At 42.5% G+C, this 72,089-nt stretch overlaps 2 protein-coding genes and 1 non-coding gene across 4 annotated transcripts in view; 1 reads left to right on the plus strand and 2 right to left on the minus strand.

Annotated features, from left to right (window-relative positions):
* Positions 1-19,488: 19,488 nt before the first annotated feature.
* On the minus strand, positions 19,489-39,135 carry PRMT5 (protein arginine methyltransferase 5). The gene is made up of 17 exons (XM_083188997.1): positions 38,900-39,135; positions 36,744-36,862; positions 35,558-35,643; positions 34,470-34,604; positions 34,273-34,391; positions 34,136-34,185; positions 33,879-34,042; positions 33,624-33,785; positions 32,251-32,328; positions 25,965-26,023; positions 25,530-25,652; positions 25,257-25,432; positions 24,986-25,095; positions 23,448-23,541; positions 22,679-22,795; positions 22,530-22,594; positions 19,489-19,826 (listed from the first exon to the last, which is right to left on the minus strand). Exons 1-17 carry the CDS (start codon positions 38,998-39,000, stop codon positions 19,674-19,676), a joined length of 1,911 nt encoding a protein of 636 aa, XP_083045123.1. The 5' UTR covers positions 39,001-39,135; the 3' UTR covers positions 19,489-19,673.
* A 192-nt stretch (positions 39,136-39,327) lies between these two features.
* TRNAR-ACG (transfer RNA arginine (anticodon ACG)) lies at positions 39,328-39,400 on the plus strand. Its single transcript has one exon. It is a non-coding gene; the product is annotated as a tRNA-Arg (tRNA).
* A 26,319-nt stretch (positions 39,401-65,719) lies between these two features.
* The window catches only part of HAUS4 (HAUS augmin like complex subunit 4), an 11,885-nt gene continuing 5,515 nt past the window's right edge, over positions 65,720-72,089 (minus strand). The window contains exons 4-10 of one of the 2 annotated variants that reach the window (XM_083189016.1): positions 71,734-71,775; positions 71,509-71,643; positions 71,331-71,427; positions 70,278-70,423; positions 66,523-66,653; positions 66,376-66,444; positions 65,720-66,301 (exon numbers count right to left, since the gene is read on the minus strand). In XM_083189016.1, coding sequence (XP_083045142.1) covers positions 66,118-66,301; positions 66,376-66,444; positions 66,523-66,653; positions 70,278-70,423; positions 71,331-71,427; positions 71,509-71,643; positions 71,734-71,775 — 804 coding nt within the window. In that variant the 3' untranslated portion in view covers positions 65,720-66,117. Of the gene's footprint in view, positions 66,302-66,375; positions 66,445-66,522; positions 66,654-70,277; positions 70,424-71,330; positions 71,428-71,508; positions 71,644-71,733; positions 71,866-72,089 lie in introns of both variants that reach the window. The other variant, XM_083189007.1, reaches the window with a different exon arrangement.

Consider the following 72,089-nt stretch of genomic DNA (forward strand, 5'->3'; position numbering starts at 1 on the left):
CAGTATATGTATTCGCATGCATTTTATGTTCAAAACCATAAACCTGTTTTAAAAAAAACAAAGCAGACTAACAATATGGATGGATACAAGTTGATTTAAATAAGATACATTGTGTGTACATAGAAGGAAGCTGCAATGAAGATAGGTGACTGCAACAACTTAAGTTACTAGTACACCTAGCTAAAACTAACTTTATAAAAGAAATTAAAAAAAATGAAAAGAATTCTAAGAAAAAAGGCAATTATTTTTAATCATTTTCTTTATTCACATTCTTCAAAACTATTTTGATTGTTAAAACAAATAAGACAGACTTTTTTTCAGTTAAATGTAAAGGGTAAATACTAGATAGATTTTTTTTTTCAAAATTGTTTTTATGGCAAAAATTATACAGTACAATGTGGTATAACATTCACATCAATATATATTGCAAGTATTGAAAAATTTTCTTATCATATGTTATTAAATATGTCCAATGGTTTGAGAATTAAACAACAAAGATTGTTATAGGTATTGACTGTACATTTGAACATATAAAGGGATCATTTCAACAAAATGTATATTTTACTAAACAGTTTATATATAAATGTCATTTTGTTCAAGACAATCTTCAATAAATGAAATTTATAATTAAATTTCTTGCGTAACTGGTTGTTCTTAGATTAAAAGAATTGTCTTGTCGATTTTATTAATGTTTTTATCTTGTGGTTCTCACTGTTCTCATTTTAATGACTACTGTGGTGCCTGTGGCTGCTGGCTTTCAGAATGGACGTAGCTACGTTTCATTGTGTCCTCCCCCAAGGTTCAGCAGAGATCTAGCAGAAGTATGTGTGAATTGTCATTAGCTGCAGTTCTGTGAGAAGAAATATCTATCGGTCTTGTGGGGGGTATGCTGCATGTATCAGAGGAAACCCTTAGCACCTCCGAACTTTGAAGCTTCTGGGTAGCCGATATTGGCCAACCAGGTACTGGGAGTCCATGACTTACTAGTGGAAAGTAGGCCTCTTCCTACCATAAACCATCTGGTACAATCATAGTGAAGAAGCTTTTAGAGCAGACGAGTCTGCAATGCTACATATTGGGGCAGAAGTATTAAGCCTTAACAAAAGATAAATTCAAGGGTGATAAAGAGAGATAAATGTCCAGCCAATCAGCTCCTTACTGACTTTTTTTCAATCACAGCATGTAACATGGCAGTTAGGATGTGATTGGCTGGCATCACCCTTGCATTTATCTCTTGTTAAGGCTTAATACATCTGCCCCATAAAGTCTGGGTAGTGCCTGTAAGTCAGCTTTAAATCAGGAGCACAATCCCAATGTGACCAGTATGAATATCTGTTGCTCTTTAATAGAGCTGTAAGGAAGGGCTATGTAGACACCATGGTATATGCTGATTGACAGATTTTGGTAACTTGTAGGTTACTGGGTTTTGGCTTTATAGAAAGGAGTGTTGACTTGTCTCATTGCCAAGACAGTGGCTGCAAACAGGCCTTGTCCTAGCCAAGTAGCAAAGTAAATATAAAAGTGATAGTGTAAATTTATGACTTGGTCCTATAGCTTCTGTTTTCTTAAGCATACTTACAATAATTGGGTTTTGTGTTTACTTAGGAGAAAAAAGGAAATTTCCAGATCTCCCAAGTGCCCCGGCGCGATTGGATTTGAATTATATGGAAAATGCCTCTTATGAGGAATACATATAGTATAATCAATGGTGCACTGAGTGGCTGCTGCAGGGGAGAGAGGTCTGCCCGATCTCTAATGAAGAGAAACAAAAGTTTTTCTTCAGACAATACTGTTTGGGATTACCCACTGCGCTGTCAGTCAGGACAGTATGAAATTGGTTGGTCTGAGGTATATGGCACACCAAGCAAAATGAAGAGTACACGCTGTATTTAAGACAATTGAATTTTATAGACAAAAATAATGATGATAAATTTCAGGTGGGTATAAAAACACAAATTGGAATATAATACATATAAAGACAAATGCTTATATATTCATATAAAACCTAGGTTGCAAGGCCAGTACAAAAACTGTAGGATAAAATGCAGACTTGGTAAAATTACATGTATGAGTATGCTGGCGTCCCAGCAGGAATAATTTGTGAGGGATCCCCTCAGAGAGAAGCCAGTTAGTATGCACACGGTTGGAAAAGGTTATGCAGCAGCAGGTGAAGGGTTAAGCCAAAGCCGGACCTGGGTTAGCGAGTAAGCTGACACGCAGAAAATTTTATACAGGTAATGGCTTTATAGCAGATTGCTGAACCAGCGTGTTAGTAGGCAACTTAGACACAGTTAACAAGCCAATTGGCAGCCCATATTGTGATGGCGATAAGGTAACACTCACAGGTTTTGCAGTGGAATAGCAGCACTTCTGTGGAATGGAGCGGCAACACTTTAGTTATTTTGCGGTTAGTGTGTCTGGAAGTTGGCAGTCTCGCTGTGTTGAAGTGGGCGCAGGCGTCCACGTGGTTTTTGTAGAGAAGTGAGGGTAACTTCACAGGCTGTATGCCGGGGAGTTGGTAATCTCCCGTGTGAGATCAGGCATCGGCGTCCACGCTAGGTGAGGGCGGAAGCGTAGCCGGATGTAGAAGCGGCTCCAGTCTCTTGGGGAAGTGGGCGGAAGTCAGTATCCAAGTCTGCACACAGTTCTGGCGGAAGGGGCGGGCAACGCGTTTCGTCTCCTAGGCACTGGAGACTTTTTCAAGCAGTCAAAAAAGTCTCCAGTGCCTAGGAGACGAAACGAGTTGCCCGCCCCTTCCGCCAGAACTGTGTGCAGACTTGGATACTGACTTCCGCCCACTTCCCCAAGAGACTGGAGCCGCTTCTACATCCGGCTACGCTTCCGCCCTCACCTAGCGTGGACGCCGATGCCTGATCTCACACGGGAGATTACCAACTCCCCGGCATACAGCCTGTGAAGTTACCCTCACTTCTCTACAAAAACCACGTGGACGCCGGCGCCCACTTCAACACAGCGAGACTGCCAACTTCCAGACACACTAACCGCAAAACAACTAAAGTGTTGCCGCTCCATTCCACAGAAGTGCTGCTATTCCACCGCAAAACCTGTGAGTGTTACCTTATCGCCATCACAATATGGGCTGCCAATTGGCTTTTTAACTGTGTCTAAGTTGCCTACTAACACGCTGGTTCAGCAATCTGCTATAAAGCCATTACCTGTATGAAATTTTCTGCGTGTCAGCTTACTCGCTAACCCGGGTCCGGCTTTGGCTTAACCCTTCACCTGCTGCTGCATAACCTTTTCCAACCGTGTGCATACTAACTGGCTTCTCTCTGAGGGGATCCCTCACAAATTATTCCTGCTGGGACGCCAGCATACTCATACATGTGATTTTACCAAGTCTGCATTTTATCCTACAGTTTTTGTACTGGCCCTGCTACCCAGGTTTTATATGAATATATGAGCATTTGTCTTTATATGTATTATATTCCAATTTGTGTTTATATACCCACCTGAAATTTATTATTATTTTTGTCTATATAAAATTCAATTGTCTTAAGTACTGGCCTTATTACTTAGGCTTTATATGAATATATAAGCATTTGTCTTTATATGTATTATATTCGGTACTTATGTAGTATCTGGGCTGCCGATTTCTAAATCGGGTACATCGCATCGCATCGCATGCGACCATCGGATGCGATGCGATGCGATGCGATGACCCGATTTTTCCATAGGAATCAATGTTAAAATGGACTGAGTCCATTTTAACATGGAATTCAATGGGAAAAAGGGGTCCTTTTCATACCCCTACTATCCAAGTGGGCATGGAGTTGGATATAAACCTGTGGCGAGCGTAGCGAGCCACCGAGCCCGAAGCGTGGCGAGCGGACACAGAATACCGTCCCCTCGCGGGGCTCGCTTCGCTCGCCACGCTTCGGGCTCGGTGGCTCGCTGCGCTCGCCACAGGTTTATATCCAACTCCATGCCCAATTGGATAGTAGGGGTATGAAAAGGACCCCTTTTTCCCATTGAATTCCATGTTAAAATGGACTCAGTCCATTTTAACATTGATTCCTATGGAAAAATCGGGTCATCGCATCCGATGGTCGCATGCGATGCGATGCGATGCGATATCGCATCGCATCGCATCTGATTGTATGCCTTAACTTAAGGCATACAATCAAAAAATCGGCAGCCCAGATACTACATAAGTACCCAATATTCCAATTTGTGTTTTTATACCCACCTGAAATTTATCATCATTATTTTTGTCTATAAAATTCAATTGTCTTAAATACAGCATGTCCTCTTCATTTTGCTTGGTGTGCCATATACCTCAGACCAACCAATTTCATACTGTCCTGACTGACAGCGCAGTGGGTAATCCCAAACAATACTTACAATAATAAAGTCAAAAACCCACACCAATTTTGGAGAGAAAATAGTAAATACAATTAACTTTACAGGGCTTATTCAGAGGTGGAAGGAGATGAAGATGCATCTACTGGCGTTTGCCTATCTGTGACTTTATACAAAAGCTGCTACAAACTGGTCATCTCACGGCGTGACTACTGTAATGCTCTCCTCACCGGCCTCGCTCGATTCCAACTGGCTCCTCTTCAATCTGTCCTCGACTCTGCAGCCAGGCTTATCTTCCTCTCCCACCACACCCCTTCAAAATCTGCACTGGCTCCCATTCCCCTACAGAATCCTCTTCAAACACCTCACACCCACATACAGGGCCATCTCGAATTCCATTGCTCCATATATCTCTAACCTCATCTCCATTCATACACCCTCCCGCCCTCTATGGTCGTCTCTCCTCCACCCTGATCACTGCTTCCCATGCTAGAGTACAGGACTTTGCCTGTGCTGCACCCCTTCAGTGGAACGCACTCCCTCGCTCCATTAGACTCTCCCCGACCTTGCGAAGCTTGAAATGGGCACTGAAAACTCACCTATTCATCAAAGCGTACCCTTCCACTGCATAAACTAGCTGGTTCTCTGACCCCTTGCCTCTTTACATCCTGCTATCTAGCCACCACCCACTTGCTTGCACCTCTTGTAATCTGTCTGTCTCCCCTTCCTTCTAGATTGTAATCTCCTCCAAGCAGGACCCTCATCCCGCCTGTTAAAGCCCTCTTCTCTTCACATTTCACTCACAGCTCTCCTATACTCAAACACTCAGTGACCATCTTCGTCCACATACTCATCTCCATCATTGGCTTCAAGCCTCTTATAGTATGTTGATTGAGTCCTCCCTACTTATATTTAAGCTGTAATGAACTGTGGCGCTCTTTACTTGTACTCTATTTTTGTTATTTATTCAATGTTATGCCAAGTTTTATCTCCCTGTACGGCGCTGCGAAACACTTGTGGCGCTTTATAAATAAAATAATAATAATAAATCCCTTCCCTGCTGTACATTCATGTGTCCGAATGTGCAAGTAGTGAGATGACCACTGTCAGTTTGTAGGTGGTGAAATCCCAATTGGTACATTTTTAGACCAACCATTTAAACTTGTACCTTCACTATTGCAAAGTTTTTCTTCTATATATTTATTTATTAACAGTTTCTTATATAGCGAACACCGATTCCGAAGCGCTTTACAGAGTATAGTTGAACATTCACATCAGTCCCTGCCGCAGTGGAGCTTACAATATATATTCCTTACCACACATATACACACACACACATGCAGACATTCTAGGGTTAATTTGTTAGGAGCCAATTAGCCTACCAGTATATTTTTGGATTGTGGGAGGAAACCCACGCAAGTACGGGGAGAATATACAAACTCCGCACAGTTATGGCCATGGTGGGAATGGTACCCCATGACCTCAGCGCTGAGAGGCAGTAATGCTAACCATTATACCATCCTTACTGCTATATATGGTCTCCTATGTGAGCGGCTGAGTGTGCAACCACTTTCAACAACATGTCCAACAGACAGTCCATCTGTGTGTGCATCTCTATGGCCTTTGGGGGTTATTCAGGGGGGATTTCAAAATACAAAGTCTCTCTAATGGGCAAAACTATGTTGCATTACAAGTGGGGCAAATGTAACATGTGCAAACTGATTGATTTGGGTGGTATGTTTAAACTTAAATCTAAACTGCAGTCTAAAAATAAAGCAGCCAATATTTACCCTGCGCCCAAATCTATCTCTCTCTACAAATGACCCAGCTGCATGGTTTTGCTTAAGATTTTGCTTTTAAGATCCATATTAGTGAATAACCCTGCTGAAATAAATTGGTCAACTTCATAAGCATCAGTATTGCATGTGGCTCTGAATTACCACTGGTGATCAATCTTGTATGTGAGGGCTATCACCACTGGGCATGCAGTAATCTCACAACAAGTTCAAACATTCCCAATGCTTACATTTAGAACATTCCCTCATATAAAATGTGAGGAAAAAAACAGCAAATAGTGAAGTACAGTATTGTATAAAATGAGTAACGGTTATCTAAAGCCTGTAACACATCTTAATGAGAAGATAAGCATATCAGGGTTTCTTTATATCTTTGTGATGACCCTTTCATTTCAAATTAGTTCCAAATGAAGAACTGTGACCCAAAAATAAAAAGGAGTAAAGCACATCTAGCGCATTATCCTTAAAAATGTATTCATGGTACAAACATTAAATTACTCACAAGAGAAAGATCTGATAAAACACATACCAAATACAGCAGTTTCGTTGAGAATCAAACCACATAAATCAATGTGCCGCTGAATGGGGCATTGTAAGGAATTGTTTTGTAGAATCACAGGAGGTTTGTCCCACATCTCCTGCTATTTTTGTTTAGAAGTAGCATTTTACAGTTTATTTGTTGGAAAACAAGTTGGCAGATGAAAAATGAGTTCTAAATGTAAAAAATACTTTAAGAGCCTACTGGTTCCCATTTCCAGGATGATATTATCAAACATAACTTATAATGCAGACAGATCACTGACTAGCTAAGCGATTTCTCCAACAGCCCCGATTTCTTTGTCAGTGGTAAGTACTGAAGCTATTTTCCGGTGGCTGATTGATCGGATAATTAAAGCCAAATGTTTATGGCGAAAACGGTTATACCACTCTATAATAGAACAGATTGATCATGTGATTATTGTCAAGTCTGCCAAATAAATTTTATAGTGTGTAAGCTAGCTTTATTAGACCAGCTATTTCCCAAACTGGATGCTGTGGCACCCCTGTAAGGGAGAAATGGGTTCATGTTCCAGGACCATAGCAAATCATCTAAGAAATAATTTTTTAGGTTACTCTAGAATGAACACTGCTGAAATTGTCAATGTTATATTCTTCTATAGTACAACCTGACTCTTGGACCAATCTCTATATGCAGCAGCTAGGACATTCATCTCTCTCTCACTATTAAAAGTGCACTTGGAGGCGAACCGGCGTACACAGCAGCAGGATCTTAATGACCGCACAGACTTTTAGAGCACCAAATATGCTTTTGCTCAAAAGGAAAACTAATAAAGCAAACAGAGTGGTACAGAAAACCTCCCTGATCTTTACTCATGCATTTATTCAGGAAAACTGCTGAGGTTTCCTTTCAGAGTGTTTATAACACAATGGATTGATTCACTATGCAGAAGTTAAGGATATTGCAGTAAGGAGGTGTTACTTGGGATGACTGATGAAATAAAGATGAAGGATGGAAGATCACGATAATGATGAAAGGCTGATAATGCAGAGGGGCTATGGCATGAAGAGGAGAACAGAGTGTGCAATGATTATGCTTGCGGTGAAAGGGAGCTAAAAAGGTTTGAGGTGCTGATAGAAAAGGGTTGTGGTTTGGACTAAATCAAAAAGGTCTCTGGGGTGTGCACTACCGTACAGCCATAACCAAAAGTTGAGAGATAAATATTCATTTTTATAGTCTGCTGCATTAGTTCTTATGATGGCAAATGACATATACTGCATAATGTCAGGACAAGTGATCAGATGAATTGCAAAGTCCCTCTTTGCCATGAAAATTAACTTACTCCCCAAAACAAATTTTCTACTGCATTTCAGCCCTGCCACACAACAACTAGTAGCTGATAGGTCAGTGATTCTCTTGTTAAAACAGGGGAGAATAGTGTTCACTCTTGGATTTTTTGCTGATCACCAGGCAGGGCACATTTTATATTACAGATTTACATTAGAAACAAAAAAAAAAAATAATGCCCATTAAACATGATGGCACACAAGTTCTCAGTGGCATGTCAGCGCAGTAGGGGGCAGCATAAGGGTGCACAGTGCCACACACAAAAAGGGCAGGGTGCATTTTGAGGTTTAAAAAAAAAAAACCAGGCAGGGTGCGGCACTCAGCAAAAGAAACTTAGAGGGAACAATAGGAGAGCATTGATGAGGACAATGCTAGAGATTATGGTCATACTGGTTGAGTAAATAGACTGGAAGCTTTAAAAAGGAGGATGGTGCTTGATATAATTGTTCTTCCTCTGTTAACCATGGTCAGCTGCAAGGAAACACATGCAGTCCTCATTGCTTTGCACAAGGACTTTACAGGCGGGTTGGGATCATTTGGTTTACAGCATGATGGTCGACAGGTCATTAGGTCGACAGTCAAAAGGTCGACATGGGTGTTTTCACTGTTTTTGGACCCGAATGTCAACAGTCGATATGGACACAGTTTAAAGTGCACCGCATAACTCGCTATGCTTCGGGCACGCCATTTTATGTAGCTTTCACATCACACTTTTAAAACGGTATATTGCCGTTTTTTTGCCTTTTAAAACGTTTAAGGCTGCAGTGTGAAAGTGTCATAGTTGAAATACCATTTAAAGTTAACTGGTATTTCAACACGTTTAAAAAGCAGAGTCCTACCCGTTTTAAAGCCAATTCAGAGCCGTTTTTTGTGCTGTCTGAATGGCACTGAAATGGTATTTAGTAAAAAATAAAGGTTAGAGCACTGTGATAGGCTGTCCCTTGTCTTGTGTCCCTTCCCTGAACCAGGAAATAAGCTGTGGGTAGAAACGTGTTCAGAGGTTAAACGGCTTGACTGGTGATGTGAATGGTACTTAAACGGTATTTTTAAATGGTAATCTGCTGCAATATGAACACTAGACCCGTTTAAAATACCATTTAAAATTACAGTTTTTCAAAACGTTTCAAAATGTTTTATGTGATGTGAAAGCTACATTATTCTCCCACCACGCCCTAGTACAGTGGTTCCCAACCCTGGTCCTCAAGTACCCCCAACAGTACACGTTTTCCAGGTCACCCGGCAGGTGCACTCATTATTCAAGCACATTTGAAAAGATCCACAGGTGGAGCTAGTTATAGCACTTCTGTGTGCTATGTGGAGACCTGCAAAACATGCACTGTTGGGGGTACTTGAGGACCAGGGTTGGGAACCACTGCTATAGTGGATGGTAGGGCATTAACTACCGCCTGTCGGCTCAAAAAAAGTGAAAAACCCCATGTCGACCTTTTGACTGTCGCCCTAGACACTGTCAAACTAATGACCTGTCGAATTAACGACCTTTTGACCTAATGACTGTCGGCCATCATGCTGTAGGACCAAATGACCGCATCCCTTACAGGAAGGGCTATTTTTTTCTAGTACGATAGTACCGCAAACCATTTATTGGATCATTAATAAATTCAAATGAGTGAAATTCAACAGTTGTGAAGGAGGCTTCAGGGCACCAAAGATTGTCTAGCAAACACCAGGAGTGTATCCTAAAGTGGATTCAGCTGCAGGACCCGTACACAGCTTGCTCAGGAATGACCGCAGGCAGTGGTGCGTGCATCTGCACACACAGTATGGGAAAGACTTTGAGAATGGCCTGGTATCAAGAAAATCAGCAAAAAAAGCCACTTCTCTCCAGGAAAAACATCAGGGACAGACTGATATTCTGTCAAAGGTACAAGGATTGGGCTGCTGAGGATTGGGATAAAGTAATTTTCTCTGATGAATTACCTTTAAGATTGTTTGGTGCATCTGGAAAAACGCTTGTTCAGGGAAGGAAAGGCAAGTGGTACCATCAGCCCTGTATCATGCCAACAGTAAAGCATCCCGAGACCATTTATGTGTGTGGTTACTTCTCAGTTTTGCCTAAGAACACAGCCATGAATAAAGAATGGTAACCAAACATCCTCCAAGAGTAACTTCTCCCAACCATCTAAGAACAGTTTGATGACAAACTGCCTCTTCTAGCATGATCGAGCACCTTGCCATAGGCAAAAGTGGTAACCAAGTGGTTCAGTGAAGAAATTTTTTTTTTTACAAAAATTTGGGTTCATGGCCAGGAAATTCTTGAGACCATAAACACATAGAGAACTTGGAACCAATCCTCAAGAGACAGGTGGACAAAATAAAACTCACAACTGACAAACTAAGTATTGATTAGGCAAGAGTGGGGCCCATCAGTCAGTATGTGACAGTATTCAGCATGCCAGGGTGAATTCCAGCAGTCTTGAAGAAGGGTCAACACTGCAACTACATGTAGTGTATGGGTATATAAAAGCTTTTAAAACTTAATTGTACTTCTGTATACCATAGTAACGTCTAAAAAAAAAAAACATATAAAACCACTGACGCCCCAAACTTTGTGCATGCTGCGGTTTATTACATACAGCCATGACCACAAGTTTGTTTTCACAAAGTCCTTAGCTTTTATAGAGTATATAGGTTTTCTAGGCTGATAAGGTTTTGGTGGCTTCTAGAGTAATGGAAGTTTGCTGATCCCAGGAATACCATACTGTATATAAACTCTTTCCATCAAACTTTACTGATAGCACACCATTAGCAGATGAACAAATTATGGATTAGAACAGATTAAAGTAATGGAATTAAACACATAACTGTGATTAAGTAACCACATTCATGGAAATATATTCATCTTGATTGAATAATACACTAAATAGTTAAATGTTTGATCTCTACTACTGCCACAAGGCCCAATTGGTACCGTACTATGGGCCTGATTCAAGTACACACTAGCTGAGTCTATAAATGCCACTATTGTGCCAAAATATGCTAAAGCGGCAGGATATATCACCACCACCTGTGTGTGTTATATTCTGCTGCATCCGAAGATGCAGCATTGGATCACTTGCGTGAACACCGGCCATCCAAGTAACCTTCCACTGACTCAGAATGGCTTGGCTACTTAGGCTTCCGGGGCCAGTAAATGTGTCAGAAGCAGCAGACAATGGCCTCTGCACTCTCATAGATTGGGGGTGTATCTCCCGTTTTCATGAATGCTGCCCTGCACCGTCCCAAATGGCCAGTCTGTCAATCACATGTGTGAGGCAGGACCCCTTCTGCATATGCAATGATTGAACCATCAGGTTTACATCTGAGGCAAAAACCTGTGACCAGCACTCATTCCTAGTATGCTTCAGATCTAAAATTGTTGGAAGCTTTCACCTACATACCACATATAACATTTTTAAAAAGTACACATTTAGCACCAAATAAAAATGCTGCACCCTGCCCTGCAGACCTACAATACTTCTGATGGTCTAACACAGTGGTTCTCAAACTTGGTCCTCCGGTCCCCATAGTTCACTTTTCCAGGTCACGAGACAGACACTCATTACTGAATGACTTTAAAAGATCCATAGGTGGAGCTAATTATTTTGGTACTTCTTTACTTTCACGGCGCCACTAGATAGGACAGATAGGACAGATAGGATACTAGATAGGATACGATTTGTATGCGATTTGACATAAGATATCGCATAAGATATAGGATAAGATTTACTATCCATTTCATTACCCCACTATCCACTAGGGCGTGGAGTTGGATTTTATATAGCGTGGCGAGCGCAGCGAGCCACCGAGCCCGAAGCGTGGCGAGCCCCGCGAGGGGACACAGAATGTATTTTATGGAATTGCATGCAAATGGTATGCGATATTGGGGACTTGCTTTCAAACAACATCCGTGTCCGCTCGCCACGCTTCGGGCTCGGTGGCTCGCTGCGCTCGCCACGCTATATAAAATCAACTCCACGCCCTAGTGGATAGTGGGGTAATGAAATGGATAGTAAATCTTATCCTATATCTTATGCGATATCTTATGTCAAATCGCATACAAATCATATCCTATCTAGTATCCTATCTGTCCTATCTAGAGTGGCGCCGTGAAAGTAAAGAAGTATCATTATTTCAATTGATTCTGTGAGGAGAACTGCAAAACATGCACTGTGTGGGGTCCTGAGGACCAACTTTGGGAACCTGTGGTCTAGTGTCAGGGTTTCTCAAGTAACACAACAGAGCACGTTTTCCAAGTCACCTGGCAAATGCACTCATTCATTTTCAAAGATCACAGGTGGAGCTAATTATTTCACTTGTGATTCTGTGAGGAGACCTGCAAAACATGAATTGTTGGGGGTACTTGAGAACCACTGGTTTAAATGAAGAAAACTATGCTGCTGAAATCAGTTAGCCCACAGTCTAATCACATCTCTATATATCTGGTACTCTACAGCACTACAATCAAATGAGCATGTGAATCCTCCATAGTAGATATTAGTGAGGCGTGATCAATTGATGCACACACATATCCATTCTAGTAAGCCTGCTCAAAGCAAAGGCTTTGAAAGCTAGTCTGCTACCTTCTGTGTTTGTATGTGTGTGAGAAAGGTGTAGTTTCACTCTCTACCAGCAGACGGCAGTGTTTCGAAAACTCATCGAAAAACAGGTTGGCACACACTTAAAATAATATCAGCTGCTGCCTGGGGTGTCCATCAAAATGCAAAAGCATCACACATTTTCAGTTTCGTGTATAGACCTGTAGAAAAAAAATCCATTTTATTGATGTATATATATATATATATATATCCATGTAGGTCGGACAGCACACTCCTCATCAATATCCAACCGCCAGGGTGCCACAAACCAGAAAGTCCCAAAATCTATTTAGGCGCTTCCACAGAATATCCATATAGAAATAACGGGTGCACTCACCGGACTTCATCCAAAATGCAGGTGTTTTTATTTACATACCATAACCGATATTCTCAGGTGACAGTGGGCATGGTCAACGTTTCGGTCTAAACATAGACCTTTGTCAAGACCCCCTTACTCCTGCCTCCACCAGTGCACAACCAACAATATCCATATGGACCTATTTATGCTCAAACACAAGTGCTAGGGCAACTCCCACTTTTCATTTTCCGGAAGTGCCTAACATTTAATAAATCAACTATAAGAGCTCTTATATTATGCTTAAATTAAACATCTATCAATAGAAATTGCTCACCCATATCAGTTGAACGTGTGTAGAACAGGCAAGTGACCCTCATCCACATTCATATCCAGTGCTCCGTTCGCGGCGTGCGTTCCACCGCCTGTATGCGCTCCATTAGGAGGAAGTGGTCATATCGCACTCGCTTCCGTTACTGACTTAGTATGGTGACCAGCGGCGTGCGCTCCAGCACCCGGCCTGCGTCTCACAAGCAGGAAATGTATGCGTCACATCCGCCTAGGGTGATAAGATCAACGCTGGTCGCATCATGCGTTCCAGCGCCCCGTCTGTATTCCACACACCGGAAGTGTGTGCATCATAGCTACTGTGTTGTTAGGGAAGCCGGCCACGACACGCACGTCGTGGCCGGCTTCCCTAACAACACAGTAGCTATGATGCACACACTTCCGGTGTGTGGAATACAGACGGGGCGCTGGAACGCATGATGCGACCAGCGTTGATCTTATCACCCTAGGCGGATGTGACGCATACATTTCCTGCTTGTGAGACGCAGGCCGGGTGCTGGAGCGCACGCCGCTGGTCACCATACTAAGTCAGTAACGGAAGCGAGTGCGATATGACCACTTCCTCCTAATGGAGCGCATACAGGCGGTGGAACGCACGCCGCGAACGGAGCACTGGATATGAATGTGGATGAGGGTCACTTGCCTGTTCTACACACGTTCAACTGATATGGGTGAGCAATTTCTATTGATAGATGTTTAATTTAAGCATAATATAAGAGCTCTTATAGTTGATTTATTAAATGTTAGGCACTTCCGGAAAATGAAAAGTGGGAGTTGCCCTAGCACTTGTGTTTGAGCATAAATAGGTCCATATGGATATTGTTGGTTGTGCACTGGTGGAGGCAGGAGTAAGGGGGTCTTGACAAAGGTCTATGTTTAGACCGAAATGTTGACCATGCCCACTGTCACCTGAAAATATCGGTTATGGTATGTAAATAAAAACACCTGCATTTTGGATGAAGTCCGGTGAGTGCACCCGTTATTTCTATATGGATATTCTGTGGAAGCGCCTAAATAGATTTTGGGACTTTCTGGTTTGTGGCACCCTGGCGGTTGGATATTGATGAGGAGTGTGCTGTCCGACCTACATGGATACAAGTGAGGGATCTCTGGAAGATTTCTCTGGACTGGCACCCCGATACACTTTGTGGATATATGTTGCTATTTTTTGAGGAAGTGGAGAAAGTATGCATATATATTTTTTGAAATTGCTCTTATGTCTTTTTGTCCAGTGACAATCTACAATTTTTTGCAATGGATAATTATATTGTCTATTTGTGATAGGTTTATGCATTTATTGCCAGGCGCAAATGTTGAGTGGCTACCTTGTTAAAGTGGTCTGTGAATCTGCTATCAAATATCTGTGGCTTTTTTGCTGAAATTGTCTGATAATTTGTGCTGCTATTTTTTCTGTCCAGATTATGTCTCAATTGGAAGGGTTTCTGGATGAGAATGCCCTTAGTGAAGCTGAAAGTGTGTTTGTCAGTCTGACCGATGATGAGGCTGATAGAATTTTGTTTGATCAAATTGATTTTGATAAATTGCCAGCTGAAACCCCTTTGGATCTGCATCATAAACTGACCAGGTTGAAAAAACGTGAGGTGGATTTGATCCTCCATGGTCAGTTTTTATCAGAGTATTATCGTAAAAAACGCATCCCAAGGGGTTTTAGGATTGCTAATGCACCAACTATCGGTCGAAAAAATTCAGCTTTTTGCATCAAATGGTGCGGAATCCTGAATAAATGTTCTGCTGACTTACTCATACTTGTTGTGGAGGAGGTCGGAGCAGAATTAAAAAAGGTTAAGACTGAACTCAAGGAATTTGAAAAAAAGTGTAAAACTGCTTTAGCCAAAGACAAAACGGAGGATTGGCTTGCAAAGACTCAGACACTAGTAGACAAATATCGCGCAGACTTGATAGCTTTTAAACGCAAAAAGTGGGAGACTGTAGAAGGGGACTATCAACACCATACGGTGTATCGTTGGTTAAGTGGAGACACACAGGCTAGTAGATACAGACCGAGAGGACGTAACTATCAGAGGGGACAAGGGTCATATACCCGCCATCAGTACTCCAACTCCTCCCCGGATTCTGACACCTCAGGTAGTCTACCCCCAACTGGTCGTGAAGGAGTCGCTGGGTCTTTTTTAGGCCCCGACGTCAGACCCAAGGGCGCCAGGTCTGGCACAAGAGACCGCACCCGAGGAGGGGGGGGCGCCGGAGGAAGAGGAAGGGGAGTGAGGTAGAACAGATGATATTTAACTTGTCTAGACATAGACTGACGGCAGCTGAAGAGTCCTTGTTGAAAAAGGGTTTAAAATTCATACCCACTTGTAAATTTGATAAGATGGAATGGTCCATCAATCAATACAAGATGGGTAGAAAGTTACGGTTAAAGGAATTCTTCGCCAACAAAAATGAGGTATTGGTACAAAGTGAGACGCCCATGTTTAAAAAGCCCAGTACATTTGACCCCCCCTCGTCCAGCGCGAGCTTAAAAACCTTTTTAAGGAAGGTAGATTTGGATGTCAAAGAGGGTGTAAAAAGCCACCAGAATTTTGACAATTTGTCTATAGCTGAGCGGCGTGCTCTTAACGACTTAAAAAATGACACATCTGTGGTAATAAGGAGCGCGGACAAAGGGGGAGCAATTGTTCTCCAAGACTTTGATAGTTATGACAAAGAGATTAAAAGACAATTAAGTGACGTTGACACATATGAAAAAATCGACTTCAACCCTATGCCCAGGGTAAAAAGAGAGGTTGATTCACTTTTGAAAACAGCCCTCAATATGGGCTGGATTGATGAAAAAACTTATGGGTTCCTTGTGGTCGAATATCCAAGGTGCCCGTTGATGTACACGTTGCCGAAGATCCACAAGACTCTCATTGACCCCCCAGGAAGGCCCATTATTTCGGCATGTGGGTCTATATTGCAGCCATTGGCCCAATATGTAGATTTTTTTCTACAACCGTGTGTCCAATCTGGACAAAGTTATCTGAGAGACACGGGTGACTTCTTGGGGGGCCTTCGAGATATTGTGGGTCTGTCTGAGAACTGTATCCTAGCTACACTTGATGTGTCATCACTATATACAGTGATCCCGCATATGGAGGGGATTCAGGCGGTCCGTACTGCACTAACACGTGGACCCTATGATGGACCACCCATCGAGTTTATTTGTGATCTTATTGGGATGGTTCTAAAACTCAACCATTTTCAGTATCAGGGCGGGTACTATATGCAAATCTCCGGGACGGCCATGGGTTCTAACCTGGCGCCGGGGTTTGCTAATTTATTCATGGCTGAATATGAGCAGATTCACATACTAGACAGGTACGCTACCAACATTGTACACTATAGGAGGTTTATAGACGACCTGTTTCTAGTATGGAGAGGTACGGAGGATTCTTTTTTGTCGATGGTGCAGGAGCTGAACTTGCTTAATAGTCCCATTAGATTCACTGCCAAGGTGGACAGCACCACAATTGATTTCCTGGATGTTTCGGTGACACTAAAAGATTCACATCTTGAGTATACTCTCTTTAGAAAGCCAACCGACAGGAATGCTTTACTTTGGGCCACTAGTCATCACCCTGACAAGTTAAAGTCTAATCTGCCAGTGTCGCAGTTCCTGCGCGTACTCCGAAATAATTCTGAGGCCTTACAAGCTGAGGTACAGTTGAAGGAATGTATCGACAGGTTTAAAGCCCGAGGGTACTCCGGTGGAGATATAGAGAAATGCATGTTGAAAGCAAGAAAAATCCATGCTAACTCTGGCACAGGGAGTAAAAAGAAGGCCGACGGCAACAGGATGACAGTGGTCATGAAGTGTGACAGTGGGTTTAAACAGGTCAACAAAGCAATCAACAAAAATTGGTCGCTATTGAGGACTGATCCTGCATTCTCTGACATCTCTAATGCCCCACCCATGATTGGAGCCAAGCGAGGCAGAAATTTGAAAGATGTACTGTTTCGCCCTGATATGAGACCATCCACTGGCGGAGGAGGTTGGTTACAGAGGAAGATGGGGTGCTTTAAATGTTTAAAATGCACGACTTGCAGAGCCCTCATAACCGGGTCAACGTTTTGTCACCCACATTCTGGGCAAAAAATCAAGATTCAGCACCATCTGGTCTGTACAGTAGATCATGTTATTTACATCTTAAAATGCCCATGTGGGCTCATTTACGTGGGCAAAACGATTAGGACCTTCCGTGAGAGGATGAATCAGCATCGCTCCTCAATACGGTTAGCCTATGCCACCAAGATAACTGATAAACCAGTGGCCGCCCATTTCCTCAAATTGAACCACCAAATAGCCTCGATGTCGTACATGATCATTGACTGTGTCCCGCCATTGGAAAGAGGAGGAGACCGAGGTCTCCTATTATTACGCAAAGAGGCGAGATGGATACAAAAATTGGACACTATCTCCCCCAGAGGACTTAATGAGTATAACTCATTAAGTGTATTCCTATAACAATGGACCCTGACTTTCTCCACTTTTTTCATATTGATTTTGACTTTCTCCACTTTTTTCATATTGATTTTTCATATGGATTTTTCTCATATTGACTTTTTCATATTTGCATTTATTCAATTTTTTCAGATTTGCATTCATTTTTTTCAATTTTTTGCATCTTTATTCTGATAAATAAATAGTGTATTAGTGCGCCTGGTAATAAATCTTTTTTAAAGTTTTTTAGTAAAATATAAAAATAAATAAAAATGGAACTGTTTTAATTCACATATATGGACCTATGATGCTGGACACTATGTGCAGTTTAAATTGAGCATTGATACTCTTAACCCCCTAATCATTGTAACGTGAGAACAATATGGCAGTGACAACATCCTGGTGATGGAGCGCAAGCCAGACAGTGACACGCACGTCGTGGCCGGCTTCCCTAACAACACAGTAGCTATGATGCACACACTTCCGGTGTGTGGAATACAGACGGGGCGCTGGAACGCATGATGCGACCAGCGTTGATCTTATCACCCTAGGCGGATGTGACGCATACATTTCCTGCTTGTGAGACGCAGGCCGGGTGCTGGAGCGCACGCCGCTGGTCACCATACTAAGTCAGTAACGGAAGCGAGTGCGATATGACCACTTCCTCCTAATGGAGCGCATACAGGCGGTGGAACGCACGCCGCGAACGGAGCACTGGATATGAATGTGGATGAGGGTCACTTGCCTGTTCTACACACGTTCAACTGATATGGGTGAGCAATTTCTATTGATAGATGTTTAATTTAAGCATAATATAAGAGCTCTTATAGTTGATTTATTAAATGTTAGGCACTTCCGGAAAATGAAAAGTGGGAGTTGCCCTAGCACTTGTGTTTGAGCATAAATAGGTCCATATGGATATTGTTGGTTGTGCACTGGTGGAGGCAGGAGTAAGGGGGTCTTGACAAAGGTCTATGTTTAGACCGAAACGTTGACCATGCCCACTGTCACCTGAGAATATCGGTTATGGTATGTAAATAAAAACACCTGCATTTTGGATGAAGTCCGGTGAGTGCACCCGTTATTTCTATATGGATATATATATATATATATATATATATATATATATATATATATATATATATATATATATATATATATATATATATATATATATATATATATATATATATATATATATATATATATATATATATATATATATTTTGTTTTAAAAATTGATGTTTCGGCTGCTGGACACAGCCTTCCTAAGGACATACTGGGTCCAGCAGCTAAAATTTATGGATCAATAAAATGTTTTTTTATTTTACAAGTCCCTCCCTGGTGAGTGCATCTATACAAGAAACTGATTTTTTTTTAAAAAATATAAATAAATAGATGTAGATAAAGACTAAAGGTGAGTACACACGGGTGCAATTTCATGTAAAATCGCTGGGAATATGGTCGCTGAGCGACCATATTGCCAGTGGTTTGGAGCGATAAGTGATAAATCGCCAGCTGCGCGCTCCCATGTGCACTGCCTAATGGTCGCTGGAGCGTTGATCTCCCCAGCCCCGTGCCGCTGCTCCCTCCTCCCTCCCATCAAAGTGACAGCAGCAGCGTCTGCTGCTGCTGCGCTCCCCCTCCGCCCCGTAGCAGTGTCGCCTTTTCATCGCTGATGAGGAGACACTGAGCAATATGATTGCTGGGGATATATTGCTAGCAATATATCCCCAGCAATCATATTACCCCGTGTGTACACAGCATAATATGCCTCCCATGTAAATATGTAAACAAAAAGTTGTATTCATTAATAAGATCACTTAATTCTTCAACAGTTTCATATTTATTGTTTCTAATGTCACATAAAAAAGAGCTAAGAGAACCATGTTACTAGTCTTCTAACTTCCAGCATCTCCTGCAGTACACAGCCATCAAGGACATGCTTTGAATTAGACAATCCTTGTCCAGTAGCTATTGTCCACACCAGAAGTCTCTCACTGCTGTGTTACAGGCCGATGGTATAGGAGCGACCAGTGGGATTGTGAATAGCAGAGCAGGTGGGAGATGTAACAGCCCACTCATACCAGACTTTTTTGCCATTGTTACAGCGCCAGAATCGCACACATACTGTATCACCCTCTCGCAGTGGAATAGGTTGCTGTAAGATAAAAGGACAGGATTTGTAAGCATACTGCATTTCCACACAACACAATAAATCTCAGAAGCTCAGAGGAATACAGACCAACTTGTAACAAGCTGTATGGTTACACTTAAAGCAACACACAGCAGGTGACAGGCAGTGCAAGTACAGTATGTGCTGCAAATGGATTACATTGCAGCTGTCGTGTTAAGTAGAATGGTTAGGCTAAAAGTACAACGGCCTTTTGGCCATCATGCCAGTTGTGACAACTGTGCAGGATGGAATTAATTCCTCTCAATTCTACACATCCAGTAAATCAAGGTTAGCTAACCCTTAAGTGTGGAACAGCAGACTGCACACAGATTAGCAAATCTTGAATGGGTTTGTATTTAACCCTTTAATATGCCACGAGGTTCACAGCTCTGAGCCAAGGAGGGTACATGTGGCTACTGTTAGAGAGATTTAAATAGACAATGTAATATAGGACATCTGGGTTTACAGTAAAAATCCTAATTCCAGGAGGTAGATTTAAAATACATTCATAGAGCATTTTGCCAGGACTGCACAGATCTATTCATACAGAAAAAAGATCATGATCTGAAATGAAACAGACTTATCATTCGTGCGTGCGGTAATACCACTCAGTCCATCCTTAGAAGTCAACATTACATCAGACCTTTGGCAGGAGCGCTTTCTCCATTCGACAATGGCCTCCTGTGCAGCAAATCTGCCGCTTGCTCTTAAGGTGTGTACACACTTGTACAATTTAGACTATATTACAATTTATAGTGTTTACACACTTGTACAATGTGCATGAGATTTTGACTATATAGTAAAAATCTCATGCAGATCGCACAGGTTTTAACCCTTGCGATCCCGATGCACGCTCCCATATAGCAGCCAGAAAGTCTTGGCTGCATAGACTATATAGTGCAGATCTGCACTATATAGTCTAAATTGTATGCAGATAGTCTAAATTGTACAAGTGTGTACACACTTATACAATTTAGACTATATAGTGAAGATCTGCACTATATAGTCTATGCAGCCAAGACTTTCTGGCTGAGATACGGGAGCGTGCATCGGGATCGAATCTGGATCGCAAGGGTTAAAACCCATACAATCTGCATGAGATTATAGTCAAAATCTCATCTGGATCTCATGCAGATTGTACAAGGGTGTACACACCATTACACTTCCATAATATGCTCACTAAACAGTACATTTTTGTGTATACTTTCTGCCACTGTCTAAGCCGATCATAACAGCACCTTTGTGTAAAGCACGAGTCAGGTTTTCAGAAATGTGCACGGAGTCACAATGATTGCACTATGTGAGACTCTAATTTAAGTGCTGTGTTTGGTTTGATGTGTGTGGCTATCCAACTTCAACATTAAACTTATCTTACCTTAAAATTATAGTCCTTAAACTCAAAATTATAGTCCTTAAACTCAAAGTGGTTTGGAGTAAAAAGGATTACAATCTGCCCCCTCACTATAATCTGAAAAGGAGAACTCTTAGGTTCTCTTAGGTTAGGTACTACAGTCCAGTATTAGTATAGGAGCCTACTACCTGGTCTACTTCCTTGATACTTACCATAACAGCATGTTGGGGTCGTTGGGTCTACAGCAAGTTGGTCGACAGGTCAATAGGTCGACACAAACATTAGGTTGACAGGCTCTAGGTCGACATGGGGTTTTCACTGTTTTTGACTCGAATGCCGACACAGTCGACATGGACACAGTTTCCAGTGCATGACATCCCCTCACTATTGCTTCAGGCGCGGTGCCTCGCTGCGCTCGACTCACTATTTTATTCTCCCACCACACCCTAGTGGATGGTAAGGCATGTAATACCGCCTGTCGGCACATGTTGGCTCAAAAAAAACTGAAAAACCCATGTCAACTTAAGGACCTGTCGACCCAACGCTTGTCGACCAACTTGATATAGACCCAATGACCGTATCCCGCATTTTGTGGCCATTATAATCCTTAATCCATATGGCCAGCGTTTGATTGACTTCTTTATTCCCCTCTAGTAGTGCTTCTACCAAAATGACACTTATGGTGCCCACACACACACCGATCCCGGCGTGCGTTGTGGGCTTCACTAGCACACATAGCATTGCATCGTATGCCTTGTGCATGCGATGCGATGCGATGCTAGAAAAAGCTAGTACAAAAAGTATGTGCAGCACATACTTTTTGTACTGTACGATGAGGTGCCGCGAGAGCGCGCACCCCATCGTACAGCATCGCACCGCCGGGATCGGTGCGTGTGTGGGCACCTTTACTCAGGTTTAGGATTCTATCAAAAGAAGGTTATGTAGGGCAGTCTGTCTGCTCCAAGTTAGCACGTATTATTATATAGCTCCATAGAGGCTGGTTGGTTTCTTTGGGCAGCTTCCCGGCTCCTACATTCCTGCGCTGCATCACCCCCCTTTGCAAATTATTTCATTTTAGACCCAACTTCCCTTCATGACAAGTTTGACATTTTGTTTTGTTAGAAGTATCCATCTGTGACTATGTAAATAGCTCTATTGTCGACACTTTTATTGCAGTGTTTGATATGCTTCAATATGGTCTTTGGAATATCTTACATATATTTTTACTAGTGTTGTACCTTAGCAATGTCTCAATAAATTATTTAAATTAAATGTTTCTCGCTTTCATCTAGCTGTTTTAATGGAAAACTTGTCGACCCTATAAAATATAAACTGACCTTTATTGGAAAGAGAATGGGAAACCAAGAAAACATTCCCGGAGAGTGGGTTTCAGGGCAGATACCTGCAGTGGGAGAGAATAATGTCAAAACATAGGAAAGGGAGGAGAGTGAATAGATTGGAAATCATAAAAACATTTAATACTAACTTAGCGTAACATCTTTATAGAGAATGGTCTGGAAATATCCTGCAAATCCATGCAGCACTGTATTCAACTTTACACAGTATTTCAGGCAACAGTAACGGTTATTATCAATCACCGCATCTGAAAAAAAGAGAACACACATTAGACAAGTTTGTAAAAACTGCTAAAAAGGGTTCTGCAGAACACCCAGACTTTAGGGGGTTAACATAATGCAAATAATCCTCTTCATACACACTATGGATTCCACTTTAGTTGATGGGACCCATTGAGTTTTTCGTTACTACTCCATTTTGCCTGCTCTATCATCAGTTTTGGAGATACCTCCATTGGTTATAGACTACTGTTCTAGCTTCCTAGTATTTTAGATCACACTCCTTTTAATTGGGGCCTTTGACCAGGTGTGGGACGGCTGACTTCAGCAGTCCAATAGGAAAATTAAAAGCTGTTTAACTTTCTGGGAAAGTTTATGTTTATACCCACAAACTTCTATACATAGGACATTTATCTGGACGCAAACAGTGTTCATGTCAGTAACTGGAGACCGGAGGGTTTATTTACGAAGATGCTATGTTGCTATGGGCAACCAAACAGATTCCATTATCTTATTAGGTGCTAAATAAGTAGATTAGTAAATAACTCCACCAGTGTGTAGGCAAATTTGTAGTAGATTAGCGCAAACAAAAACACAGCCTCAACCATAATATTATTATCCCAAGATTCTATGTAGACATACCAAACGTTAAACATTATCCCAGGCATTCATCACCCTCACCTTTATTTGGGTGTTGGAAAGTGAAACACGGTAAGGGGTCTGAGAGTTGGTGGAAGTTGTGCAGTCTAACAACATAGGGCATCTCAAACTGAGCCTGTTTCATGGGAGATATGGTATAATAAAAATTCATGGAAATCAGGAAGGTACATTTCAAAATGGCCAATGTATAAAACATACTAAGAGCATTTACACAAGGATCATGATATACAAAAGTGGAATATAATGTGCATTTTATAATGGAGTTATACCTTTCTGTACCATGGGGTACAGAGTGCAAGGAAAGAAGCTTGGGTATAGAGCCAAAATGTTCAAATTCCTCAATCACTACATCTTATTTGCTGGCTGGGAATAGGTTTAATAAGCCCTAAAGACAAAACTAGGAATACAGAAAAACAGAAGGAAAGCACACCAACATAACAGTGAAAGAGAGAACAGAAACACAGCATAAGAGATGGGTGGTCCGTGTCCTCCAATGGACAGAGAAACATTTCACCCAAATCATTCCCTTATTTTGAGCATCCAACTGAAGACTAGACACTATTAGGGATGTTCCAAAGCTGTCCCTGAAGGTGTGTATTGCTTAGAAGTTGCAGTGCACAACATTAGAGGTAAAAATGTACCAAACACTGGTATTTCTAGCCTGAAACAGGTTTCCAAACCTTTGGCATGATCTGAAACATTCTCAGAGACCTTTTAGATCCCATTGCTACAGTATCTATGCTGTTAAGCTGGGGACACACTAGGCAGTGTGTGTGCGCGTACACAGCAATATCGTTCCTCATCTTCTCTCTACCACTACACACCTAAACCTCTACATAGCTCCCCCTTACTCTCATGATCAGGTCAATTTGTTAATGCACTTAATAATTCACTTTTAATGAACTGTATCCAGGACAGACAGCTGTCTAGATAACCGCCATCCTTTTCTGCTGAACTCACCACATCGGAGCCTGAATGGCCCCTTTTCTCTTAAAACCCAGAAGCCCAAAGAGCAACAGCAACAGCTAGTACCAGATCAAATGAAGGAACGTAACACCAAATGCTAAATAATCTGTTTGTAGCAAATTAAGATCTGAGAGGCCAACCGCAAATTTTAGCATCAAAGTTGACAAATAATACTTGGGAGATGCGGTCGGAATCCCGACGTTCAAAATACCGACCGCCGCAATGACAGCACTTTGTCCCTCTATGGATGTAAACCCATAGAGGGAGAATAAAATAGTGCACCGAGCCCGCAAGGGGGAGGGCGATCCACTGCCCCCCCCTTGTTGGCATTGCGGCCATCGGGATTCCGGCGTCTGTATTTCGACCGCCGCGATTTCATACTGATCCCATACTTGGAGATTATAAAAACAGGAACCAAATTACACCTTAGACAATATTACACTGTGCACTGTTACAGTGATAAACTTGCAGAACATTGCATATCTGAGCCCTATCCATTTATGAGACCTGTCAAGCAAAAAGAGGGTCCCTCAAATAGATACTAAAGAAATATTATAAAAAAATATATATAATAATTTTAAAAAGTTACTCACCTCTGGATCTCTGTCCTTTTCTCTGCATGCTCTCACCTCATTGTACAGTTTGGAGGAAGATATTGGGGCCAAATAAGAGGTGTACTCCCCCGGAATACTAACACCACCCTCTGACGACAAAAGAAAGCATGAGAAATGCAGAAAGATGGAAGATTAAGGAACATAAAAAGAGATTTCATATACTAACAGCACATTTAGATGCCAACTGTCCTCTAACACAAAAGAAGCACAGATGTACACCGACAAAAAGAATACATACATACATACATACCTTTAAGAAAATGCTGGGCTCCATCCAGACATTCAGGAGACAGTTCATTGTCTCCAAAAGACCCCAGCAGCTCACTGACAATAATATCTGCTTTCTCTGGTGGATTCCATTCCCTCATGTCACTGGACACAACAGTCACCTGACTTCCCCATTCTTCATAGCGCCACCCCTCCAGCCTGGGGAAGAAGAAGCAGTTATAAGGAAGAACTGACCAAATAGGTATTATGACCTTAATGTGTGGAATGATTACAAATGTATGTCTGCATCACTCACGTTATTACAGCATTCGGATTTTTCTCCACGGCATACACCTTAATTGTACGCTCTGCTTGCTTGGCAGCTCTAAGTGATGCATTTACAAGAGGACCCCGGCCGGCTCCGAGAACCATCAGGACTCTATAGAGTAATGCCAGGGCAGGGAATAGAAGTAAAAAAACATTGCCATTTGCCAAAAAACCTCACATGGAATGCCACAGCATGCAGTTTGAAAGAAATAGTCTAAAACACCACATATGTAGAACCTAAGCATTGGTATGAGATTACAGAAGTCGGAATAGAAATTAGATTGACCGCTACCTACTTAAACGGTATTGATAAGACTTCATACTATGTACAGATCATAGTAATAAAGTCAGATTTACCATGTTAACTACAGTGACGCTACAGCCATAACATTATGTGTCTGCATAAATACAAATGAACACCTACTGAGTTTTAGTTTCCTTCTCTTCCTCCGGAACTCTGTCCAGCAAACATTTATACACAGCCTGAAACAGAAGCAAAGCGTACTTTCAAACTGCAAGTAATCAGACAAGTGACCAGATGGATTAAGCCTTAACAAGTGATTAATGGAGAGTTATAAAAAAAAAAAAAAAAATTTATAACGGACAAGCCAATCAGCTCATAACTGTAATTTCTCAAACATCCTGTAACATGCCAATTATTAGCTGATTGGCTGGTACTTTATCCCTTTTTAAAGCTTGATTCATCTGTCCCAAAGAGATAAAGTGACAAACAAGAAGCCAATCAGCTCCTACCTATCATTAATAAAAGCCAAATGGAAACATGGCAGTTAGGGGGCGATTGGCTGGCTGTTTATCACTATAGATTTTATCCCTTTGTGAAGCTTAATACATCTGGCCGTTTATCACTTGTTAGGACTTAATATATTTGGCCCAATGGGAGCTATTTAAATGGTTTCAAATATAACCTGCTGTGAAATTTAAGCTGGGTACACACAGATTTTTTGGCCAATTTGTCTGGAAATATATTGGAGCATATGACAGTCAATCATTTGCTTCGATACACTAAATGAATAGCTAAAAACTATTTTTCAGATAAATTTGTTAAATCAGATGGCTTTAACCAGTTTGTCTCAATGACTATACATGTTTTCCAGTGTTTGGAAGCAAATGTTGGACTCATTTGCTCCCATACATTACCAGATTTTTGTTCCCACCAAATACAGAAAAAAGGTTGCTTAAAAAAAAAAAAAAAATCTTTCCAGTACTTGGTGTGCGATTCACTGAAATAAGCTAGTCCTATCCATCTGCGACAGCCGAGCCTAGATGTGGCAGAAACTGGCAATCATTGATATGAAGTATTTTTATAGCAATCAGTATAGAAGAGAGAACATGCTTCATTCCTGCTGTCAACAGCGTTGCCAATGCAGCTGTGTGATCAGCGCTTACTATGTAAGCTTACGTCTCCCCTCCACTTGCCAAAAACAGAATAACTATAACAACTTTCCTTTGTGCATAGATTTAGAACCATAGATGATGAGATCAAAAAGAGCAAGGCACAGGGGTAGTTAGCAGACCAACCTTGCAATAATACAAATCTACAAAACAAAAAATAGCCAGTGGATGTGTGTGTTGTCACTTCCTCTCTTTATCCATCTATATATATTCCCCCAACAAATCCTCTCAAGCTAGTGTAAAGTAAGCATACCAGTTACCACTCAGAGCATTAAAATCCAAGGTATTCATTATTTCACACTCCTATTTTCCAAGGCTGCAGAGAGGTTTCCGTGGCAGAGAATGATCATGCGCACAGAAGAACTTGGCATTCCCTACAACCTAGAGATGGGCACAAACAGTCCAGGACTCCTGTAGGAGCATGCAGTTGAGCTTCTTACATCTTTGGATGGTGGATAGCGAGCATACACATTAACCTTTTAACACTCTTCTGCTACAGACGTATATACTCTCTTATGCTCCATGTTAAAGACTACATTTTGCATATTTAAAAAAAAAAAAAATCGCACTTTTCTTTTTATTAGACAAAAAATTTCAATACACAGAAGTAACACAATGGTCCCAATTATCCCTTATTTATGGTCAATAAAAAAAAGGTAAAAATAAAAAGGTTGTATAAGTAATACGTTCTCCATTCTGCAAAAATGCGAATATAGGCGCAGATTGAATTTCTGGGGGCAGCTCCAATGGCACAAAGCTCAGTTTAAAGGGGGTGGGGGAGGGGAGGGGGCCCTCATTAGTAATATCCTACTAGAGAGAGATTTTTTTCTTCTTCATTATTTAGGCTCTGGCAAAATCCTTTCCTTGTTAGTTGCAGATCTTTTGCCATATGCAATGCCAGATGGCCTCACAGCTGACAGATATAAATGGGAAGACATCTTTGGGCAAGTTACAGATGAGCAGGTTAGACACTAGTGTTACACAGTATCCTGCCTACAGTGAAACTGCACTTGATAATCATCATTTTCCATCCTAATCATCATTTTCAGTCTTAATGGTAACAACCAATTGCCATACTGATAATTGTTCAAGTGCAAGAATTTCCTGAAGCTATGCAGTTAATTTACCACGGTTCTCATAACAGACATACACAGCATTTTTGTAATTGGCTGGTCAATGAAAACACTGAACCATAAACTGCATGTAGCAGTGAAAAATATTTGCAAAAAAAGAATAAATCTTGCTGCACTGGTCTAATTCCCGGTATACACCTGATCTTGATAAGACAATCTAGAATAAATAGAAAGACAAGATATAAGCGATAATTCGCATATATCTAGAGAGCGCCACAGTTGGATGAATTCAATACAAATTTATTAATATAAAATAACACACAATAAAATTGTACAGACAATATAAGCTCATAAAAATACAAAAAAGTAAAAAGAATCGATATATTCGCACACACTCCTATTGACGATTTCAAGGGCTGTAATAGACAGCTGATTGTCCTTTAAATTGATCCCCAAATGGATTTGGGGAATTATAAATGTCAGTGGCTTACTCAGAGTATTTATCAATGATTAACCGACCTCAGATCCTTTGAAATTTGAACAGCCGAGAGAAATATTCAGTTGTGCTGTGTATATTCAACAGACAGCTCCAGCACCCCTGTCAGCGGTCGCCGCCTGTTGACAACCCACTGATGAGATGTTTCACAGGGGGCGAGCCGTCCGTCTCCGGCAAACAGCGCGGATGGAAGTTTGCTGTACTGCCGGGAATCATATACCTTCTGAGGAAACCGCTGCTTACCCACATAGCGGAGAAACGCGTCAAGGGATTTTTACCAGCTGGCACTCCGTGTAGCCGACTCAGAGCAACCGCTTAACAATCTACCTCAACCTGCCTTAAAAATTTCCAAGCCGTTCCAGAGTGACCTCCCCAGTGTGTTGCTATCTTCAACAAGCAGCCGGCGTCTGACCGGTAATTCAAGCCACCGCAACCTGGGTGAGTGTTTGCACTGTGTCCTGACTTCTGTGATTCCCGGCAGTACAGCAAACTTCCATCCGCGCTGTTTGCCGGAGACGGACGGCTCGCCCCCTGTGAAACATCTCATCAGTGGGTTGTCAACAGGCGGCGACCGCTGACAGGGGTGCTGGAGCTGTCTGTTGAATATACACAGCACAACTGAATATTTCTCTCGGCTGTTCAAATTTCAAAGGATCTGAGGTCGGTTAATCATTGATAAATACTCTGAGTAAGCCACTGACATTTATAATTCCCCAAATCCATTTGGGGATCAATTTAAAGGACAATCAGCTGTCTATTACAGCCCTTGAAATCGTCAATAGGAGTGTGTGCGAATATATCGATTCTTTTTACTTTTTTGTATTTTTATGAGCTTATATTGTCTGTACAATTTTATTGTGTGTTATTTTATATTAATAAATTTGTATTGAATTCATCCAACTGTGGCGCTCTCTAGATATATGCGAATTATCGCTTATATCTTGTCTTTCTACATATTGTCCTCTTACAAATATACCTATTTGTACTTGGGAGCAGCCAACCATATTTACATCCATATTTACCTAATTGATTCAATAATCTTTGTGTAATTTTCCAGTTTTTTATTATTTTCTATTTTTTCCCCAAAAGGGGGTGTGGTCACTGATTGCGCCCGATTGGTTTGTTCTTTCTGAACCAGAGCTGTAATCTAGAATAAAGCTGGATACACACCTACAGATTCATCTGTCCAATATGACAATCAACCATTCTCTCCCAAATGCTGGAAACTGGAATTAATCAATTTGTCTGAATGAAAAGCCAACAATTGGGAGCAAATGTTTGATTCTCATGTTACCGTACACTTTTTCCCACCACCAGAGAGAAGAAGTCTTTAGATATGTGTAACAAGTGATTAATGGAGAGTCTAAAAAAAAAAAAAAAAAAAAAAAAAAAAAAAGAGAAGAGGCTAAGCTCATAGCTAATTTCCCTCTTCCCTCCGGTTGTCAAAGCCCTCTTCTGTTCACATTTCAATCACAGCTCTCCTATACTCAAACACTCAGTGACCATCTTTGTCCGCATACTCCTCTCCATCATTGACCACAAGCCTCTAATAGTACATTGATCAAGTTCTCACTACTTATATTTAAGCTGTAATGTGTATTGAACTGTGGCGCTCTTTATTTGTACTCTATTTTTGTTATTCATTCAATGTTATGCCAAGTTTTGTCTCTACTGTTAATTTGTACGGCGCTGCGAAACACCAGTGGCACCTTATAAATTAAATGATAATAATGATGTGTATCCAGTTTATCATGATTTGTCCAATCTGGTAATTATGTGAGCAAATGGCAATTGACCATTTTCTTCCAAACAATGAAAAACACACAAACATGCACGTTCAGACAGTGAAATCCATTGGATTTAACCAATTGATCAGAATGACAATTTCTGACCATTTTACGGCTTTTGGGAGCAAATGGTTGATTGCTATTTACTCCCATACATTACCAGATTTTGGCTGCAATCCAGTATTATCAGCCCACTAAGAGCAGCAGCTGCCAGTTGCCCTACATATGCCACAGTTTTACATGCAGTTCAATGAGAGCTGGACCTTATTGTCCACTCCTCTCAGAGTGCGCAGCACTCCACCATTCACTATTTCAGTCCCCCATTTGCACCTTAACACAAACTGGGCCAATTAACCAACTTGCACAAGCCATTATCTAGACCAGTTTAGACCAGTGGTAGCCAACCCTAGCCCTCGACAGCTACCAACAGTTCACATTTTCCAGACAACCTGGGCTGCTGCACAGCTGCACTCAATCACTGACACATTTTAAAAGATACACAGATGGGAGCTAATTAGCTCACTTGTGATTCTGTGAGGAGACCTGCAAAACATGCACTGTTGGTAGCTCTCGAGGACTAGGGTTGGATACCCCAGATCTAGACCATGTGTCTTCAACCTATGGCCCTCCAGATGTTGTGAAACCACATTTTCCAACATGCATTACCACATTTTTTCCTATAACAGCATGCCAAAACTGTCAGGGCATGCTGGGACATGTAGTTCCACAACATCTGGAGGGTCACAGGTTGAAGACCTGTGATCTAGACTGTTTCCCCATACATATACTATTGGTACTGTACCTAATTTGTTTTAGATTGCCTGAATTCTTATACACTCCTTATGTCAATGCAATAGAATGCTTTGCTATATCTGTTTTTCGGTACATGTTCCCTGTGTGATAACTGTACTGTCTCTGCTTATATTGTTACCTACCTGGCAGCTGCATGACCAGTGGCACCGCCGATGGCTGCCTAGGCGCTGTGCAGCTCGACCGGTATGTGTTCCCTGTGTGATAACTGTACTGTCTCTGCTTGTACTGTTGCCTGCCTGACTGTTGTGGCGACCAGTGGCGCTGCTGCTGACTGTCGATGTGCCGTGAAGCTCGGCGAGTAGATAGGTGGGATGAAAAATACATGGACCTGAATCTACACTGAAATCACCCATTTTGTGTAATTTCTTCTAGGGATAATCTACTATTGCACACAGGGTAATCCTACGCAGTTTGCCTAATATTTCTGCCAAACCTGGTACCTTGCCTGGGTCTAGTACACAACCCATGGAAGTGATCCAAAATGCTGCACCAATCCTGCATTAGGCTTACTGTGTGCTCAAGGGTTTCTTTTGTCTGTGACTTTTCTGTTACTGTACTACCTACATCCTCTGTATTATGTGTATGGTTTTAATATCTGTAAAGCACCTCGAGTCCTGTTGGAGAAAGTGCGCTATATAAATACTTCCTTATTCTAAAATATTGGCGTGGCTTCATTTTTAGAATGGGTATTCCTTTAAAACTGGTGAAATCTATTAATATATAGGGCTAAATGTGTGTGAGAATCAGAAAGTGAGAGATTTGAGAGTTTTAAAAATCTTTTAAATCTATTACATGGCAAAAAATCAAACTGTTTTTTTCAGTGTAAATAATTGCCACTTTAAACCAAAAAATTATAAAAACTCTCCCAAAAAAAAAAAAAATCAAACCATTACATTTGGCCCTTATTATTCTATATTAACCCAGTGCAGCATGACTCTGCTGAAGTGCTGGCGACAGGCCGGATATGTGGCTATGACCAGTTTAGAACGGTTATTAATAATTAAAACAAATTAATTATTTTTGTGACGAATAACCCAGGTTTCACTACAAACTAGCTTTTAACAAATAAATGTGGGGCCTAGTGTCAAGCGCAAAGCAGAGAATGAAAGCAGAAACCACCCAATTTACCTGCTGGTACTGAGAATATTTCACCGGATCTTTCTCAAATACTTCATAGGTTTGAGATTCCAAGTTATCCATTAGAGGCTGCGAATGAAAGTACCAGGTGACATCATTCAAGTCAATTAGAGAGATTAGAATACATTTCTGAATACAGTGCTCTGGAGGAGCCATCCGTTTATAAACGCTTAGTAGCTTATCCAGGTGAGCCCTATTTCATGTACACACACACACACACACACACAGGGTAGAAGCATAAACCTTAGGACAGTTATGGCTAAACTTGACACTCCAACTGTTATTGAACTACACATCCCAGCATGCCCTGCTACAGTTTTGCTATTTGGCCATGCCAAAACTGATGCAGGGCATGCTGGGATGTGTAGTTCAACAACAGCTGGAGAGTCAAGGTTAGCCATTACTGCCCTAGGATCTAGGGTTAATGCTTGTGTGATTGCATATGTAGTCAAACAACTTCAGCGAGCCAAAAAATTGCAATGGGGGGTATTCAATGTCAGGGGCACGCCTGTCGAGCTAGCACGACAGCCGTGCCCCTGTCCCGTTCTCGGTCAGCTCTACTGGAGCTCGGCAGTCGGGATTCAATGTCCCGGCCGCCGAGCGGCAAGAAGGGGGCGTGGTTGCGAGATAAGGACAGAAATAGACGAGCTCCGGCCAGGAGCTCGCCTATTTCCGGCTTTTCTCGGCAGAACAAGCCCGACAGCTTGTAATGTCAGGCTCGTTCTGCGCAGAACCCCTGTTCAATGCTGTCGGGGAAGACGGCTCCCCGACAGTCGGGATTCCGACAGTCAATACTCCGACGTCGGAATCCCGACTGCTCCCTCGTGGGGGTCCTCGACCACCATAGAGGGAGAATAAAATAGGTGGCGAGCGCAGCGAGCCCACAAGGGGCTTCATTGCGCTCCCCACGCTGTGCAGTCGGGATTCCGACGTCTGAGTAATGACTGTCGGAATCCTGACTGTCGGGTAATTATACCACACCCCATTGAATAGGGCCCCGCAGCCATCTCCCCCGTCGGGAGATGGCTGCGGGAGCTCGAATGACATTGCGTACCCCCAATGTACATAAAGTCAAATCCAATATGAATATTAGAAATATATATATATATATATATATATATATATATATATATATATATATATATATATATATATATATATGTGTGTGTATTTTTTTTTTTATAGTGAACATTTTACTTTTTTGATTAACAGTCACATCACCACCCAATTAAAAGTAAGTCATCCTAAAGTGCATGTTTCTACCTTTGTGCTATTGCTCAATGATAATAACCACTTCCACAATATTGCATTCCGTGCATTAATTCAATGGGTTTAAAACGGATTGAGTACACCAAAATGTTTACCTGGAGTGGAGACTGTAAATAATCCTCATAACCCTTGGCAAACATCTCATAAGCATTGGGTGAAGGGCGGTTTTGGCTTAAATACTCTAGATACTGCAAGTAGGAACAAAAGTCTTTCTCTGAATGGCGATGAGATCCCGAAATCACAAACTGCACCTCCAGCTTAAAGAGTAAATGGTAATACACAAATGAAGATGAGAACGTTATTGGCCACATTTCCTCCATGTCATCTTGTAGATCAACCCACAGTGTTACCTTAAATAGTCGGAAGATGAGGCGTTGGTGCACTTTGGACAGTACAGGAAATCCTTTTTTATTAGTGAGGAATATGCTGGTTGGGAGGATGGCTGCCTTGATTGGTTCTCCCAACCACCGGTCAATTATATCATTATTAGGAAGATCAGCACCCACTTCAATAGCTGACAGGGAGTAATTGGGTATAATGGTTACACATTTATGGTGAAATGGCATTAAACGAGATAGAGATTATATAGATTTATATTATAGCTCACCCAAAGCAACTCTCTTGTTGTAATCACACAAGGTTCTGAAGTTATGCCACCTAGGGAGCAGATACAGAAGAGAGAAAGATAAAGAGGACTGCTTATCATCTGGGGTGCCTCAGCAACTTTCTCTCCCTGCTTCTTACCACAGCCAAGTCCTTTCTTCCCCACCATTATCTTTCTCATCACATTGCGGAGAAGGATCATTTTCTATGAGGTCATCTCGCAGGTCATCTGGAGCCATTAATGGTACTCTCATCCAGAACTAGAAGCAGAATGAGACAGATCATTTCAGCTCCATTCAGAATTAACCAATATAGGTAAATGGGCACAGTATCCTCACCATTGTGGAATGGTGACCAGTGTGAATGTGATTGAGAAGGAGTCGAGCCAGGTTGCTATTCTCCTCTTGGGAAAGAGGGATTAGAAAGGCAGGAAGCCCCAGATATGCTGAGAAATGTAACTCCTGCAGCAGAGCCTGAAATATAAGAAGTGAGAGGTTAGAAAATAAATTAAGTTGTGCAACAGAATGCAGGTCTTTTTCAAGGACATTACTCTTTTTTTTTGCTCTGGATGCCAGTAACCCTATTAGCACCTATGGGAGTGGCAAGGCACCATCTTAGCGTACCTCTGCCTTAGATGAGGGCAGTGTGGGGTAGGGGTTTAAGCCAGCTCCACCTCTTCTTGAGGACAACTGTGAACACGGTTAGGTCTAAATCCAAAGGACCTGCGACATGACAGAGTAGGAGAGGGGGCGGAGCAAGGTCAGGAGAAGGGTCCCAAATGGCCCCCTGCTTCATGCACAGTGGCTTGCTCCGCTTGCCACCTGGCTACTAATGTTAACCAGTGGTGGCGTGGATAGTGAAGCTACACGGCCCCCAGACTTGCTCCTCTCCCTGGGTGTGAAAGCCCACTTGGATTTAGCAACTACCATATAGTAAAGTAGAGGTAACTTCTCTACAGGAGAAGGGACTGTGCAGAAATATCAGATGTAAATAAATGGATAGAGCCAAATCAGATCAAGAGCTGTTTAGAAGATAGCTGATGCTTTTTCAGTCAATATATGGCTCAATAGTCATTCTTTCATTCACTCTAAAAAAGTTGCACTGAATAAAACATCAAACGCCCACAAAAGTAGCACCATGTGCAGCTTCCCCATCAATTAGCATTGGGTGAGACATCAGAATGTTATTGGTGACTTTCCAGGATGCTCGATAACAGGTAAAAGAGCCAAATGCTCAGTATACTCCCCAAGCAACCACCCATGTCATACTCATGGAGGTATGTCACATTCAAATTTCAATATAATACAAAAATACATAAAAAAAAAAAAAATTAAAGTTAATCATCGTGCTAATCCACATTACATAAATAGTATTACTCAAGAGAATTACTGTATATTATCAAGGTAATTACCCAAAAATAGCTTACCGCTTCTGAAGTTTTGCGCATAGCTGGCACCTCTGAATCGGGCTTAATCCATTCTGACAGTTTCCCCACAATAAGAGTGTTCCAATCTGTGAAAAAAAAGCTAATTTGCCTGTTCTAGAGCTGAACATAAAGTTTAAGTACATACTTAAATGTTTATTTAGAGTTCTAATAAACTATATTTAAACAGAGAAGAAATAACACTGTGCAATTTGCAGCATCAATTTTGACTTTATACTCAAAAATCGCATAGCAAATAATGTTTTGCTGCATCTAATACAGTTGCGCGGCCGGAGCGGCATCAAAAGTGGAAATAGACGGGTGTGGTATAGGGTTCCGACAGTCGGGATCCCAACAGGCCGGACTCAGACAGCATGGTGAGCGCAACAAAGCCATTTGTGGGTTCGCTGCGGGCACGGTGGCGAGCGTAGCCCACGAGGGAGAATAGCCGGTGGCCGTCGGGAACCCATCTGTCAGTGTTTTAACAGTCGGGATCCCGACTTCGGGTAAATGACTGTCGGGACCCCGTCCGGCACCCAAATAGACTGTGCAGCACAGTATAATAAAATCGCTCTATCTATATATGCAGATTGTGGGATCCAGCACTCCACAAAAAACTGCAATTACCCTGGTACCTTCCTGGGCTTAGGTAGAATGCAAGGTTGTACCGAAGTACTGAGGCGGCACTCACTGTATCGGCAAGCTGCTGCGACCATTAGTGGGCTGAACACTGGATCACGCACACAGCGATTTATCGCAGCAGCACAAACAAATCACTGGCAATATGGTCGCTCAGGGACCATATTGCCACCAATATTGCACCTTGTGTACACAGCTTTACACACACAGATGGGCATGCATATAGAATCTATATATAGATTCTATATGCAATTAAATGAAATTCCTGGGGTAATGGACAGTCGTGCTGCTGAGACACAGCTGGGCATGCATATAGATCATATGCATGCATGGCTGTGTCTTGACAGCGTGACCGTCCATTACCCCCAGGAAGTTCATTTTAACCCCATCTGGGGTAATTTCCCCCTGTTCCCTGACCACCGTTCAGGAAGATAAAAGATAGAATTCTGATTGGTTGCCCATTGCAACATCCCATCTTCAATAGAACACCCATCTTAGTAAATAAGCCCCACAGAGGATAGATAAAAAATAGTGTGTGTCAAATACTTACCGCGCCCCGACAGTAGTAGGTCTGAGCGAGTCTGAGGTCCAGATCTTGACCTAGCTGGCTCCTGGAAAAACTCTCGCTTAAAGCGTGGATTGAAGATTGGCATACAGAGGAAGTCAAAGCTAAAGAGATTTATAAGGAAAAGCAAAATTCATTTTCTAGAAAACACTAAACAAACAAGAATTTCAATATTGTATTAAGATGTATAACGAACAGGGTAAATAATTCTATATTTTGAATACACCCGTTATGAGTGCTACTTCATAAGTAGCAGACATTTAATAAAAAGATTTATCTCTAATAACATATCAGATGGCACACAGTGGTTATCAAAGATCTCAATTTTTCCAGGTAATCCAGCAGGTGCTCTCATAAAAAAAAATGAAAAAAAAAAAAAAAAAATCCACAGGTGAAAGGAATTAATTCACTTGTGATTGTGTAAGGAGACATAAAGATGAACTGTTTTGGGTCCAGAGAACAGTTTGAGAAGCTGTGATTGAAAGCAGGGATGGCCAGAACGGTCTACGAGATCTACTTAATGCGCGCTCCTATGCACATCCCATCACACAGTTAAAAAAGCATGTGCTGCACATACTTTTTGCATACCCTCCAACATGACCCATTGCATTTGGTACACAATGCTCTGCTCCTGGATTTCCATGGTAATGTATGATTGCCAGCACCTGTGTGGAACTAGGTAATTGACGAGAAGGGTGTTTCAACACAGGTGATGACAATCATACATTACCAGGGACGTCCTGGAACAGAGCATTGTGTACCGAATGCAATGGGTCATGTTGGAGCATACTTGCCTACCTGACCCTCTCCATGCCGGAGAAAATGCTCTGTTCCTGTGCTTCCCTGGTAATGTATGATTGCCATCACCTGTGGTGAAACACCTTTACCTAGCTCCCCACAGGTGCTGGCAATCACACACTACCAGGGAAGCACAGGAACAGAGCATTTTCTTCCGAATGGAGAGGGTCAGGTAGGCAAGTATGTGTTGGAGGGTATGTTTTTGTACTAGATTGCATCTCATTGCATTGCAAAATGTACCATATATACTCGAGTATAAGCCTACTTTTTCAGAACATTTTTTATGCTGAAAAAGCCCACCTTGGCTTATACCCGAGTGAGGGTCCCACTTGAGTCAATACGTTTTCCCAGTTTTTTGTTGTGAAATTAGGTGTCTCGGCTTATACTCGAGTATATACGGTAGTCCAAATTCCATACAATAATTGTACAGTGTATGGGCACCTTAACAGTTCACATTTTCCAGATCACCTGTCCACCAGCTAGTAGTCATTCTAGCACATTACTACTGCTATGCATGTGTTGATTTACTCTGTATTTTATATATTACAATCATTACACTGTGTGTTTTATGTATATGTAATACAAGCAGTAGAGAGTGGTATTAATCCCTGGGCGGTATCGCCATCTCCCCACATATATTCTAGTACTCTGGGACGGGAGGAATCACACACAGTCAGTCACACCAATAACCGATCGTTACAACCCCAGATTCTGTATTGCACCGATCAGAGTGGAACGCAGTACATTCAATAATGGGGTTTGGTCACCATTGAGTGCGGCAGATAAAAGGGGTGTACAGATGGTACGATTGCTTCGCTATTTGATTGTGATCTAATCGCAAGGCAAGTGCGATTAAATCTATTCTATTTTGATGCAGCGCATCTGAATCGGCATCTAATGCGGCAGAAAACCACTTGATGTCTATTCGATTTTGACCATATACTCAAAAATCGAATTAAAAGCTAGCCACCTCACTCACCACGCTTTGGGCTGGGTTGCTAACTCTTCTCTCCATAGGGAACTTATTCCCAAAAGATAACCACATGAATAGTGTCCAGTAGTGGCAAATTATGCTAGCTCAAGGAGGACTCCATGTTCTGATAATAACTGCCATAATTGTCTAAGAAATTATCCTCTATGATGGGAGCAGATAATGGACAGGAGCCTTGGTACATCCCACCCACCGGACACCCTGGTGACACACACCTATCTCTGCACAGAGAGATGTGAGAAGATGCTGAGCAGCGCACGCTGCGAGTCACACTACACAGCACAACGCACATGTCTTCTATCAGAACACATGTCATATCTCACACAGCCACCACCATGAGCTGGAACCTCACCCCTGCTTGGCCACAGCCCCCAGGGTGTCCGCCACCTCTGGGACACAGCTGAGATCCCGACCGCTAGACACCCGGCCTCCACCGCTGCCTGCCGACGCCATCTTCAATGTAGCAGGATCACTCCACGCGCGCTATACCAGTCACACGCCTCCCTCTAGACTCCTGTCACCAACAACCAATCAGAACAGCGCGTAGTCGGCGAATATGGTAAGCCCGTTTTACGTCGCGGAAAGGCAAACAGTGCCGCGAGAGTTGCCAGCCAATCAGTGAGAAGGACTGTTCACAAGGGGACGCACTTTGCAAAGTAGGCGGCTTTTTTTTTTTCTCATTGTTACCACGCCCACACACAACCATAGCAACAGTCAAGCGAACCAATAGCAGCTGGAATTTGTTCATAAGGCATGATGAATTCTAAACTGCATGTCAATGGGCCAGTGGCGCAATGGATAACGCGTCTGACTACGGATCAGAAGATTCTAGGTTCGACTCCTGGCTGGCTCGGAGATTTTTTTATTTTTATTTTTTTATTAGGCAACATGTAATTACATTATCATTTACTAATGATGAAAATCAGCATGTTACTGTTTTTATTCTGTAGACAGGACACACATGTGTGAGTGTGTGTATTGTTGTACAGAAAACAAATACAGAACTAGATGTGAATCCTAAGAAAGCTTAGTAGCTTATACATTTTAAACTGTTTGCATTATCATAACTACTTTTCTAACTGTACAAATATTTGGACCTTGAAAGCTTTGCAGAATATTGGGACGGAAGCGGTACATCTGTCAGAATGAACTTAGGTCTACAGTCATTAGGTCGACCCCACTAGGTCGACTGGCAGGAAGGTCGACCTGACTTAAGTTCGACATGGGCCAAGGTCGACATGACTTAAGGTTGAATTTGCATAAAGGTCGACATGAGGAAGGTCGACTGGTCATAAGGTCGACATGGGTTTTTCACTGTTTTTTTTATCCGAATGTCGACACAGTCGACATGGACACAGTTGGCAATGAGAATCGGACCCTCGCATCGCTCGCAATGCTTCGGGCACACTATTTTATTCTCCCACCACGCCCTAGTGGATGGTAGGGCATGAAACACCGCCTGTCGGCACATGTCGGCTCAAAAAACAGTGAAAAACCCATGTCGACCTTATGACCAGTCGACCTTCCTCATGTCGACCTTTATGCAAATTCGACCTTAAGTCATGTCGACCTTGGCCCATGTCGACCTTAAGTCAGGTCGACCTTCCTGCCAGTCAACCTAGTGGGGTCGACCTAATGACTGTAGACCTAAGTTCATTCTGACAGATGACCGCATCCCATTGGGACGTATGCTGTAACATAGCACTGAAAGCACTACATTGATGGCTATAAAACATTCTAACCCCTACCATCGATGGTTCCTGCTATCAATGCGCTGCGCATGTGCAGAGCAATGGGACACTAGGTCCCAACCATCGATGTTTTGGGAACATTGATACTCGATAGCCATCCCTACTACATTGCTTTAGGCTATCTCTCAAATGTACCCATTTCATATGTCCTCATTTTTGAGAAGTTAGGAATGAATGTAATTCAAAGGTGTGTTCTAATTAATATTATTGGCCAATGGAGTGTCCAGCGCTGCAAATACAGTAAAGCATTGATTTTCCATACATTCCAACTTGACCCATTCTAGGAGGGACACAATACTCTCTTTCTGGACTTCACTCTTAAGGTCCCCATACATTAGGCCGACTTGTCCTAAAGACCAGTCGGACCCAATTCTCCTATGAGCTGCCTGGAAGATCCCTGGGAGGCTCACATATGATTTGGCACTTGATGTGCCCTTTTTTACATGTGATAAATCGCATGCGATTTTTCACATGTATAACCAGGGAGCTGCAGCTGGCCGGAATGAGCAGCAGGGCAGGCAGGGGTATAGCAGGATGGGCAGCGGCGGGTATTTGAATTTTAAAATAACCTGTCAAATGACTGGCCGGTATCTGATTGGCAGAGAGAGCACTCTCAGCCAATCAGCAGCCTCCCTTCTGAGCGGACAGCCAGTCATTTGACAGGTTATTTAAAAATTCTAATACACTCCGCTGCCTGTCCTGCTGAACACCCGCTAGCGTTAAGCACCTGCCGTCTGCCCTGCTGCTCCAGCACCCGGATCCAAGGTCGGACATGATCTTATGTGCAGCCCGCAGGGGCGGATTGGGCCGCCGGGAAACCGGGCCATTTCCCGGTGGGTCGGCCCCAAACTCACTAAAACCGGGCCGCCGTGCTCCCCCTAGGCTGGCTGGGCACTTTGCCCCAAACCAAAATGGCCACGGGGGGGGGGGCTGCTGCGCATGCGCAACAGTGTACAGCACCGCCCATGGGCCTTCTGCTGTTGCTGGGAACACGCAGGGGTAGGCAGCCGGTTACATGTTGCTCATCTTCCTGCACCTTCTGGAGCTCTGAGGTCGGAATGGCGGCTGGTGGACCGGCGGCGGCGGCGGTGGTGGTGGAGTTGGCTGCAGAGACCTTACTGCTCATGGACAGGTTGCACTGCAAGAGATCATTTCTGAAGTGGCTGTAATTGGTACGTTGAAGGCTCCCAGCACCCGTTCCCCCTTTGGAGCCAGTAGGTGAGTCCCACCCCCACATACACCGCCGAATCCACCTCGCTGGTTCTATTCTGCGAGGTGAAAATGGCGAGTGTGGCCATCAAAACGGTGGGGCTCGCCACAATATACAGAGTGCATGCTGCATTTGCGGCAAACCTCACCATTTAGGGCAGTACGGATTGTGTAATGGTTAGCAATACTGCCTCACAGCACTGAGGTCATGAGTTTGATTCCCACCATGGCCCTAACTGTGTGGAGTTTGTATATTCTCCCCCTACTTGTGTGGGTTACTGCCTCCAACCCAAAAATATACAGCTAGTGTTAGACTTCTGTATGTTTATTATAGCAACCACTGTTCTCAACTGTGCTTATAGATAGATATTGTCAGTGTATGTCTGATAGTTGTTGATAAAGTTTTTTCAGGTACTTCCTGTTTTCTCTTCCTGGTTGTTATGCAGTAGCTGGTGATGCAGCAAGCAGAGTGCAGCATGTCATCCAAGTTATATGTTCATCATTAAACGTTCTTCTTGAAAATCTTACAGCATCTACTTGTTCTAAATGCGTTCCTGCTAACAGGTTATGGGCCCAGGACTGCAGAAAGAGAAGTAACAAGAGTCAAAAGCACTCAAACAGAAAGGCAGAACCCAGAAGAGACATGGCTGCCATTAACAGTGCCTCAGCCAAATTCACAGTGATGAATCTGACTAACCAGAACTACCAGACATGGAAATTCAAAGTAAAGATGCTGCTTATAAGAGAAGGTACGTGGAAATGCATACAAGAACCTAAACCTAACCCAGTCACAGAGGAATGGACTGAGAGAGATCAGAAAGCCCAGAGTACAATCTCTCTCAGTATAGATCAGGCATGTCCAACGTTGGCCCTCCAGATGTTGTGAAACTACACATCCCAGCATGCTTTGCAATAGTTTTAGCATTCTCTAATAGCAAAACTGTGGCAAAGCATGCTGGGATGCGTAGTTTCAAAACATCTGGAGGGCCAACGTTGGACATGCCTGGTATAGATGATGATCAGATCGTGCATATATGTAACTGTGACAGTGCAAAAGATATGTGGGATGTGCTGCAGAAAGTACATGAGAGAGCAAATTTAAGCAATAAGCTATATTTAATCAGAAAGCTGTATCAGACTAAACTGCTTAAAGGCCAGGACATGCAGGATTATATAAGATGTACTCTAGAGATGGTAGAGCGTCTGCGTTGCATAGGAGAAGAAATAAAAGACTTTCATATAGCAGCCCTGATACTCAGTGGTCTCCCAGATAGTTATGAGACACTTGTAACTGCACTAGATGCCAGACCAGATGATGAACTTACATTAGAGTATGTGAAAGGCAAACTTGTGGATGAATATAAGCGCAAGACTGAGAGCACAAATAAGGATGAAGGATCCTTAGCAGAATCGGCATTAAAGGTGCAGAACAGTTTTAAGAAATCCACTCAGAGACATGAAACACGTGAATGTTTTGTATGCAAGAGACCTGGTCACATAAAGGCAGACTGCAGAGTTTGGAAAGCCAGAATGGATCAGTTAAAGAAACAAGATGCTAAGCAAAAAGCAAACAGTGCTATAAAGGAGCCAGGAAACACTTCTAATGCTGAATTTGCCTTTCATAGTAACAGCGGTACCTCAGTGATAAATGCGTGGTGCATTGACTCAGGAGCTACAAGTCATATGACTAATGATAAAAATTTCTTCACTCAGTTGGACCAAAGTAATTCAGAAAGAATAGCTACAGCTAATGGACATTACATGGTTTCAGGAGGGATAGGGGAAGGTTATCTTTACTGTCCAGTCTCTCCAACATTTACCAGAAAAATATTTATGAAGAATGTACTGTATGTGCCCAATCTTGACACTAACCTGCTATCAGTGAAAAAGCTCGCCAAGCAAGGACATATTGTGACATTTAAAGGTGACAAGTGTATTATTACAAATGGAAGCCACATTCTTGCAGAAGGAACTATCAAAGATGAGCTATATCAGTTAAAGTGCAGAGAAGTTGTTAATACCGCTAAGCAGGAGCATATTAACTGCATCCATGTATGGCACCGTCGTCTAGGGCACAGAAATCCAGCAGCAATAAGAAAACTAGCCCAAGAACAGCATGCAAATGGTATCAAAATTGATCCTTGCACACAAATGATGAAGTGTACCAGCTGCCTAAAAGGGAAAATGACAAGAAAACCTTTTCCAAAAGCAAGTAATAGTAGAGCTGAGAATTGTCTGGATATAATTCACACAGATGTATGTGGACCAATGAAAAATATGACCCCAGGACAGAAAAGATATTTTCTTACATTCATTGATGATTACTCCAAATTCACAACTCTTTACCTGCTGCAAAGTAAGGATGAAGTCTCAGAAAAACTTGAAGAATATCTTGCCCTAGTAAACAACAAGTTCGGAAGATTTCCAAAAATAATGCGTGCAGATAATGGCACAGAATACAAGAGTGGCAAAACACAAACCATTCTGAAAAGACATGGAATTACATTCCAGACTACGGTACCTTATAATCCAGAGCAGAATGGTGTCGCTGAAAGAATGAATCGGACACTATGTGAAAGTGGGCGGAGCATGCTCTTTGATGCAGATTTGCCAGCAACTTACTGGGGAGAAGCAATCATGACAGCCTGTTATCTCCAAAATCGTTTATTAGGTAAAACAACTGAAAAGACTCCATATGAACTATGGAATGGAAAGAAGCCTGACCTGCATCATATTAAAATATTTGGAAGTAAAGCATTTGTACATGTTCCAAAGGAAAAGCGCTCAAAATGGGATGCTCGAGCAGAGGAAGGAGTGCTCGTAGGTTACAGTGAGTCTCAAAAGGGATACAGAATTCTACATAAAGAAACCAACAAGGTGACAATAAGTAGAAGCGTTATAATTGATGAAAACTCAGTGTATCTTACATTTGAAGAAATGACACAGGCAGTGCAGCTTGAAGAACAACCACCGTCAGTAGAAGAAAACGATATTGAAGTTGCTATAAGTGATCCTGTTACTGCTGAAGAGGAAAGATTACCTCTACCTCCAGTCAGGAGTTCTACAAGGTGTAATAAGAATATTCCACCAAAGCGACTATCTTATCTTGCACGAACAGCACCAGAACCTGAACCAGAATCCTGGAAAGACATGCAAAAACTGCCCACTAATAAAAAGGAAAAATGGATTAAAGCAGCTGATGAAGAAATGGAATCTCTTAAACAGCTCCAGACATGGGAACTTACAGAGTTACCTGTAGGAAAACATGCAGTTGGATGTAAATGGTTTTTTAAAACCAAATATGACTCTGAAGGTAAAGTCCACAGATTTAAAGCAAGATTAGTAGCAAAGGGCTATACTCAAAAATATGGTGAAGATTATGATGCAACTTTTGCACCAGTTGCGAAACAGAGTACTTTCAGAACCTTGATGGCCATAGCTGCTTTAAGAAATATGGAAGTAAGGCATTTTGACATTAAAACTGCTTTTCTCAATGGTGATATTGAAGAAGAATTGTACATGGCTCAGCCTGAAGGTTATATAGTAGAGGGCAAAGAGCATCTTGTCTGCAAATTACAAAAATCTCTCTATGGTCTCAAACAATCAGCAAGAGCATGGAATAGTAAAATAAATGAAGTTTTACTAAACGAAATGTTCACAAGAAGTAAGGCAGACTCATGCCTATACTCCAAGTTTGAAGATGGGAAGTGGATGTATCTACTCTTGTATGTGGATGATTTGATTATTGCCCATGAAGAAAATGAAGAAATCAAAAAGTTAAGTAAAGTTCTGAATTCACACTTTGAAACGAAAGATCTGGGAGAGGTGACATACTATCTAGGAATCCAGATACAGCGGAAAGAAGATGGAAGTTTTCTGCTCAATCAATCTGCTAAAATTACTAAAATTCTCAATCAGTTTAAAATGTCAGAGGCTAAAGGTGTGACTACGCCAATGGACGCAGCTTATCTCAAACTGGAAGGAGAAGATGATCTCTTGCCCAATAATGAACAATACAGACAAGCAGTGGGGGCACTTATATATGTGGCAACCACTACAAGGCCAGATATTTCAGTTGCCATGTCTCATCTTTGTAGGCGTGTGAGTAAACCTCGTCAAAGAGATTGGAATGCAATCAAGAGAGTCATGCAGTACCTTAAACACACACAGGACTTGAACCTGACATTGTCAGAAAAAGGAAATCTTAAATTGACAGGATATGTGGATTCAGATTGGGCAGGTGATTACAAGGATCGTAAGCCAACAAGTGGCTACTTGTTCAAGGTTGGAGACAGCCTAATATCATGGTCCAGCAAAAAGCAAATGTCAGTTGCCTTATCATCAACAGAAGCGGAATACATCTCAGCAGCTTATGCCAGTCAAGAAGTTGTTTGGTTACGTCAGTTACTACAGGATTTTGGAGAGTCAGTAGCAAAACCAACGATATTGTTTGAGGACAATCAGGGATGTATAAAACTTGCAAACAGTGAAAAGATAAATGCTAGAACCAAACATATTGATGTGAAGCATCATTATCTACGTGATCTTGTGGAGCAAAATGTAATTCTTCTTGAATATTGTGAGACTGACAATATGTTAGCTGATATTATGACAAAGCCAGTACCAAGGCCAAAGTTTGAGGATATCAGATCTAGAATGGGACTTGTTTGAGAAGCAGTAGTTGAGTGGGGGTGTTAGACTTCTGTATGTTTATTATAGCAACCACTGTTCTCAACTGTGCTTATAGATAGATATTGTCAGTGTATGTCTGATAGTTGTTGATAAAGTTTTTTCAGGTACTTCCTGTTTTCTCTTCCTGGTTGTTATGCAGTAGCTGGTGATGCAGCAAGCAGAGTGCAGCATGTCATCCAAGTTATATGTTCATCATTAAACGTTCTTCTTGAAAATCTTACAGCATCTACTTGTTCTAAATGCGTTCCTGCTAACAGCTAGGCTAATTTGCTCCCAACAAATTAACCCTAGAATGTCTGTGTATGTGTGGTAGGGAATATAGATCGTAAGTTCCACTGGGGCAGGGACTGAAATGAATGTTTAAATATTCTCTGTTAAGTGCTGCGGAATATGTATGCTCTATATCAGGGGTGCTCAAACTATTTTGCTCTGGGACCCCATCAGACAATAAAAAATATTACAGGACCCCAGTAAGTTACTACTGAATGGCCACCACATGTGTGGTCAGTTAAATGAAGTGACCGCTAGTGAGGCAGTGGGTAATGGGGGGGATGGGAAAGGGTGACAGGGGGATGGAAGAGAGAAGCAGTGGTTGTTGGCTTAATGAGTTATACCCTGTCCCCCCTCCACAGACACATTAGCCTGATGGTCAGCAACATAGAGTCATGACCCCATGCTGAGGTGGTCAGGACCCACAGTTTGAGAACCTCTGCACTATATAAATAACTGTTAATAATTTAATAGGCAAACGCTGAATACAGTGAGGGGGGTTGGATGGCGGGAATGGCTTTTCCTCACCATAAATTTGCCATCCTTGTTGTAGAAACTCCCCTAACCACAAATTGATAAGAAAGGTGTTTCCACATAGGTGATGGTATTCATAAGTAAAGAGGGAATTCAAGGAACAGAGGGGTTTGGGTCATTAGGTCGACATGCATTGAGCTGACACATGAAATAGGTGGACAGGGTTGGGGTTGGAGGGTCAACACAAGCAGGTTGACAATGGCAAGGTCGACATTTGTTTTTCACGGTTTTTGTCCCGAATGTCGACAGTCGACATGAACACCGTCAAAGTGTACCGCATCCCCTCGCATGACTCTCTTTGTCGCAATGCTTAGGGCACTGTGCCTCGCTGCGCTAAGAACACTATTCTATTTTCCCTGCATGACCTAGTGGATGGTAGAGCATGAAATACCGCCTGTCGGCACATGTCGACTAATAAAACACACGTGAAAAACTCATGTTGACCTTTTGCCTGTCCACTTTGCCATTGTCGACCTACTGCTTGTGTCGACCTTCCAACCATGTCAACCTTAGTCATTTCGACCTATTTCATGTGTTGACCTAAGCCATGTTGACCTTCAGTGGTCGCCCCAATGCATGTCCACCTCATGACCGTATACCGAACAGAGCATTGTGTCCCTCCTGTACAGGGGCATGTTGGGAGGTAAGATGTCATATCAATTAAGGTAAGATGTCATATCTGCGTCTCTCATCCACACTCATTACTCGCTCCCATTCCCGACTGCAGGACTTTCTTCGGGCTGCACCTACTCTGTGGAATGCCCTCCCAAGCACAATAAGACTCTCCCCCAGTCTCCAAACCTATAAGCGTTCCCTATAAACTCATCTCTTCAGGCAAGCTTATCAAATTCCAGAACCAGTCAGAGAACCTTGCATTCTGTTGGAATCGATGCAATAAAGAATACAGTATCTATCCTTATATATCAATGCCTATTTCCCTATAGATTGTAAGCTTGCGACTTACCTTTTGACTGTCTGTAAATACCCTGTTTGTTGTATCATTGTCTCCTTTGTAAAGTGCAACAGAATATGCTGCGCTATATAAGAAACTGTTAATAAATAAATAATAATAAATAAATATTAAAACTTTTGACACTGATTTTATTTTTTATTCTTTACTCTAGGCAATTGGCCAGTGCTTGAAAAAGGTGGGGGAACAAAGACAGACATCGGAGGAGGAAGTGTGGTCGGGAGTGACATTGTGGGGATGATCATCTTTGGGTTATATTACATATTGTTTATAGTGTGCAGATCATTTATTTATTACGTTATTTATATAGCGCATACATATTCCGCAGCGCTGTACAGAGAATATTTGAACATTCACATCAGTCCCTGCCCCAGTGGAGCTTACAATCTATATTCCTTATAGAGATCAATCTGCACCATGGCCTTAGGGGTAAATTTACGAAGATGGGAGTTCTACTGAAGATGGGTGGTGCCCATAGCAACCAATCAGATTATATCTATTATCTTCTATCTAGATGGTTCTAAATAAATTTAAAGTAGAATCTTATTGGTTGCTATAGGCAACATTACATCTAAATTTACCTCTAATTTTTGGAACCAAAAAACCTGCTGCTGCTAAAGTAGCTGCACCAATCCCAAGACGAGAGGCTGACACTCAAAACACAATGCTTAGGAAACCACCCAAACTAATACTTTGGGAGCGGAGTCCAGTCCATATGCACGAGTCATGATCCAGGAACATCCGGACCCAAAGACACATGTCCAGGGCAACTGGGCAAATCCAATTGCAAAAAGCAGATACGCATCCACAGGTCTCCTACGGTCACATTGTACCGTACAGGTTGGACCATAATTGTGGTGTATGCATATTATTACCTCACAGTGCTGTGCCACACAAGAGATGGGCACTGGCCTTCAGTTGCACAGTGGGCCTGATTCATATGGGCTTGGAGCTGCAACTTACATGCAAGCAGCAATAATAGCATTAACACTTAGCTATCCCTTGCAGATTGAAGAAATCGACTATCACAAGCCTGAATGACTACAGACCAATATCTCTGATGTCTATGGTCATTAAAGTGTTTGAGCACCTGGTCCTGAACCACCTAGAAGCTGCAACTGGCCCCCAGCTAGACCCCCTTCAGTTCACCTATAGAGCAAATCGGTGTGTTGAGGATGCAGTTAACTTGCTCCTGCACTACATTCTTCAGCATCTGGACATACCCGGTACCTATGCAAGGGTCACTCACGTTTGATTAATTCAGCTCGGCCTTCAATACAATCGTACCCAGCATCCTTTTCCCAAAACTACTCTGCCAAGGGGTCCAGGAAGCCACCTGTTCCTGGATTGTGGACTTCCTGACAGAAAGAAAGCAGGTGGTTAAAGTGGGAGAATTCACCTCACTACCTCTGTTAACCAGCACTGGTGTCCCGCAAGGCTGTGTGCTCTAACCCCTGCTCTTCTCTCTGTATACCAATGACTGTACCTCTGAATCACAATCAGTTAAAATTATTAAATTTGCCAAAGACAAAACAGTCATCAGCCTCATCAAGATGAATCGGCTTACAGACTGGAAGTGGAATGGTTGGAAACAATCTTGAGCTCAACCCACTCAAAACTATGGAGCTGGTTGTAGATTTCAGGAAGAAGTCAGCCGGTGTATCTCCGCTAATGATGGTGTGGCTAGTGGACTCCTTCATGTTCCTGGGGACCACAATCACTCAGGACCTCAAGTGGGGAACTAACACTAATACCATCATCGGGAAGACACAGAAGAGGTTGTTCTTGCTAAGGCAACTTAGAGAAATATAACATCCCACAGAAGATCCTGCTCCTTTTCTACTCCGCGATTGTTGAGTCTGTACTGTGCACCTTGATAATCGTCTGGTATGGCTCTGCCAGTGAGAAAGATAATTGCAGGCTCAAAAAGGTGTTCAAGACTGCAGAGATCACTGGAGTGGATGTTTCCCCTATCCATGACCATTACCTATCTAGAGCAAAAAAGTGAGCAACCATGATAGTTGAGGAAAGCAACATCCTGGACATGGCACACTCAACCTGCTGCAACTGGTAGATGATACAGAGCCGTTCCTTCCAACAGAAGCCTCCAAAGCTTCTTGCTTTAAGCGGTCCACCTGCTTAACTCCTGAACACATGAACAGATTAACTAGTCATTTATATCATCTGAATGTAATGTTCACTACGTACCCTGCCACCATGGGATGGTTGTTCAGCCTGCTGATCTCTACCATTCTGGGTAGAATATTGGCAGTTATGAGCTGATAGGCTAGTGGTTTATCACTCTCTATTTTAGCACTTTTCAAGCATAGTAGATCTGGCCCTCATTCTAGATCATTCTTATATACTTTTATTTCTGCAGTTTATTCATGAACGTTTCCTTCCCAGGAGCATTTATCAAATAAGGGGGCATGTGTGTAATTGTATTTTATAGGATCACTTTCCCAACAGCTACCAGTGTCTTGGTGAACATGGCGTCTGGGCAGGAGATCCCAAATACTGGCACAGTGATAGATTCTGAGCTGTATCCTCTTTTGGCTAAATACACGTTGCTGGAAATATGGCTCCACAGCCACTCCATTAGTACAGTAGGTATGATCTACTGTATGTTTACATCTAAAGCCCTCCTCGACTTGAGAACCCATGTGCACCCATTATTGATACACCACTAGCGACGCGGGGCTGGTCTCGTTGGAAAGCCCTGGCCCTCAGCTACAAAATGGAACTATTTGGAGAGTGGGCCTGGAGCTATAGCTCCATCAGGCCCATTGTTAATCCGGCCCTGGGAAAGGGCTTTGTAGCGGCATTTGCAAAGAGTAGCAGACAATAAAATGTTTTTGCTGTGAAATCTTTGCGCAATAAATTACAGCACTGCAGCCTACTATGCATAAACTAGGAACACCTTCTCCTATGGAAATAACATGCAAATAAAATGAACAGCTTGGCGCAAGTGTTGTAAAAAGATGTTCCACTTAAATCACCTTATGACATGTTCACACTGCTCGTGTGAACAACACGGCTTTTACGCATTTTTTAACCTGCTTTTTTCAACCCATGTCACGGCATCCTCTCTGGTACATTAAATGACAAGCAGTCAAAGTACAATATATACCTCACATTAATATGGTGTGGAGGTGGGCTATACTCATGTGAAAGTCTGTGGCAGCACCGCAGACGGCTTTACAGGGTCAAGTCCCGGATAAAGCTGTTTGGATTAAAAAGCTTTTCATTACATCTATGCACTTTGGATGCACTTGCACTTTATCCAGGACTAGAGATTTGAGTGGAACTTCTTTTTACAACACTTGCACCAAGCTATTCGTTGTATTTGCAAAAAGTAGCAGACAGACAACCACCAATAGATACATGCACAAACATAGGATGCATCCGACCCATTCCACCAATGGTATTAATAGACAACTGTTGACACAATCCTACTGGAGATCTTGGTTTCAGATACAATACCCAATGTATGCGTACACACTCAATGATAGCAGTAGGGTCTGTGACACCCAGTGCAGCCAATAGCCATCTTCTAAAAATAAATCATGGCCTTTCAGAAAGTCTCCCACTGACATCACTACAGGGACCAGAGGAACCGGACTTTCCCCAGAGATTCTGTCTGCACTGCCAGCTCCTTCTAATAGACAGAAGCTGAGAACTGCAAGAATATGTTACACAGCAGAACCTGGCTCCCAGCCACTGCTCAGAAGCAGTAATTTTGGTGTTACCCCCTAGAAGTGAGGCACCCGGGGGCAATTAGCACCCGTCTGTTGCCGCTGTACACACATTTTGCTGCTGATCACCAAATCCTGCACCATTGGGGCAGTTGCAGCCCCAGTCATTGGGCCAGCTGCAGCCAAAGCACGTTTTCATGATCTCAGTATGAGACCAAAAATGTATGCCCTTTAAATTACACACCAAATTCCAGGGCATATCCTAGGTCAGTTTCATCTGGAAATGTCTCAGGTTTTTAGTGCAGTGTGAAAGGGTGTTTGCAGCTGCGACCCCAGTTGAAGCCGGATTGATAAACTCAGGTCAGAGCAGTGTATATCCAGGGTCTTGTGTGTGAAAACAACGGATTATGCTTACCGATAATTCCTTTTCTTCCTAGAGATCCCATGGCAGCCAATACCTAGGGATTTCATCCCGCATCCTCGAGTTAGACAGGTAACTTTTTTCCTAGGAACCTCCCCCTCTGGTATAAATCCCTGCTCCTTCCCTTCCTCCATGTCTTTTCGAGTGTCTCCTTACTGTCAGGTTCCTATAGGAAAAAAGAGACAACAAGGGAGGGTAACTGATGGCTGCCATGGGATCTCTAGGAAGAAAAGCATAATCCGTTGTTTTCTTCTACGATCCCCATGGCAGCCAATACCTAGGGAAATACCATAGCATAATAACAAAGGCCCTTATTCTACTCGGCTCGGTACGGCCCGCGTGCGGCCGTACCGCCGATGTTTTTGTTCTGCACATGCGCAGAGGTCATTCTGCGCATGTGCAGCCCCCTTCGCCGCAGACGGATTTCGTCCGCCGCAAAGGGGGCGTATAGGGGCGTGAGGGGCTTCAGCCCCTCATTACCCTATGTGTACGCCCCGCGTTTCATGGGCGTTCCCATGCAAACGCGGGGCGTATGCATGGTAATGAGGGCATGACGCCCTCATTACCATGACATGGGGGCGGAAAGCTGACGTCGCCGGATGTCAGCTTTCAGCCCCCTTTCAAGCTCCCACACGGACGATTGTCCGTGTGGTCTGAGCTTGCGGGAGCTGCCGCGGCGTGCGGGCCTGCCTTCGATGGTCGTCGACCATCGAAGGCAGGGGGCAGCTCCCACCATGGTGGAGGCGTAGCCTCCACCATTTTTGTGCGGATCGCCAGCCGTCCGTGTACGGACGGCCGTGGCGATCCGTCGGGTGGGCGGCCCTTGGTTTGTGCGGTCGGAGCCCCGTGTGCGGCTCTGACCGCACCAACCAGAATAAGGGCCAAAGGGAGGGACCCAGGAATGCAGGTAAGTAAAGAATTTTATTTATCAAGGACTCCCTGCAATACTTGAGCTCCAAACTGTGGCAGAGATACGTTAAGCTCATAGTGTCTAGCAAAGGTATGCATTGACGACCATGTTGCCGCATCACAGATCTCTTTGATTGAAGCCTTCGCTTTCCAGGCCCAGGATGTCGCCATCGCCCTGGTAGAGTGTGCCTTAATTATGGAGGGGACTTCCTTCCCTTCATTCTTGTATACGAAGATTATCAGTTCACGTATCCATCTTGATATCGTCTGTTTCGTTGGAGGTAGACCCTTCCTTATTCCCTCAGGAAGGACAAATAGGTTCTTGGATCTTCTTACCTCCTTTAATCTCTGCAGGTATGTAATAATTCCTCTTACTACATCCAATGTATGCCACCTCTCTTCTTCCTCATCTTTAGGATCTGGGTAGAATGTTGGCAGGGAGATCTCTTGGTTTAGGTGGAAAGCGGAGACAACCTTGGGAAGAAAGTACGGATTTGTACGTAAAATAACCCTATCCGGTAAGATCTTTAAATAGGGTTCCTCTGCCCAAAGAGCCTGTATCTCACTCACCCGCCTAGCAGAAGTGATCGCCACCAAAAATACAATCTTCCACGTCAGGTATCTTAAAGGAATTTCCGCTAATGGTTCAAACGGTTCCCTTGTAAGAGCTTTAAGGATCAAGTTCAAGTCCCAAGAAGCAACCAATGTCTTCATTGGTGGTCTCATTCGCTTAATAGCGTTTCCAAATCTTATAATAAGATCATCCTCCGCCAACTTTCTGTTTAGAAGAACACTAAGTGCAGATATTTGGACTTTCAATGTTGCCGTGGCTAGTCCATCAAAGAATCCTTTACATAGGAATTGTAAAAACTCCGCCGTAGGTACCGTTCCTAAACCTTCCTTAGACCCTCTCCAGTTTATAAAGGCCCTCCATATTCTATAATATACTGTTGAGGATACCTCCTTCCTTGCATGCAGTAATACTGAAATCGTTTCCTCTGAAAGTCCTCTTTCTCTTAAGGCATCCCTCTCAATCTCCATGCCATTAACGATAATGCTGTTGGGTCTGGATGAGACTGTTGGTTCTGGGATAATAGATGTGGAATTATTGGCAGCGTCCAGGGCTCTTGTACTGATAGTCTGAGGGCGGTTGCGAACCACGCCCACCTGGGCCAGAACGGTTGGATTATAATTACCTCTACTCTGTCTTCCATTACTTTCTTTAGTACTCTGTGAATTAGAGGGAATGGCGGGAACACATACCCCAGGCGACAGTCCCATTTGACTGAGAAGGTGTCCACTGCTGACGTCTGTGGAGAATAAAACCTTGAAAAGAATTTCTCTACCTTCTTGTTGGTATACGTCGCCATGAGGTCCACGTCTGGTTTCCCAAACCTTCTCACCACTTCCTTGAAGGTCATAGAGTTCAGCTCCCATTCCCCCGGAAGTATTTCCTTCCGACTTAGAAGATCGGTCAAGGTATTTTCCTTCCCTGGCACAAAGACTGCTGTTAACGAACTCACATTCACCTCTGCCCAGGTTAAGATCTTGGAAATCACAATCATCAGGTCCTTGATTCTCGTACCACCGTGATGGTTTATATAGGCTACTACAGTTGTGTTGTCCGAGAAGATTCTTAGGTGTGACTGAGCTACTCTGTGACCAAACTCGCGTATTGCTCTCCACACTGCTTCCGCCTCTCTCCAATTTGACGACTTTCCGCTTTCGTTCTTGGTCCACAGCCCCTGGGCTGTGTGTTCTCTGAAGTGGGCGCCCCAGCCTAACAGACTTGCATCTGTGGTTATAATTTGGAATTGCGGTAGATAAAGAGACATTGCCCTTTTGCTTAGATCTTCCTGTGTCCACCACTGTAGGGATCTTCTTACCGCTATATCCAGTTTCAGAAAACCTGACTTGCAGTCTCTTCCTTTTATCTGCGGTAGAACCGCCCACTGGAATTTCCTCATCCTCCACTGTGCCCATGGCACGACTCCGATTGTGGAGGACATCATACCTAGGAGTTGGGTACACACCTTTACTGTCTTCATTTGCGCCACTTCTCTTGCGAGAGTTGTAATTTTGACACATCTTTCTCTTGATAGCAGGAGTCTAAAATTTTCTGAGTCTATAATGACTCCTAAAAATTTTATCTTCTTGCTTTGGGTTAACTGACTCTTTGGAAGGTTTACTAACCATCCATGCCTCTGGAGTACTGACCTCACAATGTCTAAGTCTCTTAGGACCTTTTCTACTGACGGAGCTGCAATCAAGAGGTCGTCGAGATACGGCCAGATTTGGATGCCTTGTCTTCTTAGATACGCAATCAAAGTTACCAGTATCTTGGTAAAAACCCTCGGAGAGGTGGTCAGACCTAAGGGTAAACACGTGAATTGGAAGTGTTCGCCTTGGATGCAGAATCTGAGGAATCTCCGATGAAAACTGTGGATAGGGACATGATAGTACGCATCCTTCAGGTCTAGGGAGACCATGAAATCTCCCTTCCTGATGCCTGCCGTGATTGTCCTCAGAGTCTCCATCCGAAACTTCTTTATCTCTATGTACTGGTTTAGGATCCTCAGGTCTATAATAGTACGGAATCCTCCCGTTGCTTTCTCCACTAGGAACAGATTTGAATAGAACCCCTTCTTCTGTTGAGAAGCAGGTATTCTTTCTATTGCCTTGATCCTTAGTAATTGTTCCAGAATCTTTAGTAGTTCCTTCCTTTCTAACTGAGAGGAAGGCATTCTTGATTGAAAGAAATGATCTCTTGATGGCGTCTGAATAAACTCTATTCTGTATCCTTCTTCTATCACACTCAGTACCCATCTGTCTTGTACTGAACAACGCCATTGATCTGCGAATTGAAGAAGTCGTGCTCCGACAGATGGATCTCCATGATTGTCATTGTTTCGCTCCTCTTCTAAAGTTGGCCCGAAAAAACCTTCTAGAAGTACCGAATGCACCTCTCTGAGAGTAGGGTCTACCCGGTCTGTATGTCTTCGCCTCTCTAAACATCTGTTTGCCAGTAGTATTACTCGGATATTTGAACTTCTTCTCTTGAGGCAGCTTCAGAGATTTTCCACCCGTAATAAGGTGGATGAGGGCATCTAATTTAGAGCCAAATAGATGTGCACCCTCGAATGGAAGGGATACTAGCCTATTCTTAGAATGGGCGTCCACCGACCAGTATCTTAACCAGAGGGCTCTTCTGGTAGCCACTCCGGCTGCCATGGACCTGGCCGAGAAAGGTGTAATATCCAATGAGGCCTCACACAAAAATTCAACAGCTTTTTGCATAATCTCTAGATTCTTTAGGATATATGGTCTCGAGATTCTTTCTTCCACATCAGAATGAAGATTCATGCTCCAAATTCTCAGGGCCCTTGCCACTGACGCAATAGAAACACTGGCCTTCAAAGCAACCGTCGTTGACATATGTAACTTCCTAAGAGAACCTTCCATCCTTCGATCCATCGGATCCTTGAAAGATGCTCCGTCTTCCAACGGGATAGTCGTACGTGAGGTAATCTCCGCCACTGAAGCGTCTACTTTCGGAAGCTCACACCATTTAAGAAAAAGTTAATCCTTAACTGGATACATGCGATCTATGCGGAATAACTTTCCCTGCTTTTTCTCTACATTAATCCACTCCTTGGATATCAGATTTTTCATCACCTGATGTACTGGGAAACTTCTACTTTTCTTAGACTTATCCTCAAATAAGACATCTTCCCCTTCAGTCTGAACTACAGTGTCCTTATAGTTCATTGTTTTGTAAATATTTTTGAGTACATTTTCTACAATGTCGAAATTAAATACTCTCTTATCCTCTTTAACTTCACCCGAATCCTCTGAAGAATTCTCCTGAACTTCAAACACTTCGTCTGAGGAAACTGATTCAAATTCAGCTTGAGACCTAGATCTCTTGTGACCCTGTGATTCCTTAAATTCCTCTTTAGACACAAAAGACTGCTTCATCCAGTCCATGAGCTGTCTTAACATCTTATCCTGATTAGTATCAGGTGCAGGTTGGACATCACAATCACTACATAATGTCTTCTCCTGTGATCCTTCAAACAACTTGTCATACGCCATACATTTGAAATTGCTATGCTTCTTCTTCATAGTTTTCTTCTTAGGTATTACAGGCACACTAAGAAAGAAAAAATGAATAATCTATCACTAACACTATAAATAAAACACTACTCTTCCTATAAGCAAAAAAGAGTATGGCTCACCTCACAGGGACACTATCAGTCCTAGGGGCGGAAGGCAGATCCATCCTATGCACACACTGAATCCTGTATAATCATATATACAATAGTATCAGTATCCATTTCATTCAGAATAGCTGAATAAAAAATGTCACCCATCAGGTGCCTACCTCTCCAGGTATATTAGAATGCTCCTCTCTGCACAGCTTCCACTCTCTGCACGAGGTACAAGTTTTTAAATAGCCGCCTCTTAATTGCAGAGTACGCCCACGGAAGCGTGCATCGCCAAAGGATTCTGGGAAGTGTAGTACAACGCTCTCTGTACTGTTTCCTGAGCGCTGACCAATAGCAGAGTGCGCTCCCGGAAGCGTGCTTAACGCAGGACTCTGTCTGTATTCCTGTAACGTCCAGAGCACGCTGTAGTGCAGAGTGTGCTCCCGGAAGCGTGCGCTTACCACAGGGATCCTGGCAATTGTAGTCGCGCCGCGGGCTGCGCGACATCCGGCCGCGAACCCGGAACACGCTGCACGTGTTCCCAGGACTCTGGGAAACGTAGTCCTTTCTCCGTTCATTCGGCGCCGTACAGAGCCGCAAGTCTGAGCGGGGTAGATCTCCTGCTGCAGCCCACGCTAAGACACAGGTTAGTCATAAGAGACTTATAGATTCTCCTGCTCTTAACTGGAAATATCCAGGTTGATCCATGGACAGTAACCCCACCGGGGACACGCTCCCATGTGGCTCCCCCTCAGAGTGAACCCTAACTCTAGAGGTGAGCCCAAACAAAAGTAACACTGTTATCCTATCTAACTACCAGGAGACAGGAAAAAAAGACATGGAGGAAGGGGAGGAGCAGGGATTTATACCAGAGGGGGAGGTTCCTAGGAAAAAAGTAACCTGTCTAACTCGAGGATGCGGGATGAAATCCCTAGGTATTGGCTGCCATGGGGATCGTAGAAGAAAGGGGTATTACTCTCACTGCTAACTGTAAACATGGATGAGGCTCCAACAAGCAGTTTATAAAAAATATATATTTAGTTTTGCCATGTGTTTGCATGGAAGGACATTTAAAAATAGAAACAGGTCACATACACAATTCCCAAACAATATAGGTTACCTATGCACAGCATATCCATATTTATTTCTGGTTATTGATTAAAGTTATTTTGTATTAAAATCCACAAAGGCGCCTGGTATGCCAATTTGTTTTAGTTGCCTTATGTCTGCTTCTTAAAGTAGTGCCCACTGGGTGCCACCGTCTGGTTTGTCTGGCACTGCTTCCCACAAACATAAGTTGTCTGTTATACTAGAACGCCCTTCGTTCTCACTTACCTCTTCTGACTTTCCAGAAAATAATTGTTTTGTAGAAACCAGTAATATACCCTCAATGTAAATTGTATATTAAAATAGAGTTTTAGAGGGTTTTTTTTTATGGAAAATATTATGTTTGATGATAGACTTGTTTGAATTCTTCAACACTGCAATAGGTAATTATTGAAAGGAAAATAATAGCGTCTATATTAAAGCTGGGCAGACACTAGACAACATAAAAAAAAAATTCACTTGATTTCCTGGGCAAATGATATAGTGCATAATCACTGTGCGATTTTACAAACGCTATCCTCCGACTGAGCTGCTAGAACAACAAGGTGAGTGACACTGGGGCTGCCATCATTATTACATTTAATCTTTATTTCCATGTAATAAAGAAAACAGGGGTGAAATGTAATAGGGTGATAGATTAGCGGTGAAATGTAATAGGGTGATAGATTCAGAAAGTGAGAGATTTCTCCAGATTTTTATAAAGTGGCAATCATTTACATGGCATAACCAGTTGATTTTGCAGCTTAAATGATTGCCGCATTCAAATAAAAATGGAGATTTCTTACCAATTCTCTGATTTTGAGAATCTCTCAGCCTATTAAATTTCACCCTAGGTATTTATTATTGAACAATGCTGTCACAAAGCAATGTGCTTTCCCGAGTAATACATTTTTTTTTATTTTAAAACATACTATAATATTGCAGTACTTTCTGTAGACACATCAGTATATGCAGTGAGGTTTTCCAATGTCACTGAACAAAACAATATATCTGAAGTGCAGAAGGCGCCATAAGTAAACACCATTCACTTTATCCATCATCATTTGTCATTAGACTTCTAAGCAATCACTTCAATTACACTCCAAGGAATGAGAGTATTCAGGCAATAATACTTGTATATATAGAGTTGACTGACAACTGAAAAGAGACAATTTTCAGCAGCTACAGATGCCTGCACAAACTTTGTAGAAATGTTCACTCTTCTGGGCTAATGGAACAAATTCTCAGATGCAGGTGCAGAGCTGGACACAAGGCAGTTTTACAGATGTTTTTTGCGTATCTTCATGCTGCAAATACTTTGGAGCCATGCGTATGGAACTACTATAAAGGCAATGTCATCATATACATTGCAGTACAAAGGGCATTAGCAGGGCATTTACTCATCAATACAATCAATATTTAAAAAGTGGCAACTAAAATGAATACCTGACTTATATGGTGAATAAGAAGTTCTTACAGAGATGCTGCAAAAAGTTGTGTCTTTGCCTGCTTTGTGGTAATTGCCAACTGTAGAACTCTATCAACAATCCAAAAGGGGGCATATTTATCACAATATGTGTTTTTATTGTGGATGTTATAAATCAGGCATGTCCAATGTTGGCCCTCCAGATGTTGTGAAACTACACATCCCAGCATGCTTTGCCACAGTTTTGCTATTAGAGAATGCTAAAACTATTGCAAAGCATGCTGGGATGTGTAGTTTCAAAACATCTGGAGGGCCAACGTTGGACATGCCTGTTATAAATACTTAAGTAAATTTACTATTATGTTGCCAGAAGACTTGATCCAATAAGAGCTTGTCCTGGTGAAGAGCTGGAAGCAGTGGGATAACATAATGCGATCACATTGCTATTCAGTCTTTTCATAATAGCCTATTTTTCCTGAAAAAAAAAAAGTTACATTTTCGTGCACAAACACCTGTTATCTGGATAAGTTCCTGGACCCATGTATTTGTGCAAAAAAAAAAAATCATGTCTCCAAGTGCTGTTTATTGAGGACTTCTGTGCCTGGGGAACACAAAACATGATCCCCAGTAAGCCACTAACGTCTGATTGGATACCCCCTAAATCTAAATCCTTGGATATATGTTATGTATTCACTCAACTACATCAAATTCTTATATTTTAACAGTGGCTGCAGAACAATTTTAGGAAATCATATGGTAGCATAGAAATCTTGTTCCATAGAAACCTACCTACCATCGTTTTGAAAAACTATGCAATCTGCTCCTTTCTGTAGGGTAATAGGCTAAACATGAGTCCTAATGGGTGCCACAGTCCACAGCAACAGATCACTCGTTTGAGATGCTACAATGTCTTTGTAAATTGTAGGTCTCACACTCACACACACCTTATTTTAATTACTCACATGACACAGAGGTTCTACATTGTGCTTCCTTTGAGCCGCTCATTTTTTACCCCCCAAAAAACTTTTCATTTGAGCCCACAAATTAAGATAAAGTAGCTACTTTTCTCATCTTCCTACTCTAGGTCTCGTATTGACCCGAAGAATCAGTAGAGCTTGGTCTCCTGCGATCATCCCAACTTTGACTATAAGCTGTAATTGCTTGATCTATTGGTATCTTTCCATCATTACTCACATATGCACGGAATATACCTATTCTAAAAAATAAACAAACAATTCTGACCCAAACTCTCTCAGCTATTTTGCCCACCCAAGCTGCTTGCCTACTCCTGCCTCTGAATTTCTTGGCTCAACCTACTTATTGTAGTCACTTCAGTCCAGCTTTTGATTGCAACACTCCAAATACTAATCTAAGGTTGTGTGAACGATTTGATCACTGCCAAGTGTACAGGCCATTACCCATGTCTAACTCTCCTGGACTCCTCTGCCGATTATTCTCTTGTTAAAGTCGAATTGCATACACGCCATTTTAGAATGGTATGGTCGCCATTTTTGTTCGCAGAGTTACGCAAATAAAGTATAATACCCAAGTTTTATATAACAAAGCGAACCTTGAGCGCTGCCATACTAATACACATAAATTCATATCCCACACTTACACAAAATAAAATATAGTTAAATGTAGGTTTAGTTCGCAGCACATAGTTTAACCAATAATACACAACAGTTTCTGTACATATTTCATATCTTTATGTTCCGTGTCCTATGCGCAGCACTCTGGTCGTAACGAAAAGTTCGCAAGTCCTAATGTCTAATAATTATGAATAAAATCCATAATCTATGTACTTTTGCCATGTGAACTGAGGAAGACAAAGGATCCAGCTGTAACCGGTTCTAGTGTTTGATTTACAACCCCCTATGACGATGCCAACTGACAAAGGACACAGAGGTGCATTCCTTTGCACCAATCCACAAGAACCTGACTTTTGAACTCTTTGACCAATAGAAAAGCTCACTAACCTCTCTTTGTGTGGACACTATAAAGTAGCGATCCCTGGGCTGGATCGATCACTTCTTCACTTCCTTTTCCCACTTCATCCTGACTGGGCTAAGTTCTATTAAAACCTAGTGAGCTCGACCGGACTGCGCTGCGCTATAGATATGACTGTAACATTTGTATTCCTGTACGTAGTGTGGCTGATTATATTATGCATCTCTTCTTTTTCCCTTGTTTAGTAGATTCAACTGTTAGCTTGTATCACTGATGGTATTACTTGTATGTGCTTTTTCCTTTCTGTAACCCCCGTTGTCCGCTAGGGACCGAAATATAATATAGGGACTAAATCCCTTTATTTAAGACTGTGTCTTGGCGTTTATTCACTCTAAGCGACAGAGGGTAATAAGGAAACAATCCTTACATGTGTACACCAGTTTGGGTGCTTGGTACAGTGGGAGTATACAGCTTTGTTGGTGTTCGTATAGCGTGCTGCTAGCACGGACAAAGGTTCGTTACTCTGCGTTACACTTGGTATGCTCGTAGCTAGGAGTAAAAGGTATTCGTTTTACTGCGCACTTCACTTATTGTCCATCTGGTATATTTATATCGGTATTGATACTCTTCTCATGCATACACTACAAGACACAGTCCGAATGTACTTATTCTCTCCATATCTTTCACCGTTCGTGTTGGCCAACATTACAGTTGGTCTTTCTGCCATTTTATCTTGGATGTTATCTGACTACCTCAGACTCAATCTTTCAATAACAGTTAATAATATTTCCTCCAGCCGACAATACCTACAAACTTTATCCCTGAACTGTAATTTTTATACCCCCACATTCCAATCGGAATCCCAATCTTGTAACATACAATGAACATCTACAATATGACCATATATATTATACACAAGACACTTCAAAACTCATTCATACACTCATTCTCCTGCATTGATTAAATATTCTCCATTCTGATCTTTTAACCTTAAGATGCATCCGCATGGTGCGATATGTACTTTTGATTTTGACTAGATACTCAAAATTGGAAGAAAAGTTAGTACGAATCAGATTGTCTAAATAGATTGTGATGTCGATGGGAAGTCGGAATCTCAAGTAAAAATAGACTTTGCAGACAGGTCAAATCTGACTATAATGTATACACAGAAATATAGTCAAAAATCACACAAGCTTATAGTAAAAATAATAATAATATATATTTTGGTTCTAGGCTCCAGCAATTTCAAGGGAAATCGCACAGTCAAAATCGCACCTTGTGTATGCACATTTACAATAAAGTTTGATTGCAGCAGCAGGTAGCCTGATTTTCCATGCAGTGTTCTTTTTCTGATGCTCTGCTGTCAGATCTTACATTGGTTCAATATGAAATGCTTCTTAAGGTGCCCACACACTAGAACGATTTTTGGCCGATGTCCGATGTTTACCGAAATTCGTCCGACAATGGTCCGGTGCACGCTCCCGTGGATCTTAAGTCTTCTGATTCAACAAAATATCTATAGGAACGCACATGGGATCTTAAGAGAAATCTTTGGTAAAGATGTGCGCTTGCCTGAAAGCTTTTGTCCAGGACAGACAAAAGATATGAAGGTTAAATTATGCGCACATCTTAAGACACACAGATCTTTCTAGTGTGTGGGCACCGTTAAAAATAAAGCAATTAACGAAACTATAACATACTGAACCTACCCACACTTTTACCTAAAACTTATTTCCCAGTTTCATCTGGTGCACAAGATTTGTCTCTCATCCATACATTTGCTTCTATTCAGTTACAAGACTTAAGGTGCCCACACTCTAGAAAGATCTGTGACCTTAAGATGTGCGCATAAATTAGCCCTCATATCTTTTGTCAGTCCTGGACAAAAGATTTCAGGCAAGCGCACATCTTTACCAAAGATTTTTCTTAAAATCCCGTGTGCGTTCCTATGGATCTTTTGTTAAATATTCTGATCTTTCATGCAGTATGTAAGATCAGAAGATTTATAAAAAGATCCACGGGAGCACGCATAGGACAGATATCGGCCAATTTCTGACAGATTAACGTTAAACATCAGACAATATATCGGTCGATTTAAATCGGAAATCGGACAATCTGCAAAAATAAATAAAAAATCATTCTAGTGTTTGGGCACCTTTAGGTACAGGCTATGTGGAATGCTTTCTCTAGAACAAGAGGTTCTTCTAGTCTCCAAATCTCCAAGTGCTCCCTGAAAACTCACCTCTTCAGACAAGCGTATGAGATTCCATAGCCACCTAATAAAACCTCCATAAGCTATCCTACCAATCTACACAACTTCACCTATATTCTCTTTCTACACTGAAACAATTCAATGACTGTAGGCCAGGGACGGGGAACCTTTGGCCCTCCAGCTGTTGAAATACACATCCCAGCATGCCCTGCTTCAGTTCTGCTATTTGGCCATGCTAAAACTGTTGCAGAGCAGGCTGGGATGTGTAGTTCAACAGCTGGAGGGCTGAAGGTTCCCCATCCCTACTAGATTGGAAGCTCCTCCGAGTAGGGCCCTCTTCCCTCCTGTTGTCAAAGCCCTCTTCTCTTCACATTTCACTCACAGCTCTCCTATACTCCAACACTCAGTGACCATCTTTGTCCGCATACTCATCTCCATCATTGGCATCAAGCCTCTAGTTGTATGTTGATTGAGTCCTCACTACTTACATTTAAGCTGTAATGTGTATTGAACTGTGGCGCTCTTTATTTGTACTGTATTTTTGTTATTTATTCAATGTTATGCCAAGCTTTGTCTCCCTGTATTGTTCCTTTGTACGGCGCTGCGAAACACTTGTGGCGCCTTATAAATAAAATTATAATAATAATCCCCACCGCAGACCAACATTTCTGTATTCCTGGATCATATGACCCAACAAGAAACTCTGCAATCTGGACCAATTCTATTTGTAGCATTTAAGGTGCCCATACACGTTACAATTATTGTATACAATATCGCATCTCGGTTTTGCGATGAGATGTGATCTTGTATACAATAACTGTAAAGGCCCCCATACACTATGCGATTTCGGCACTTTAGGCCGATTACCGGGTGAAATCGGCCCAAAATCGCAGGTGTGTTATATCTGATGCGATCCGCGGTCCCGTGCGCATCGGACCGGATCAGGGAGGTCGGACTGTCTGCACATACGATCACGTCCGACCTCCCTGTATGCATATGCCTGCCCACCTGACAGGCATATGCATGCAGACAACCGGGGGAGCAGTGGGACGGGAAGCGGGTCCCTGAGCGTTTAGCTGGCGGCGCCAGCGAGTGCTGACCTGGCCATGGCGGTGTGATGATCACAGTCTCTCATTCAGCAACGCTGCGGGACAGGACGCGCGGTGGCGGCGGGTATTCGATTTTTAAAAAACCTGTCAAATGACTGGCCATTGTCTGATTGGCTGAGAGCTCTCAGCCAATCAGACAACGGCCAGTCATTTGACAGGTATTTTAAAAATCTAATACCCGCCACTGCACGTCCCGTCCCGCAGCGCTGCTGAATGAGAGACTGTGATCATCACACCGCCCTGGCCAGGTCAGCACTCGCTGGCGCCGCCAGCTAAACGCTCAGGGACCTGCTGCCCACCCTGATGAGGATCACCGCCGCCCCCCCTGCACCTCACCACCCGCCCCCTGCTCCCCGACATGTGATAAATCGCAAGCGATTTATCACGTCAAATTTGGCTCATCAAGTGCCAAATTGTATGTGAGCCTCCCGGGGAGCTCCCGGGCGGCTCATAGGAGAATTGGGTCCGACTTGTCCTGAGGACAAGTCGGCCTAATGTATGGGGGCCTTAACGTGTATGGGCACCTTTAGGCTGATGTATCAAATCCATATCTCCCTACAGATCATAGGCTTGTGAGCAGGGCCCTCATCTCTTTTGTCCATCTATTTATAGCTTTGTTCCCAATTGTAATTCGTATGAACATTATCTTGGCTAACATATTCTGATACGCATGTAGCAGTGATCAACCTCTATGAAAATATATAGTTTCTTTAAAAATGAATACTCAATACATGGTTAGCTTTGTTCTTTAATTTAAGAAATTATACTAAACATGTTATTGATAAACATATTTACATTTGTGCTTTTCTGTAGTATTACATGTAACTTATTTACAGGGCTTTACACCAAGAACAAAAAAGTGCAAAAGAAAAAAAATAGATGGAGATAGAAAGAGATATATCTATATGTCCACTTTTTGCAGTGAGTACTTTCCTGTGAAAGTGATGCTGCAGCTTGGTGCTTTTGTCAATCAAGTACTATGAAGCCCACCAGCTGCACTGCAGCATAGAAAGGATGCAGATGGTGGGGAATTTTTCCATTTGGTGGAGGAAGAGCGTGCTTCATGGTGCTGGAGTCCAGAAAACAATGTAGGGAATTTGAATATCTCATGAGGGAAATGTCCATTGCTTAGGGTAATGTCTTGCTGAGTTCCTGAATTGCCCATCGATTGTCCGCGATCTTCTCTCTCAAATGAGTAAACTCTTGCACCAACTCTTCAAACTCTGTGCCCAGGAACTCATAAGAGGATAGAATCTTCATTGATGCAGACAGTTCCATCTTCTCTGCTTTCACTGCGGTTTCCAGACTGGACCTGAAAAGCATCTTGATTATACAGGTGATGAGGGCGCATACCCAATGCCTACAACAGAAAGTAAGGCGCTGTACCTTATGTATCTGTGGACTTCCACTTTCTCAGGGGTGTAAGTGTCTGTGAGGATCTGTAGCTCTTCCATCCTGCATAGGAAAAGGAGATGGAAGTCATAGGAAGTAACATGCATACAGTTGCTCAATATTTATGCTCACAATTCATACCGCAGTTTTAAAAACAGTGCGTTGCTCTTTGCCTCCAAATACTCAGCATTCATGCGATCAATGTCAGACTGTGCTTGAAGACGGAGATCAGAGGCGGCCTGTCTGAGTAAGGAAAGGCAGCGCAGCAGTACCTTAAAATACAGAGGGAATGGATGAGAATTATATTTTGGAGATTGTGAAACTTAAATCTTAAATAGGCTGCTCAGATTCTAAATGATCAGTTCAAAGTGATATTACAATATTTACATCGAAGCTGGAGTTATTATTACTTCTACTCACACCTGGAAGGACTCGGATATGACTCTTCAATTCTCATCATCCACAGGTAAATGACTACAGCACCCAACAGACCCTATTGCTTTGAATTTGTATATCCCAGCTTTTAAATGTATTGGTAATTGACTACAGCATATTTCACATACAGGAAATTACGGTGAATCTGCATTGTATAGAGGGGGTAGCCAACTCCAGTCCTCGAGAGCTACCAACAGTTAACGTTTTCCAGGTCTCCTCACAGAATCACAAGTGAAGTAATTAGCTCCACCTGTGGATCTCTTAAAATGTGTTACTCTTTAATGAGTGAACCTGTGTATCTGTGAGGAGAGCTGGAAAACGTGAACTGTTGGTAGCTCTCGAGGACTGGAGTTGGCTACCCCTGGTATAGACTATCCTCTCACCATTTGCTTAATTGGTGACCCTTTGTTGTGGGAGGAAGGGATGTGGTCATTAGGTCAATATGGGTCTATGTCAACATGGTTCTAGGTCGACAGGTCATTAGTTTGACAATGTCTAGGTCGACAGTCAAAAGGTCGACATGGGGATTTTCCCTGTTTTTATGAGCCAACATGTGCCGACAGGCGGTATTTCATGGCCTACCATCCACTAGGGAGTGGTGGGAGAATAAAATAGTGTCCTGAGCGCAGCGAGGCACCGTGCCCGACGCATAGCGAGCGATGCAGTGCACTTGAAACTGTGTCCATGTCGACTGTATTGATATTCAGGTAAAAAAACAGTGAAAAATCACGTTGCCCTTTTGACTGTCAACATATACACTGTCGAACTAACGACCTTTCGACCTAGAATCATGTCAACCTTTTCCCATGTCGACCTAGACCCATGTCGACCTAATGACTGTCGACCATCATGCTGTAGACCAAATGATCCCAACCCGGGAGGAAGGCTAGTGGGGGTGGGGTGATTTTTGTGTGGACACCTGAAAGCAGCAGTACTTCTAGTGAGTGATAGAATCTGAGCAGCCTTGGCTATAGCAGCCTAAGTGATCAGTTCAAAGTGATATTACAATATTTACATCAAAGCTGGAGTTATACAGAAGGGAAACATAAGGAGAACAATGAAGGCTAATCTGTCAGTCAACTCTTCTGCTATGTACTGCATTCAACTAGCTTCTTCACTCTGACTATGGGCGGTATTCAATGTGAATACCAGCGACGTGCAGCGAATCCTGTTTAAGATTCGCTGCACATTCGCCACTGCCCGCCACGTTCCGGAGCCTCGACGGCTCCGGTATTCAACGAGTCAGGGGCTCACTGCCCCTGACTGGCGAATTTGTGCTCCTGCGGCGATGCCGCAGGGAGCCTTAGGACGGTGGCAGGCAGGGAGATGGAAGTCTCTCTGCCTGCCCCAGAGCGTATGTGGGGGGGGGAGGTGGGCTCCCCGGGTGCCAGGCAGCACAGGCTGCCCCCCGGGGGTGCCAGCAGGGGACCGGGTATATTCACTACACCCGATAACGATCGGGTGCAGTGAATATATGAATATCTAATGAGCGGCTCGGCTCCGGCGCCCCCTGCTGGCTGCTGTGTAAAAAAAATATATATATATATTTTTTTAAATTAAATATATATTCATGTGCTTACAGCACATGAATAAAAATAGCACGCCCCTCCTCAGAATAAAATTCCTGATTTTTTGACACCTAATGTAAAAAACAAAACACTTTATTTTAAAAGTTCACATTCCACTTCACCATAAAAAGATAGCGATTGCTACTCGGTGAATCATGGCGAAAAAAAAATTGAAATGTATTCGCCATCTGCTCATTGAATAGGGTGATTCACCGTTTTTGTCAAAAATTCGCCGTACAGCACAAATTCGTCAAAAATTCGCCGTACAGCACAAATTCGCCATAAAAACATGGCGAATCAGGCTCATTGAATACCGCCCTATGTCATCCACCCACGCAACTGGACCACTTTACTCCCTTATTGCTACCAATATTATCTGCTGCTCCCTGAAACATGTGTAATCGAATTCCATTACTTTTTATATAGAATTTACCACTGTTTTAATACTACCATTTATGTTACTGTATTTTATTCTATTTTCTTCCCGTTACCCCGCTGTATGTTATACCTCTACTATATTTGCCCATTCTCTCTACCTGCTGCCTCATGTCCTGCCCCATCCCTGCCATGCTCACTTCTTGCCTCAGGTCTCCTTACCTGCACCCCATGTCACCTGCCTGTCTCCCCCTCCTTCTAGATTGTAAGCTCCTTAGAGCAGGGTCCTCTTCCCTCCTGTTCTCACAGCACTCTTCTTGCATTTCAAATACAGCCTTCTTACTCACCTACAATCTACACCTGCATCTCTTCTCACTCATGTCCCTATAGCTCAGCTGTATTGTGTACTAAGATGTGTGCTTTAATTGTGTTCTGTCTAGTTCTGTGTACCCTGTACTTTTCCAATGTGTTCTAACAGATTTAAAAACTTAAAAATGTTATATACTAAGCTAAAGGGCAATATTCAGCCCTGGAACATCTAAGTATGCATTCCCTTTCAGGATCAGATAATTGTAAACAGCACTCAGCTACAGAATGCTGTACGACAAAACCCTGGATGATTGAGGGACCCATTTATCAAGGATCGCATTTACAATGTGATCAGGGTGGAATATTACCACCCAGATAGGATCGCATTTTCCAATCCTATCACCCGAATGTATGATTCCCCCACATGCAGGGACCAGGCTCCGAAAGGAGCCCGACCCTGCGATATGCTGAGCCAGGCGGTCTGCGCATGCGCGGTTAACACTGACCACAGCCGATCCGTAGCCCATAGGCTTCAATGGGCTACCGCCATCTCAGAATACTTCCGTGGCTGTGAATGGGGAAATGACATTGCTTTCCTCCAGTCTGAGCACATGCCCACATGTCCTAGTCTCTGATCTCAAACTACGTAGGATGGCTGACATTTCATCATATTGTCCTCTGATATATTTGTAGGTTAAGCAGGTCTCCCCTTAAAATGTCCTTTTCCAGTGTTAATTTGCCTTGTCTGTCTTCATAGTTTAAAGACTGGCTGCTCTTCTCTCGACTTTCAACTGTTCTATTATATACTTTTTATAATGTGGAGCCCAAAATTGCACTCCAAATTCTAGATGTGGTCTAACGAGTGCCTTGTATATGGGGGAGAGGGATATCAGCAGTGCCTAATCATACATATACCCCTGTGTCCGATATGCATGCTGTGACCCTTTGCCATGCCCATATTTGTAGATGAATCCGCATTCCGTACTTAGAATTTCTGTCATCTAAAGATTTGGGAACGGCACTGGCTCAAAATGATGAAAGAACGGGAAGTAGAATTAAGCATCATTCAAACGCTCTGCTCAAAACAGCGGACTGGACAATACAAATTATTTTATTTAGATCAGTAATTCCAATATTTTATATCTCAATGTCCAATAGTGGATGACCTGCTCTTCAGCAATATACATCTGATGTTTCCTATATACTCACATGAGGATACATCTCCTGCTGCTTTTCCAGTAACGCTCCCATTTCCTGATGCTTCTCTTGCTCGTTTTGTAGCCTCCTCTTCTCATCCTCTAGCGTACTGGACAAGCGAAGAGCTTTTGCTGCCCGTAGCACTTCACTTTCCTCATCTAATGCAGTAAAAGGAAATGTAAGGAGACATACACACACGGGGTGATTTTGGTCTGTCTGCCAAGCGCTCTGTCTATAGGGCATACACTGCCCTATAGTGATGGTGATGCACGGTCCCGCAGGTCACCATTGCCTGTTCAGAACTTTAGCACATGCAGTCATAGCTCTAGATAGCTCACCTGCATGTGCTAAAGAAAGTACTGGCTAGCACCGATCACTCAGCACACATCGCTATGTGCGTATGGGTGGTCTAGCTAGCAATGTGTTAACTAGACCGCTCAGCAGCAAAGGTTGCGCCGTGTCAGTTATGATAGAGACGGGGATATCTGATCACTACACAAATGCTAGCACCCATAGCCAGGATTCATTACAAGGCTAAAACATTAGAAAATTACATCTTACCGAGTTGTCAGGATTCCATCGAGCTCTGGATGATAATCGCACTTATTATGGGCCAAAAATATTGCTATCTGGACACATACATTAGCCTAAATCAATTAAACCTATTAACATTACACATTATGGCCAACATTTACTTAGATGGCAGTTCTATTTCACATGGGATGTTGCTATGGGCAACTAATCAAAATCTACGTCTTATTTAGCACCTTCTAGAAGATAATAGATAATATCTGATAGTATGTTGCTATATTCAACCTATTTGAAGGTTGAATATAACAACTTACTAAATTTCCCCCCATATATTAAATAGTGGTGCATAACTGGGGACATTACACATACTGTAAGGTACATTATAAAGGCTGCAAGATTTCAAAATAGGCCGCTCTACAATACAATACATTTTCAGTGTGGTTATATTGCTTCTTTTAAAGTTACATATAAACATCAGAGTAACAAACATCATGGTCCAGTAAAAAAAAAAAAAAAAAAAAAAAGCAGGCACACCTGTCTCAGGTTGGTGAAATGACAAAAAAGTAAAACATTTCTTTCGCAGAGCCTCTTCCAGATACTTATGGAGTCGTTCTTTAATCCAGAGAATATCCTAAAAAGAAAGGCAAGTAAGTACACCCCAAAGGAAAACAATGTTTTATCATGTAATTTAAATACTCTGATTTTAGGTCACCATATTTGATGGAAGAAGGTCAAGAAGATCCTGCTTCTCCAACCCAAGAAGAGATACAGAACCAAACTCTGAATCAGAAGGAAGGAGGCGTGAGCATTCTGTGACCAACAAACACTGTTGCAGACCCTCCTGAAACTACAAGAGAGACCGTTTAAGGCTAGGTAGCCAGAATCCGTTACACACATACTGAATGGTGTGGCAGAAGGAACAAATTGAAATATATACCTTGTTCTCCTCTTCAGTTATTGTGCCCTCCTGCTTCTTAACCTGCAAATCCAATAACATCTCCTGAATCAGCCTGTGAACGACCTCTGACCTTAGCCACACCTTCCTCTGTAGCCGTAACTCTCTCTGTGTCTTGGTTTAGAAAGGAAAAGTGATGTATGAGGAACTTGTGCATGGACTGATGATTATTTACTGCCAAAATTTATATACAGACACACAAAGGCGGTGCTTCTTTTTGGCAAAATGTAAAAGCCAGGTAAGGCACAATTAAGCAGAGGGACAATGACTGTTCCAATATGCATACAAAAGAATACTTACATGGTTTATCTGCCAGCTACAGTGTACAGGTGGTGTGC

Source organism: Crinia signifera, chromosome 1, assembly GCF_055691185.1.
Source record: "Crinia signifera chromosome 1, ASM5569118v1, whole genome shotgun sequence".
Lineage (NCBI taxonomy): Eukaryota > Metazoa > Chordata > Amphibia > Anura > Myobatrachidae > Crinia > Crinia signifera.

What these genes read in the sequence shown, in the direction of transcription:
- PRMT5 (XM_083188997.1), bottom strand. Translation starts at nt 39,000, where the DNA reads ATGGCGTCGGCAGGCAGCGGTGGAGGCCGGGTGTCTAGCGGTCGGGAT. An exon ending in GGGGCTGTGGCCAAGCAGGG is followed by an intron (nt 36,863 to 38,899) that starts GTGAGGTTCCAG and finishes AAATCTCTTTAG; the next exon opens with CTTTGACTTCCTCTGTATGC. An exon ending in GAGAAGGAAACTAAAACTCA is followed by an intron (nt 25,653 to 25,964) that starts GTAGGTGTTCAT and finishes ATTACTCTATAG; the next exon opens with AGTCCTGATGGTTCTCGGAG.